General features: G+C 39.9%; 4 protein-coding genes across 5 annotated transcripts; 1 reads left to right on the top strand and 3 right to left on the bottom strand.

The window, feature by feature from the left end:
* Positions 1–6,507: 6,507 nt before the first annotated feature.
* On the bottom strand, positions 6,508–7,658 carry LOC126608554 (2-hydroxyisoflavanone dehydratase-like). Its single transcript, XM_050276500.1, has one exon. The coding sequence runs from the start codon at positions 7,609–7,611 to the stop codon at positions 6,646–6,648; it is 966 nt and encodes a 321-aa protein (XP_050132457.1). The 5' UTR covers positions 7,612–7,658; the 3' UTR covers positions 6,508–6,645.
* Positions 7,659–30,372: 22,714 nt separating this feature from the next.
* Positions 30,373–36,175, bottom strand: LOC126608087 (ARM REPEAT PROTEIN INTERACTING WITH ABF2). Of its 2 annotated transcripts, none has more exons than XM_050275853.1 (19): positions 35,846–36,175; positions 35,553–35,704; positions 34,751–34,923; positions 34,544–34,664; positions 34,383–34,457; positions 34,172–34,266; positions 33,987–34,062; positions 33,616–33,723; positions 33,101–33,229; positions 32,933–33,001; positions 32,657–32,716; positions 32,423–32,546; positions 32,172–32,311; positions 31,782–31,845; positions 31,559–31,638; positions 31,379–31,443; positions 31,178–31,295; positions 30,964–31,088; positions 30,373–30,778 (listed from the first exon to the last, which is right to left on the bottom strand). In XM_050275853.1, exons 1-19 carry the CDS (start codon positions 36,084–36,086, stop codon positions 30,685–30,687), a joined length of 2,109 nt encoding a protein of 702 aa, XP_050131810.1. In that variant the 5' UTR covers positions 36,087–36,175; the 3' UTR covers positions 30,373–30,684. The 2 variants fall into 2 exon arrangements, with proteins under 2 accessions (XP_050131810.1, XP_050131809.1); XM_050275852.1 differs by having other exon boundaries at positions 35,547–35,704; positions 35,846–36,173.
* A 17,051-nt stretch (positions 36,176–53,226) lies between these two features.
* Positions 53,227–57,354, top strand: LOC126608682 (probable LRR receptor-like serine/threonine-protein kinase At1g67720). The gene is made up of 9 exons (XM_050276650.1): positions 53,227–53,482; positions 53,595–54,126; positions 54,505–54,968; positions 55,124–55,259; positions 55,382–55,453; positions 55,537–55,605; positions 55,915–55,986; positions 56,778–56,849; positions 56,928–57,354. Exons 1-9 carry the CDS (start codon positions 53,404–53,406, stop codon positions 56,965–56,967), a joined length of 1,536 nt encoding a protein of 511 aa, XP_050132607.1. The 5' UTR covers positions 53,227–53,403; the 3' UTR covers positions 56,968–57,354.
* A 1,044-nt stretch (positions 57,355–58,398) lies between these two features.
* On the bottom strand, positions 58,399–59,638 carry LOC126606542 (uncharacterized). Its single transcript, XM_050273936.1, has one exon. The coding sequence runs from the start codon at positions 59,410–59,412 to the stop codon at positions 58,687–58,689; it is 726 nt and encodes a 241-aa protein (XP_050129893.1). The 5' UTR covers positions 59,413–59,638; the 3' UTR covers positions 58,399–58,686.
* Positions 59,639–72,089: the final 12,451 nt, after the last annotated feature.

Here is a 72,089-nt window from a genome sequence, read left to right on the forward strand (position 1 = left end):
GCGTTATGGACCTCACTGTGGGTGTCTACCGTGGTGGCCACCGCGGTGATTGCCATGGTGGAGCCTTGTGGTGGTGGTGCCACTCCATTTATTGTCACAATTAGCCTTGTGGATTGTCGTGGTCCCATCTCTTGAACATTATTTTCATTTGTTGAAGTTTCCAAATTTCTTGCCATTGTACTTTTCTTTTACGTTTTACCAAAGAATTTTTGCAAATAAAATATTCTAAAAATAAGAACGTACGAAAAATCTACAAATGGACAAGAAAATAGAAAACCTTAGATGCAAGAGTCTTCTACGAGTGTGGGACTCAGCTCTCAATGAAAGCACCAAGTTGTGGATGCAAATTTCTTCCTCCTTGTTCTTGGACAAAATTGCACCTACAAAACAAATAACACATAGCCTCACGTGCCCACGATAAATTGGGGGGGGGGGGGGGGGGGCGAAGGCTTTGGCCAATGAACCTCCGATGCCAAAGTTAGAATTTTGAGGGAAAAATGTTTGGAGAATTTAGGGAATTTAGCAAGATAATTGGAATTTAGTTTTGGAAAGAATGAGGTAGTATTTATAGGGGTGTGGCAAGCCCCTTTAGGAGGAAGATGACCGGCCACTTGGTTGGTATTTTGGGTGAGGTTCATGATTTGTAACTAAGTAGGAATAATTGAATAATAAATCAATTAATTAGCTAATTAATAGAATAATTTCCTAATTGATTAGCTAATTAATATAATAAAAGAGGAATGATTTGGGAGTTACCTTGTGGAGAGGATTTGATGAGGATGGATGAAATAGGTTTTGAATTATTACCTATTTTGGGCACTTTTGACTTGATTAAGGGATGATTGCCCATTGCTCGCGCGTAGGAGTCCTAGTGTGCCTCAAGGGTAATTTTGTCTTTTTTACCCAAAAATCCACGTGTCGCCTTGTGATTATTTTTGGCTCCACATTCTCCATATTTTAATTAATTTTTAGTTGTCACTCAGTACTACAATCTTGTGGTATTCCTCTTCACTTGGAAGTGAGATGTCTTAGGTTCGAATCTCGTGGATGGTGAATTCGATACCAAATTAGGCTGCTCATTGTATGGCTTTGTCGAACCCCCTTCCCCTTAGTGTAAAAATATCGATGTACTCAGAAAAAAAAATTAGTTAATTAAAAAGACTAAAGTTACTTTAGGAGCTCTCTAAAAATTATACTCCAATCACACTCTCTGCTTAGAGTCATAATAATTGTGGACCAATAGGTCTTGAAATCCCACATCAGCTAAAGAAATAAAGAAAGAAGAGTTTAAATATTCTAACCCCACTTGAACTAATACCGAGGCCTTTTGTGGTAAAACCTCACACCTGAAAGATTGTGCAGGTGGTAATTACCAAGTTGGAGACAATATCGGTGTTGTTGGAAGTGGCATTTGGACCGTCTCTCTGATAATTCTACATGGTATCAGAGCCAGAGAGCAGGCCCGTAAGTACTACCACATGATGGGTGGGTTCTCTTGGCCCCACATGTAGGGTGATTCCCCTTGGCTCCACGTGATTGCCGATGTGTGGATCTCCCACGTGTGAACCACTAATTGGGTCCACGTGAAGGGGTGTGTTGAAATCCCACGTCGGCTAGAGAAATAAAGAAAGAATAGTTTAAATATCCTGACCCCACTCCAACTAATATCGAGACCTTTTGTGATAAAACCTCACACCTGATGGATTATGCAGGTGGTGATTACCAAGTTGGGGGCAGTATCAGTGTTGTTGGAAGTGGACCTTTGTCCCGTCTCTTTAATAATTCTACAATAGGAATAGAGTTTTTATTTAAAATATTATTAAAATATTAGTAAGCAATGCTAGGAGCTTCTTTCTTACTCGCTAGATTTAGGAGCTCTTAGGGGAATCCCTATCTTAGGAGGTGGACAGAGAGTGTGATTGGAGTTGGCTTTTTCAAAATCCTCTCTAAAATTTAGCAAGAAGGTCATTTAGGAAGCTCATTTAGGAAGCCCATTGGAGATGTTCTCACCCCTCAAAACTTTTTGTATATTCTTTTGGATTTATATAAAAAATAGTCTGTGACGTTTGACTAAGCCATCAGTTTCTTCCTTACATAGTAAATTTATCATAAATAGTCCTATCATTTCGTTTTTTGTTTTCAGCTTACGCGGGAAAAATGAGGGATATATATAGAAGAATTGAGAAAGAATGGTGGACACATGTAGAAAATAATGTATAATTAAAAAGCACACAAAATCAAAACTAAAATTCATATATTTTGGCACCATATTTGTCTCGAAAGGTGAAAACGAAAAACTAAAAACGTAATGACTATACTTTTGTGAGTTTTCAAATTTTGGCTTGGCTTTAATTTCCATGAACATTTTTTTGAACACTAAATCTGAAATGCTTACCAAACGGATCAACAAAATAGTGCCCAAAAGAGACGGTCTACAATTCCAAAGGAAAATAAAAGGGATTGATTTTGGCTCAAAGGCTTGATCAAAATTTTAGTATGTCAATATTTTTGAATGTACTGATATTTAATACCTTGATAAAAAGATTTTGAATCACTCTATTCATTAGTGATGTACTTGATTTAGGGAAACATATTCTGCAGAATCTGGTTGAGTGAAGCCAAAACCCCCTTGAAAACACAAGCTTGATCAAAAAAAAAATATCCTTAAAAAATTTACTATTGTTCTGGGGAGGGTAGTCCAAACCCGGGACCTATGGGTAGAAACTCTACACTCTGTCTACTAAAATATTGGATCACATGCACAAATATGATCAATTCAAACAAGAAGTTTTGTTTTTATCTTGCAAACTATCTTGAAATGATAGTTTAGACAAGAAAAGAAGCCAAACATTTGTTCATTTTCTTGACATTCTCAATCTCAGTCTCAGTCTCACACAAGATTTTATAGCAATGACCCTCTCCTTCCACTTCAAACAGCTTCACTTCTCCTTTCCGCCCTCTCTCCTTCACCTAATCGTAATAACAAACACCTCCTCAATCCCTCATCTCATCCTTTCCAGCAACACACACAAGCAGCCAAGAGCACGCAAGGCCAGCCAAGCTCGGTGCACCCTCACCTGCCGGATTCACCATTAGATTATCTGGGGAAGAAAACTTTGTATGTGGACTTTGTCACCAAAAAGCTTTTAATGAAATTAAGCAGTATATGGCAGAACCTCCTGTTTTAATCCCACCAAGAAGGGGCAAACCTTTGAACTTGTATATTTTTAGCTTCTGAAGGATCTATAGGCCAAAGTGTGAAGCCTATATCCACTAAGAAACAAAATTACTCTGCGAGCCAACGGTGATTGTTTTAACTCAAACAAACAGAGATAGCTAGGACTTGGCTTTCGAGATGATGAGTCAATATTCTACTATATATTTTACCATATTTTTAGTTATAATTTATTACTTATTTTGATGAGATTTTGATACTTTAACTTATATTTTTAATGTAGGATATTCAACTTCCTCTTGAGCTTAAAGTAATCAAACGGATGAATTTTGGAGTAATTTCAATTTGAGGATGTTCATGAGTCTTCCAAGATGATTGTTTCAAAATTCTAGATTTTTCTACCAAGCCGTTTGACCGCGGCGAAGAAAAGAAGACCCAGCGGGCAGCTTTCCCAGATTGACGTTTCTGGACATTTTGGTTATTTTGGAGGTTAAGATAGCATATTTTGAGGAAGATTATTTCTGAGGATTTGTTGGTGACAAGTTAGGCTTTCAAAAGAGAATGAGAACCCTCTCCGGATCCTCTTTGTGAGGATCCTAGGGATCCTCACATCTTAGTCATTCATCGTACGTCGTGCGGCCATTTTTTATTAGATACTATTTGTGTTTAATTTTAAATAAAAAAATTCAAAATGATTTATGATACACGATGTATGATGAACGGCTAGGAAATGAGAATCCCTAGGATCTCCACAATTTGGATCCAGATGAGATCCAAATCCTTCAAAAGAGACATTTTGGGACCAAATCGGAGTTGATTTGGTAGGTCAAAAGTCGGATTTTATCTACTGTTCGAATTTCAGTTTAAATAGAAAACCTTTTAATTGTTAGTTTATTATTTTACTATGTTTCCTAGTTTTATTCTAAGACCTTTTCTAGGTAGGATTTTATTTTGTACAAGTATAAGTAAGGATATTAGTCGTTAGGGAGCGACGCACTACTTTGGAGAATTCAGCTAAGAGAGCTTTTGACAATTCAAGTTTATTTATAAGGTGTTTTCTATCCATAATCTTAATAATATTTTGTTTTATGATTATTTGTAACTAATTGCTTTTGCTAGGGTAAGGTCATGAGCCTTAGCAAGAATATGTAATTTATTTTCAATTTACTTGTGATATTATGCATGCATGTTTTGAATTATTAATCACCACGTTTGAAACTATCTAATTGTCTTGATGATTGGCCACCATTAGAATATTTAGAAAAGTAATTTGATGCAATTTTGGTCAGAAGGTTCTCTAAAATTGTCGATGGCTTCTTGTGGTTAATAATTGTAAGTTCACTTAGGATGAATACCACGTTTTAAGGGTTGCATGGTTTTTCAACGGGTTTTCACAAAACTTAATGAGTCTTTCATGTTCATGTTCTAAAAAACGCTAGGCGTTAGTCAGGCGGTGGACTGGGGCCTAGCGCCTAGGTGGCTAGGCGGGGTCTTGGCGGACGCCTAGGCGGGCTAGGTGAATTTACGTAAATTTATTATAAATTAATTATATATTAGAAAAATAAACATGAAAAATATGTTATTTTAAAAAAATAGTATATGTGATGTTAGAGTTTTAAGTACATAATTTTGTGTGGCGACTATGGTCTTAAAAAGAGAGAAACTTTCAAAGTCTCAAAAATTATCCCTCTCTAATTGGGATTTCCAAAACAAAACAATCTAATTTTTAAGAATTAATAATATACGATATTTTGAATGAAATTGTATTTAATATTTTTCTTAAACCACGTGGTGACCCCTCCACCACAACCCCCTCACATCATTCAAGGTCCCAATCGATCAAACATAAAATAGTGTAAAAACATTAAAAGAAAAATTAATGATAAAAGTGTAGTGTTGCGTGAAGGTTTGACGCATTGGAAAGCGGAAGGCCATTATTTTGGTGTTTTCAACCGTTTCCTCTTCCTCCTTTCTCAGTTCATCTTCTATTTTGCTTTTGTTTTGTAAATTTCCTCCTCCTTCGATGTATTCCAGGTTTGCAATCTAAATGTTCTCTCTCTCCTATACTCCCTCTTCTCTTCAGATCTTCTATTTTCTGCTAAAAATATGACAGCGAGTGAAAACGAAAGATGTGACGCGCCAACAGCAACTGAAGACCAAAGAGCTATTATGCCGGAAAAAAAAAAATATCGCCTTGCCCACTGCCTAGGCCGCCTAGACCGCCTAGAGAGCGTCTGGGCGGGCGCCTAACTCCTACCCAATTTGGCCAGACGATTTCGTCCAAATCACGGCGGCACTCTATCGCCTAGCGCCTAGGTCGATTTTTAGAACACTGATGTTCATATTTGATCTGAACGTTCGGTCGGGTTGCATGTCAGATATATGTTCTATGTTAGAAGTTCCAAGTAAGACATACTTTAGGAAAACCTAACTTTCAAAATATGCATTGGTAATTCACAAGTGATTGAGAGAACTACGTAGGACCGTTAAGGTGACGGCGAAACCCTAGTGCTTTTACAATTTAATTTAAAAAATAAATAAATAAAAAAAACCTTTTCTTTCAAATTGATTTTTTTAAAATTGTTTTCTTGATGAATTATTTAATTGTTTTTATTTAAAATTCGTTTTTATTATTTTAAATTCCAAAATCAACATTTTCCAAACTTTATTTTAAATAATTAACTAAGAGTTGGTTTTATATACAAATTATTCATTCAATATCTGTGAAAAACAACCTTACTTGAGCTACTATACTACAATAATTTTGTACTCTTACAAATATTTTTAAGTGTTTTTATCCCTATTTGTATAAGTGGTAAAAATTATATCACGAGACCAAGCGGTTGTCAAGAAATGAGGAGGATTCAATGCAAAACCCACCGGCATGGAAGTAGACCAAGATGGCAAGTTTTGGGGTTTGGTTTTGAGGAAGGTTTGGGAGGAGGTAAAGGCGAACAGAGATATTGGGGTTGTCTGAGATTGTGATATCTTTGGAAGAGACAGAGGTTTCTTGATTTGGAGATGGGGCACGTATGGAGAACCCAAAAGCGTTCCATAAGTGTGCTCCTCGATCATTCTCATGTTTTTCCATATTCAATTCAAAAATTGTGGTCACTTTGACCCCTAAAACTTTTTTATTTTTTATTGTTTACTTCTAAATTCGTAATACTGGAGTAGGTGATGACTTTACAGCACCATAAACAATTTCATTAGGTTTACGTGGTTACGGTAGTTGGTTAGGGCAGCACGTCTATAATCTTGCATCTAAAATTATAATAAACTTCCCTATGAATTACACTCGTTTAGAATATCGCCTTGTTAGAAAAAGAAAAAAAAAACAAAATCAAAAACTCTTTATTGATTCCAATTATTCAAATAGAGATTACAGCCATGAACAGGTGGGGGTTTGGATAAACTCTTGTTGGAAATTACGGTGCAAATCAAGTGAAAAAAGAGGGAAAATGGCGGTTTTACTTGGTGAGAAAGTCGGCCACTTTTCTGGTCAAATCCTTAGCTTTTGGAGTCTCAAATTTCAAAATATGAAATGCATGATCCTCTCCTTCCACTTCAACCAGCTCAGCTTCTCCTTCCCACCCACTTTCCTTCACTGCTTCATAGTAAGCTATGCCTCTATGTCTCAGTTCATCATTCTCAGAAACACTCACAAACAACCGCGAACACGCGAGTCCCGCCAGGCTCGGTGCGTCTGGAGCCACCGGATTGATCATCGGACAATCAACACCGCCTGGCGCTGAAGGGTATACAAAGTTCCAAACCAGACATCCAAAGTCCTCAGGATCTTCACAAGTCTCCGATCCAATTTCCTTTGAACCGCAAAAGTAAGGGTGCGTTAGAGAGACTCCCAACACCTTTAAACCACCAGGCAAGCCCTCCTTCCCAACTTTCATGGCAATGTTATGAGCAATATTGGCTCCCGCACTATCTCCACCGAGAAAAAAACGTTCCGAATTTCCATGATTTGTCAACCAGGGCTCGTCATCAATGACGTTTTCAGAGAAATGCGAGGCAATCCATTGGAGAGCAGCCCAGCCGTCTTCATATGCAGCAGGGAGATAGTGTTCAGGAGCCATCCTATACTCGACCGACACAGCAACAACCTTGGCTTGGGAGACCAACCCGTCAAGATAGCGGTGGTGATCGGATGAGAAGGCGGACTCAACGCAGAAACCCCCACCATGGTAGTAGACCAAGACGGGGAGTTTCTGATGTGGTTCATCGAGTTTTGGAAGAAAGACTCTGGCTTTGATCAAGGGGTCTTGTGAAATGGTGATGTCTTTGGAGGAGACTCCCGTTTCAGGGTCATCGAGCAACGGGGGAACGTATTGAGAGCCTAAGAGTCGCTCGACATAGCCGTCCTTGTAGACTCGAAGAAAGGGGAGAAGCTCTGTCTCTACCTCCTTTGCAATGCAAGCCATAGTTTCAGAGAATTATGCGCACCTTTGTCGTCGTTGAAAAATATCAGATTTCTTGTTGGGGCGTGTAGCAATAGATGCCTCTATGTGTTAATAACGAATGAGGAACCTCTCTCCGTATCTTCTTTGTCAAGATTTTGGGATCTTTCAATCACGTCTCGTATATCTTGCGGTCAGTTTTCGTCAGATACTATTTATATTCAATTTTAAATAAAAAAATTTATAATAATTTCTAACCACACGATGTACGATGAACGAACGTGATTAGAGAATCTCGAAATCCTTACAAGGAGGATCCTTATTCGTCAATAACAAACAACTTGCTAACAAATTTTAATAATTTTTTAAATAATTTTCAGCCTACCCAATTTCCTATACGAACAGAAAGTTTCCATCATTAGCTTGTAGGAGGGCACTTAATAAATCCAACGGCTGATAAAATTTTGAGGTTGTTGAAGATACAATTCAGAGGCAAAACGATCAAATTAACTATAATAATATATTAAAACATATTTGTATTAAAATACTGTTATTCTACAATGTGCTCCCGCATTTGCCCTTTCTTCTTTTATTTTTTTATTTTATTTTTTTATTTCATTTCTTCCTTGAAGGAGGCTGACAAAGCTGGGCTCTTCCACTTGCTTCTAGTATGTTCTTCCAACCCGGCTCCAATTTTCTCTCGCTAGTTTCCAGGAAGCACAATGATAGACTCGATTTTATATTATATATTTTTTCTTATTCTTAGTATATTTTGATATTTTGATATTTTGAATTATAATTCAAATGTACGATATACGATTTTTTTTTTAGCAAAAAGTGATAAAATGGATGAATATTGGAGCAATTCTAATTGGAGGATGTTTGTGAGTCTTTCAACTTGTTCGTGTAAAAGTTTCAGATTTTTCTACCAAATTTATGGCTATGAAATTAAGGATCGGCACGCGAAGCTGTCAAAATAATGTTTTGGGCTTATTTGAGTCGTGCATGTTTACATTTGATCTGAATGCCAGAAAAGGATTGCATGTTTGATATGCGTTCTAGTTTAAATGCCACAAGTAGAATATGCATTAGGAAAATCTAATATTCGAAGTTGCATGTGTAATTCATAAATAAATAGTAAAGCTACATAAAATTGTTAAGGTGACGTCAGAACTATAATCTCTTTTTATCATTGTTTTCCAAAATCGTGTTTTTACAATTTGGTTACTGTTGTAGGCATAATTTATTGAATGATTATGGAGGTCATAGAGAGAGAGAAAGAAAGGTGCAACATAGAGAGAGAAGAGAGAGATGTGTAATTATGAGTGTGTTCTATTCCATCCCATTGTGCCTTTATTTATAGTAGTGGATAGGCAAAACTTTTCCCTTTAGGATTACAACATTTAATAGGTAATATACTCCTAATAGGAATATAAGATATATTCCCATATCTATTAGGATTTACACAATCACATTCTTAATCTAATAGGACTGCAACACTCCCCCTTGAGTGTGTAAATACTCAAGTAAATGACGCATCAGGTCTTCAACGATGAAGTAAGTACAGTTGATGAAGTCGTCGGCACAATGAGCGAATGCGAGTCTCAAATCAACGGAAGAATGCATAAAAAAATAAAACTCACAAAACCTCGCTATGGTAAAACCTAAGGTGGGAGAAAACTCATAGACTAAGGAGAAAAGTGAGAAGTTGCATTAAGTCAAAACTATACGTCTTTTGGATGCAAGTAGAAGAGCTCACAAGGGTATGATCAACCCAGGATGGGTACCTCATTAAAACCTAGTTAGGTAGCAAAAACCCAGTGAGAAAAATGCTCCTAATCATAGGGAAAAAGAATGCATTAAGATCAAGTGAGTATATTTCTGGATACTCCCCCTGAGTTTGACATAACTTCCAAATAAGAACTACAAGCATTGCATATGATAGTTAGGCTTACCAATTCCTTGGACAAGCTTCTTGAAGGTTGACTTTGGTAGTGACATCGTGTAGAGGTCGGCAAGGTTGTCTGGGATCAACTTGCATAACTTCAATCTCCTGATGCTTTGCATCAGTAGACGCAATATGTCTTGGCGTTGACTTCGTTGATGTATCATGGCTTGGTCGAGTGGATACATACAGCATAATCTTCATGGATTGTTGTTGGGACTCAACAATGGATGAAAACAAAACAAGTATTTCGAATATGCTCAAGAAGAACTCCTAACCATGTTTCACTTGTGGCGTAGTAAAGTGAGGTGAGTCTTGGAACGATTCGAAGATTTCGCAACTAAGGTCATATCGTGGACCTCCAGGTTATTGTGATATCCTTAACAGTAAAGACATAACCATTTGGAGATTTTGCCTTGTGCGGGTTTGATAAGTAACCAGCGTCAGCATAACAAACAAGGCAAGCATCATTTCAAGGATTAGGGGGGTTGGATCCACTCAAGATGCGATGAGATTTGCCCTGTAGTACATTCAGGGTACATCTTTAATACCAATTCAGTGGTTGTGTGTAGGCACAGTGCTGCATCTTTACCAAGATCAACAGCAAATGAGATGTCATGCCTAAATACAATGAGCTAAGTACAATGAAGCGCAAAGTTGAACTTTAGATATGGAATTTCGGATTCCATAACCTCTTCAAGAGTCTCATTTGCATATAATGTATGGATGATCAAAGGTGACACATTTATGGTGTAGTTCGACTGGTAGACCAAAATACCATCAAAACAATGCTTCAACTTCAGGTCAAGGCATAAACGAGTTTTCCCAAGATCCTTCATCTCAAATTCCATCTTCAGATGCGAGGCAGGTTTCTCAAGCTCTTCCGGAGTCTTAGTGAGATTCATGTTAACAACATAAACTGTACTCTAGTAATTCAGAATAAGACTTCATAGTTTAACACGCAAGGGCATAATTCATCCCCGACTGATCAAATAATCACTTAGATGGATATACCACATCCTTCGGATTGTAAATGAACACCTCAAACAAGTTAAGAAGGTGTTCCATGGTTTTGGAACTATTTGAACCAGTCCATGTAATTCTTCCGGAACTTTCATGTAAATCTCCATATCTATATCCCCATGGAGAGAAAACACTAACCACATTTCATAATGCTGCTATCAATCACATGACGTTTGAGAAACCTTGCACCGTAAGGCGTGCATCATATCGCACTATTTCATTCATCTCATAACGTTTCCTTTCCCAATTATAACATAATAGGGTTACCTTGGGCAATGTAGGATCGACAAGTTCAATACACAATTTGGTAAGGAATTTGACCTAGATTGTAACTTCGGTTGTCCAATCAATTCTACGTTGTCACTTAATCAACGGAACACGATTTGATATCGTCGCTTTTCATTTATGTCGATAGCTACCATATAAGTGAAAACATCATTGATGATAATCTCATTTCAATTCCATTTAACTCATCCAAACTAATATACTGGACCAACAACTTCAAGTCTCGGGAGTAATCCGAATTAATCTCATGAGATGAATGATTTGAGATAGCGATCAAGTATGGATTCATTGTTGTGTCGTGTCTTCCTCTTCTAGGGAAGCGAATCCTACAAACCGAGTGATTTGTCGTGCTCCAGGCCAAGACAGATTGATTAGCTATTCGTCAGTGTACCGTACCGTCCAACAGGGGCGTACAAACCGTCCAACAGGGGCAGCATACCTTTCGGGGATGTTGACTCGACATCCATTAAGTATGTCTATCCTTGCAGGCATGGTTGCAGCTGGTATATGATCTCATCACTTTAGATAGATTAGAGGAATACGTCTGAAGCAACAATCTGAAAGCTAGAATTCATTGCACTTGTTTATCATACTTGTGTAGTATGGGGATCGAGATGAGACATAGTGGGTAACGTCCATGCAAATTCGCGCCATTCTCTAGGAAAGTTGACGTTCTTATCTCTCCCTAACGACAGGAAGACTATCTCATTAAAGTGACAACCCGTAAATGGGCGGTAAAGAGATCGCATGTAAGGGCTTGAAGAGAGCTAGTGTGAAGGAGAATCATAATCGACAAAAGATACACATCCTTCTTTGAGGACCCATGGTGGTACGTTGTGGCGGCGCAACTTGGCACATGGAATACACACCCAAAATGCGTAAATACGAAAATCGTCAGGTTCGTACCCAGTAACCAATTGTAACGTCATATAGGTTAGGTGGCAATGGGCCTCAAGCCGGACCAACATAACTGCGTACAAAGATTGCATAGCCCTAGGCAGAAACCAAAAACTTGGTACGTTTACCAAAATATGGGCGATCATTTAAATTGCGCTTTATAATCACTAGGCGAGGCTATTTGCGGTGAATCATGGGAATTCGATGCTCAATTATAAACCCAAAATGACATATAATACTTTATCGAAAATCGTCGATATAAACTCTCTGGTATTATCCAGTCTCCTGGACTTTATGGGATAAGTAGGGCAGTGAACCTTTAATCAGCCAAGAGGTTTAGCAGTAATGTGTGTGGACAAACATGTGACCAGTTTGTCGATTCATCAACCAAAACCATAAGTATTTATATGGTCCGCATTTTGGTTGTATTAATCCACATATATTCCTTTGAATCCATTTTGAAAAGAGAGTCGTGTCGTATCTTTGCAAGGAATGATATAGAAAATCAATTTCCCTAATGAGCATGCTTGGCAAAGTGTGCTTGTAGGCACAAGATCATTCGGGTAAGGAGATGCGTCGTAGCATCATTGTTCGACCTAAGTGTCCCAAAAGGTCATGCCAAAGCAAGTAAACTGCTCAATCACCAGGCTCTAAGCTAGCCACATGTGGTGTATTCCCAGTTGGGAGACAACCCATTGGTCCCAAATCAAAGCTTCAGGCTCATTTTTTGAGGTGGTGCAAAGATATTTCACTCTATTTTCTTCAATGATTTCATTTATGATCATTGTCATCTCGAATATCCTTAAAAACTCAACAGCAGGGAGAATTTAAGGTCCCTTAAATGGTGATGCTGTACCATTCATACAACGAGGAGCATGTCAATGCTCTTAATCAGGTTGGATAAACCTGAAGTCGTTGTTAAAGATGTGATTTAGGTGTAAAGTTAATGTGCATAGTACGCATTCATCCAGACAACTAACTTTCCCACATTCCTACCTAATCACGTGTTTAATTGAATCGGTCACATTTATTAAGAAACATGATTCAATTAACTCATATTCGAGGACAATATCAATAAGATTATCCATAAGTAAAACATACACCAAACTTGAATCCAAGAACATGGAAAAATATTCACAAAGTAAATGGTTTACTAAGAGGATTTAGCCAACAAGCTCATCCATGTCAATTCTACTCTTCCAACGGTGTTTGGTGGAGTAAAATTAGTCTCACGTATTGACTACTAGAATGGTACTCCTTAACAACATTGGTAGGGGCACGAATAGGTGCATAACCAATTATCTATTTCATCAAGACAAAAGTAGATTCTGCAGGGTTAAGGTTTGGGAATACTATCCCTTATTCTTGAAGTTTTAGGTCTTAGGTGCCAAGAATCATGCTTCGAGCATGATGCCACACCTTAGCAAGCCCTAATTCTACCATATGTTTGTGGTAGTAATTAGATCTGAGAATTTGGTAAACTTATGCTTTCTACACTACTGCTTCAGGAGCGAGTTAGAAACATGGAAAGACGAGAAAAGTATTCTCTAGTCAAAATTCGATTGGATTCATAAACTTCAGAATTGTACTCATTCATGGACGTAATCATAGTGTGCTTTAGGCAATGTCCTTCATGATTAGACAGTCCGTATGAGCGAGCCAAAGAGCCATGAAATCCTTGTTCAGGAGGTATTTCCATTTGTAATGCTTTGGGCATAAGTCTTCGAATGAAGATCATGGAAGAGGCTTATTCAGCTATTCCATGACATTGTTGGCTACAATGGTTTCTCAGCTTCTTGATAGTCAAGTGGAGATTCACGTCTTGTACCCTACATAAAATGGTTTCTATTAGAAATGTCCAAATAAGGGAAATCGAACTTGTGACGGTTCGAAAATCCACTAAATTGGAGGGAACAAGATTGTGATGGGTGTTATGGGAATGAATCATCCAGAAGCATCAAAGTTAGAACATTCAAGTTCTAAGACATGGTTTTCATAGGTGTATTGTTTTATGAAAACTTCGGGTTTCAAAGGCACTAAATTTGAAATTACAAGTTTAATTTAGTTTATGAACGTTTAGTTCATAAAATAGAGGTTCCTGCAAGAACACAGAATGCAAGTCACTTTTAATTAATTTAATAGATTGGGACCAAACGGGGTCGATAGTAGAAGCAAAAATAATGACTTCGGGTCATATTCACTTTAGATGGCTTCGGGCCAAATAATTAAGAAAATATAGCCTAGTGATGCTTTAACCAAAAACGTCCAAAAAATATTTGGGTATGGTTAAGAAGCGAGGATACCAAAAAAATGGCATCGGGTCAAAAAACAAGCCAAAAATGGCTTTAGGCCATGTGAGGCTGCTGCAGGTAGCCCAGTAACAAGCAAAGCAAGTCTGCATGCTTGCTATGATGTTACAGACCAAAGACAAAAGGCATAGGGGTTAGCAAGCCCAGCTTGTACTGGCACGGGCTGGTGCGCACGAAGCCTAGCTTGAGCTGGCTTCAAGTTTTAGGTTGGAGCGAGGTGAGCCCATTAGCTTAGGTTCTGTTGCGGGCAGGTCGTGATATGTGGTAAGGCCTAGCAAGCATCGGGCTTGCAAGAGTGGGCCATCGTGCAATAGGTAAAGTCCAGCAAGCAACAGGCTTGCTTGCTTAGGTCAGGGACACATGGACAAGGTCCAGCATGGCTATAGGCCTGCTAGAGGTAGGTTAGGGGCTGTAGGCCCATATAGAACCATTCTCAAGCCAAAGCTTGGTTGTCATGCACACGCAACAAGCCCCAAAAAAGGTTGCTGCTGTGGTGGTCCAAATGTCAAACGACATCATCCCAAGGTTACACAACGTGGCTTAGCTGCAAAAATCCCACATTTTTAGTCCTTGGAAAGCCGGAATTGTATCTCCAATACGTTGTATCACGTTCAACATAGAAAAATTAAATTGAATCAATAGCATGTAGATCAATTCAATAAAATAGTAAATTAATCATAAAAAGAATGATTAAAACGTAATACTCCCCTAATTGAAAATCAAACTCTCTTTAGCGCAGCGTCAAGAGCGTGCTAATAACGTGTTGTAGGTATAATTTACTGAACAATTATAGAGGCCATAGAGAGAGAGAAAGGTGCGGCATAGAGAGAGAGAAAAGAGAGATGTGTAATTGTGGGTGTGTTCTATTCCACCCCATTATGCCTTTGTTTATAATAGTAGGATAGGCAAAACCTTTCCCTTTAGGATTACAACATTTAATAGGTAATCTACTCCTAATAGGAATATAAGATATATTCCCATATCTACTAGGATTTACACAATCACATTCCTAATCTAATAGGATTGCAACAGTTTCCTTAAAAAAATTGTTTTCTTGCTTATTTATTTAATTGTTTTTATTAAATCATTTTTATTATTTAAATTACAAAATCAACCTTTTATACAATGTTCTAAAAATCGACCTAGGCGGCGCCTAGGTGCTAGGCGATAGAGTGTCGCCGCGATTTGGACCAAATCGTCCGGCCAAATTGGGTAAGAGTTAGAAGCCCGCCCAGACACTCTCTAGGCGGTCTAGGCGGTGAGTAAGGCAATAGTTTTTTTTCTTCAGAATAATAGCTCTCTGGTCTTCAATTGCTGTCAGCGCGTCGCATCTTTCGTTTTCACTCGTTGTTGTATTTTTAGCAAAAAAATAGAAGATTTGAAGAGAAGAGGGAGTATGGGAAAGAGAGAACATTCAGATTGCAAACCTGGAATACATCAAATGAGGAGGAAATTTACAGAGCAAAAGCAAAATAGAAGATGAACTGAGAAATGAGGAAGAGGAAACAATTGAAAACCCCAAAATAATGGCCTTCCACTTTCCAATGCGTCAAACCTACAAGCAACACTACACTCTTGTCATTAAATTTTCTTTTAATTTTTTTACACTATTTTATGTCTGATGGATTGGGACCTAGAATGATGTGAGGGGGTTGTGATGGAGGGGTCATCACGTGGTTTGAGAAAAACATTAAATACAATTTTATTCAAAATATCTTATATTATTTTATTCTTAAAAATTTTAAAAATAGATTGTTTTGTTTTGGAAATCCCAATTAGAGAGGGAGAATTTTTTAGACTTTGAAAGTTTCTCTCTTTTTAAGACCACAATCGCCACACCAAATTATGTACTTAAAACTCTAACATCACATATACTTTTTTTTTTAAATAACATATTTTTCATGTTTATTTTTCTAATATATAATTAATTTATAATAAATTTACGTAAATCCGCCTAGTCCGCCTAAGTGTCTACCTAGATCTCGCCTAGCCGCCTAGGCGCTAAGCCCCAGTCCACCGCCCGACTAGCGCCTAACGTTTTTTAGAACCTTGCTTTTATAAGCTTTGGTTTATACGGTCTAGTGCTATTCTTCTTCACTTGTAAGTGAAAGGTCTTAGGTTCGATTCTCGCCAAAGGTGAATTTGAATCACATTATTACTAGCCTATTGTGAAGCTAGAGTGGGATTTTAACATATATTATTTTAAATAATCTCTATGGAGAACGATCTTACATGAGCCGTTTATACTACAACTACCTTATTTTCTTGCAAATATTTTTAAGTGTTTTTATCCCTACTTTTGAGGTGATAAAAATCCTATCACACAACGCAAGTAATGTTCCAATTCTCCCGATTCGAAGAAAATTCTCAAAGCCATACAACTACCTTATTTTCTTGCAAATATTTTAAGTGTTTTTATCCTTATTTTGAGGGGATAAAAATCCTATCACACAACGCAAGTAATATTCCAATTCTCCTGATTCGAAGAAAATTCTCAAAGCCATCCATCTTCCGCTATCATCCCTAAGCAATTCCCCTCCTGGGGCAATACCCGCAATTTCCCTTACACTACCATCTGTATTAAGTTTGACTCAACCCGAATTTAATCAGTTTCATGCAATGAAGTTCTACGTTTTATGGATTCCACTTTGAGCTTTCTTCTCCAACTGGCTTTGATTTCAAGGTAAGTCTTTTCTCTAGAATTTTGTTTGGGATTATCTCTTTTTCCCTTTGTTCTGCTCAATCTCTATGGCCTCTAATTGAATATGTTTTGTTAATCATCCTCGAAAGATGACTTATGAGCTTTCTCGACCAAAGAATCGTTAGGTTAGGGTTGAAGGGTTATTGATCTTTTGCCATGCTCTTTCTTCTTTCTTGACCCTGCCGCCGTCAGCTATCTCTTTCAAGCCATCAGCCGTCGCATGATCTTCAAACCCAGGAATGTCTCCTTCCCAACTTAATTTTATTTCCGAGTTTGAAAAAAAAAAAATCCAAGTCCCAAATTTGTAATTAACAATAAAACATGTAGATGCAACTTTCCCCTTTGTTTTGTATGTTTGTCTCCGACGCTGGATGTCGTTTGGTAAGGTTGATTCTCCCTTCTTTTTTATTTGTTCCACTTAACTCATTGTTTTCTTTCCTATTTTGTCTTTGGTGAAATTTTACTTCCATTTTTTTTTTAAATTACTAGATGCTAATGCATTTACTCGGTGTCAAAAATAAATAAATAAATAAATAATATATATATAAAGCCTTTAAATAAAGCAATTTTCATTTTTTTATAAAAATGGAGATTAGTGTGATGTCCACATCACATCGAACTTTAATGATTCGAGCTGTCTATGTGGATGCAAATTTCCACCGTCTTCCCCTTTGACAAAAATGCATTTGCAAAATAATAACACCTAAGATTAAGGCCAAAAACCTCAAGCGCCCACGATGAATGGGGGGTTTGGCCGAAGAATCTCCGATGTCAAAGTTAGAATTCTGAGAAGAATGTGTTTAAGAGTTTGTGGGTAGTCAGTGACTTAGCTTTTTAGTTGGAGAATAAGGCTATTTATAAGGAAGTGGCCGACCCTATTTGGAGAATAGGGAGGCCACATATAGTGGAATTATAAGTATAATTGCAAGATATTATGTGAAATAATAACTTGCAATTAACTTGACAATGAATCCTAAATTGAATAGGAAAATTGGGAGTTACTTTTTGAGTGATGATTTGATTAGGAGTGATGAGAGGGATTTGAATAAATATCATTTTGATCACCTTTGTCTCTTCCTTGATTGAGTTGTTATTGTCCGTTGAATGCGCGTGGGAATCTCAGTGTGCCTTAAGGGTAATTTTGTCATTTTAACCCAAAAATACATGTGCCACCTCCATAATTTTCTTGATTTTTTTTTGCTCCACAAATGCCCCCACACCTTCTGGGCTGCTCGTAGGAAATGGCAGCAGGTGTAGAGATCTTCCCTTGCTTTAGGAAACATAAGATTATTTCCTATTTTGATGTAGATTACCACATTAATTGGAAATTAAATCATTCTAGGAACAAGAAATAAATCACTTCCAAAGTCTATTTAAGTATACCTTAAGTAGATGATTAAATAACCTTCAGATAACAATTTATTCTACCCTACAAGAGAGAGCAAGCTAGAGGATATTTGTTCCCCCTCCCCTTGCAATCTTCTACACTTGCCTGTGTAAATGACTGTCTTTCGTTACTTTCTTCATCTTGACGCCGCACCAAGGTAAGCAAAAATTAATTTTTCCTTGTCTTCGTAATTTTTGCGAGCCTCGAGGCATGAAATTTGGCTCGACAGGGGTCACGTCATTGTTGTTGTGAATCTATTCACATGAGAGCGAAAGTGTCTGCCATAGTTAGATCTTCTTTCATGATCAATTATCCGAACAACGAGTGGTCTGCTGGGAGTCATTTTGGAAGGCTACACTAGTTATCGAGTCATTGTATCCGACTATCTTTGCTTTCTCTGCGTTGAATCTCTTCACATAGTCGCGAAGCAACTCTTTTAGGTTCTTTTTTACGTTGAGCAAATGGTCGGATTTCTTCTTGATTGAGCGATAAGATGAATATTCTTTGGTGAAAACCAAAGAAAGTTCGTCGAAACTCCAGATGGATTGTGGCGGAAGGGTGTGGAACCAATCTTGTGTCTCACCTTGTAGAGTGGTGGCAAATATCTTGCACATGAGAGCGTCATTGTTCTAATAGAGGATCATTGCACTTCGGTAGTGCTTTAGGTGTCTCTCCAGGTCTTCATCCCTTTTGAATGATGTGAAATATGGCATGTTAAACTTGCGTTAAGGCTTTGCCTGCTCGATCTCATCTGTGAAGGTTAACCTGCTTATGTTGGTCATTTTCCATCTTAATGCCTCGTCAGTGACCTCGTTGCGTTGGAGATTGCACATTCACTCAGTCAGGAACCTATCTACTTCTTCTTGAATTTGCCTTTGTTGGGGTAGCAGAGCTCTCAGCTACCCCCGGTCATGTCCTGCTGGTCTAAACTGCTCTTTTATGTGCTTAGCTTGTCTATGTCGTGGCTGCGGTGCATATGTTACATTCCTAACAAGCGAGCGAGTTCCTCGCAAGCTGCCGGTTGAACTTAAGCTGGATTAAGTAACTGCTTCTCTTAGTCGGTCGTGCTGCCTATTCCAATGTGAGGTGAATGATGCTCATTGTGGGCCTAGCCACGAATGAACACTTCACCTGGAAGGTTGCTCATGTTGATTATCAGAGTGTGGCCCCAACCGTGAATGTATGTATGTCCATAGGCCAACCAAAAGTGCACCATCCTCCACATGCTAAGACGAGAGTATACGTTATCCTGGGGGCCCAGTCGGGAGTATACACTGCCTAAACTCTCAATTCGTGACTGGTCCAGTGGTTGCTTGCTGAGACGTTGTTGGAGAGGTTCTTCATCTGCCATTGTCCTACTTTAGGACACCTCATTTGGGGCATGCTGCAAGAGCTGATTTACTAAGGTTGTCTGCTATGTAAGGGCGTTTGTCAATATGACTTGTCAAGACAAGTGTTGTTCGCCATTTAGGGTGGAAGAGCTTGGACGGTATACGTCTCCTTAAGTAGTGGAAGTGTAATGGACTCCGGCATGAGATTTGAGTTAGGACATATCAAATATGCGGAGAAATGAGGTGAAAATACCCTTGGTTCAATCGTCAGTCTAGAAATCTGAAGCCGGGACGGTTGAACCGGTCTTTGGCCGATTGGGATTGCTTGGAGGACCATGGGAATGGGCTGGACCTTGGATTGGACCATGAGAACAGGTCGGGCTGTTGGCGTGGATTACTCCGAGTACAGTGCACGTGGGCGCTGGGCCTAGGCTCGGCTCGGGAGCTCACTGGGCTCGCACTGGCCTTGGGCCCGCGAGTGTTGGGTCGTTTCTCATGTCGTAACTACTTAGGCTTGCGCTGAAAAGTGGAGTGGGCCTGGGCTTATGACTACCTTGTTGCTCTATGTTCACCGTGGGCTGGCAGCCATAGAGCTGGCTCACTCCCCACTGCCATAGTGGTCCCCGTGGCTGCCATGGTGGTGGTCCTCCTTGGTGGCAAAGTTGCTCATCTTGCCATCGTATTGAGCCTCGTGGATCATCGTAGTGGGGCTACGTCTCATTCTCCATCATTTGATCTGGATCTTTGAACGTACGAAGTTCTGTTCATCGTGGTTTTCGAATTTCCCGTCATTGTATTTTTTTTCCTCACCTCTATTCAAAGAATTAAAAAATTCTAGGAATAAGAAAGTATGAAAAATGTACGAACGAACGAGAAACGAGAAACTTTGAATGCGAGAGTCTTCTTCGAGCATGTGAATCAAACTCTCAATGAAAGCACCAATTTGTGGATGCAAATTTCCGCCGTCTTCTCCTTTGACGAAAATGCACCTGCAAAATAATAACACCTAAGATTAAGGCCAAAAGCCTCACGTGTCCACGATGAATAAGGGGGGGGCTTTAGCTGAAGTATCTCCGATGCCAAAGTTAGAATTCTGACAAAAATGTGTTTAGGAGTTTATAGGTAGCCAATGGCTTAACTTTTTAGTGCGAGAATAAGGTTATTTATAAGGGAATGGCCGGCCCTATTTGGAGAATAAGGATCAGCCATATATGGTGGAATTATGAGTATATTGCAAGATATCATGTGAAATAATATATCTTGCAATTAACTTGGCAATTAATCCTAAATTGAATAGGAAAATTGGGAGTTACCATTTGAGTGAAGATTTGATGAGGACTGATGAGAGGGATTTGAATAAATACCATTTTGATCACCTTTGACTCTTCCTTGATTGAGCCGTTATTTTCCATTGCATGTGCTTAGAAATCTCGGTGTGCCTTGAAGGTAATTTTGTCCTTTTTACCCAAAAGTACACGTTTCACCTCCATAATTTTCTTGATTATTTTTTGCTCCACAGTCTATTTTTCAAGTTGCACCTCGTAGATTATCCTTGCTAAATATTAGTCAAATCGGAAATATTTAAGACATCTAATTGGGTTCAAAAAAATTAACGAATATTTTGTTATATAAGAAACAATGAAATTTTATCTTGATAATTAAAATAGGCAAAGAGAGATTATATTCACACACCCCAAATTACTTATCCCACACCCTTTTAATTTTTTAATATTTTTCTATCAAATGTTAGTGGTGTGTAGAAAATATTAAAAAATTAAAAAGGTGTGGGAGAAGTAATTTGAGGTGTATGATTATAATCTCTCATAGGCAAATGGTTTCGGATAGAATTGAATTTTTGCAAGAATGATCTATGAATCGAGACTTACAAAATAGACGGTTCGAATCGTTGAAGTTGGACGTTAAGTGGACCCCACACATAATTTCCATATATATATATATATATAATAGTTACATGTTTTGAAGGAATGAGGATATTTTGTGATTGAAAAATCTGGAACATTTGGTGGGTTATGACCAAATCTAAAATTATTAAATTTTCCTTTTTAGCAATCCGAGTACTTGATTAAGGAAAAGGTTAAATACCTCCATGTAATAAAATTCATTTACTTAGGGTGAAGTACCGATTTAGTCTCTGAACTATCACTTCAACGAAAATTAGTTCTCTAAATTATTTTTTTGGTGAAATAAGTCCCTAAATTCATTAAAATTTGCTAATTTCATCCCTACAATTATATTCAAACCTATTTTATCAAATTTTTCGTCAACTTAAGTCACTTGACACACTTTAAAGTGTAATACCGTCATTTTCTCACCTATAAGCCCTAACATTTCATAAAGGTTATGAATCTAACGTTTGATTTACGCTCCAAAGTTAACTTACTCTATTTCTTATGAAAAACTACCAATTTACCCTCCAAAGTTTACTTCATACACGAAATCTGAAGAGCCAGGGAATGAGAGTCGAGAGGAGGAAAATGGGGAAATTTCTAGGGTTAAGGTTAGGGTTAGGGTTCACCCTGTTACAATTATTCCACTTGATTAATCGTGTGTGTTCTGCAAATTTTAGCTGAAGTGTAATCATTTGGTTAACTAGTTGGATAAAGGAGGTGAGGAAAATTGCAAACAAGACAATTGACCAAAGGAAGTTAGAGTGCAATTCCGATCAAGCTGTTGAGGTTACTTGCTTAGATGAATCTGTGTCTCGGCGTGGTAACTATGATCATTATGATAAGGAAGGTGTGCGAGGTGAGTATATACTCAATGAGAAGATCAAGAGGCTGGGGATATATCCAAGGTGGGTAAGTGGGGTGGTGATGCAAGACGGCATAAGCTGCTACATTATCGAGAACCGCCTCATTGGAGCATGAAAGGTATGGTTTATTTATCATTGGTTATTGTTGGGCGGGGATAATCATAACACTTTCAGGAAGCTTTACAGTCACTTTGATTTGATGGAGGGTTTAATGTATGGGCTTAATTATATTTGTTTAAATCCTATCTTTTGGTTTGGAGTGTTTTGGCACTCAATTAATGTGTTGTTTTGGTTCTCAGTTAGTTCGGTTTTCGAGTTTTTTAGTGCCGTTTGGGCTAGTCTTAGGACCTTTAGGGTGTTAATTATTACTAAGGGCTATTGTGTGTCTTCTAAACTTCTGGGTTTGCCTGTTTCATATTACTGGAACTGTGTCGGAAGCTTGACACTTAGTATTTATAGGTATGGGTTGGTGAGGCTTAGTGTTTCATCCCAGAGCTTATATACCTTAACCATGACTGCCATCTCTCAACTTGAGGCCTCCTCCTCCAGACATGCTAGGATTCCTACCAGCCCTAAAATTCCTGATTGGGTGAACAAGTTTGCCAACTGTTGGAGCGGAAAAATTCAAATCCTTTAAATCTTCCAACTAGTAAATCTTGTAATCACATCGAGAAGCCAAACATCATCTTCGCTTGCCATCAATGAGAGCGAGGAGACTTGCAAGGAAACACTCTGATGCTCAAGTCAGTCTTTGTTCAAGATGCTTGTACAATATAGAATGATCTCATACTTCTCTCTCTCTTTCTCTCCATACTGATGGGATTATTGCCGTTTTATAGGCATTCAAGTCTTGGGCTCCAAGTTCCACTCTCCTTCTATGTCTTCATGTTCCATGGAGTGGGTATTATGTTGCTTGATTGTAGCTCCACTCCTCATGTTTGGTATACTAGTAGCTTATTTAGTGGAGGAGTTATTTTTGGCTCCCACATTGCCCCTTTTTTTCTTTGCAAACACATCGTTGAGGGTTTGTAGAGGAAAAATGTTTCTTTGAAAAAATTCATTCGACTTGAGATTTCATCATTAGTTTGGCCTTCGGCTACGATCATATGGTCTTTGACCATGAGTTTGGCCTTCGGCTACGAACATATGGTCTTCGACCATGAGTTTGGCCTTCAGCCACGATTATGTTGGTCTTCAACCATGAATTTTGGGTCTTCGACCTTCAATCTTGAGCCTTCGGCTCTTATTCGGTCTAGGTCTTCAACCCACGGTCTCATGATCTTCAATCACCATATAGTAATAGTATGCCCTCAGAGTGATTAAAATTCGAACAACATCAATAGTACTAATGAGCATGTGTAAGAAAGAAACTCTTATCTGTTGGGCAACTTCGTTGTTGTCGAATTAAATGGATTTCCTTTGCTTACAACCCTTGAGTGCTTGCCGAATAAGTGCCTTTTCAATATGCAACCAAATGATGTGCAATGTAAGCATTTCCACTTCCCCTCCATATTCTCACAAATTGGAACAATTCACTGCCAAAACAACTCCAACAATCCTCATTAGCCTTGTCAATATAAGGCCACAACATTAATAGTGAAATACTCATATTATTCATTGCCATAACTGATAAAGTAAATGATAAATAAGTTGAGATTCAATTAGTGATTCAATGTTCTTGGCTTTCTTTGCCAAAGAAAAACCATGAATTGCACGAATCCGAAACTAATTAATAATGCAATAGTTTTTATCTGTCGAAGCAAATTTAGTGCATTTATTCTGCTTTCAAGCTTTGAGTGCTTGCCGAATAGGTGACTTTTCATTTTTCTTCGTAGCTTCTGACTCTATCATCATCGTGCATTATTTGCAATATTACGCCATGTTTGATTGGCTTGGACTTCCTTCAAGACTTGCAATTTAGATCCCATCACAATCTCATTTCAAACTCACTCCCATCATGCTAGACGGGTTCGATCACACCTACCATCTGTACTATCACATAAATTATCGCAATGACCTACCATCTGTACTAAGAATTCTTATCGATTTGGAGGGTTTAACTTTGCCCCAATTTTGGTTTGACCAGGGCAACTAATATGAGTGGCTCAGCATTGACACATTTTGGAGTTTCTCTTATCCAAATGGTCTCATATGTCAGTGCAGTTGTGGTTGTCAGCAGCAGTGCAAATGCTTGTGGCCGGTATTATCTTTGCAGTCAAGTAGTGTGCATTATAATCATCATGCATGATTCTTTTTTTCCCTTCTCCAATCACCATTGTAGTTGGTAGAAACCATTCCAGTGACAAACATATTCCCCCAGTACACAAGTTTTGTGTCGATCATGTCCAGTCGCTTCATCCTAAGAGAAGTATGTAAAGCTGGTTGGTGTAACACTGAACTCTAAATCATTGCCTTATGCTAGGACTTTTTTGTTCGTGTGATACACAACGTGCACCAAATTCTCGGCTAGTCTTATATCCAACATTACTGATATTTCCTTCTTCCCACATTGTTGAAGGTCCTTGCCCTCATAATCCTTGCCATTTTTATTATCAATTTGAGAAATCATAAAGGAGGGCAGCAAGTCTTTATTTTTGGGAATTTTAATCCATGCCCCCATTGTCGCTTAGACGGCCTTTTTGTACGTTTCCCACAGACGACGCCAACTGTTGGAGCGGAAAATTTCGGATACACCAATTCTCCACCAACAAGTAATCTTGAACACGTTGAGAAGCCTTGGACACTATCTTCACTTGTCAACCATGAGAGCGGGGGACCTACAAGAAAACACTCCGACGCTCAAGTCAGTCGTTGTTCAAAATAATTGCAAGACATTGTAAAGCTGTCTAATACTTCCCTCATTTTCCTCCCCCTGTTCTCATGGGATTCTAGTTCCTTTATAGACATAAAATACTTGGGCTTCAAGTTTCACTTTCCTCCTATTTCTCCATGTTCCATATTCCATGGAAGTATTTGATCATGCTCCTTTATTCTAGCTCCACTCTCCCAAATTTAGGTAGTGGCTCATTCCTTAAGCCTTAATTTTTGCACCCACACCAACCCACTTCCCGGTCAACCCCCTGTTGTGGTTGAGGGTGCATGTGGCACCTTCACCATGGAGAATGGTGTTACTAGAGTGTCGACTCTCTACTAAAACCTGAATGTTAAGTTCATGGAGAGTAAGGTCCTTATGGGTAAGTTAATGGGAAAGCAATTGGATGCTAGGACTATTAAATGGAAGTTGGGGTTAACTTGGGGTTCTAAAGTTAAGAATCCATTCTACTTGGACCACTTTGGGCATAGGTGGTATGCCATTGAGTTTACTAATGAAAAAGAAATGGAGTTTGCTCTAGATAACAGGCCTTGGTATGTGAGGGGTCAGATTTTCCATATGGAGAGGTGGAATGTTCATTTCAAGGACACAAATTTCATTTCTAATCTAAGGGTGTGGATTAGGATTCCTAGAGTCCCAGTTAAATATCTAGATGCAAAGATCTTGGAAGTTATCACACAACCTGTGGGCAATTTTATCAGTGTGGATGAAACCACTCTCTTGGTGCTCCATGGATTGTTTGTTAGGGTCCTTCTAGAAGTTGACTTGAGGCTGCCTCTGAAGAGAATCCTAGTGTTGAATGATGATGAAGATTGCCCTTGTTGCTGAGCTACGAGAAACTTTTCGAGATTTGCTTTTATTATGGGAGGAAAATGAGTGACAAGCACTCGTGCCCTGCTAATTTTGACAACAATGATTGCCTTCTTGTGGAAAAAAATTTCGAAGATGAACCATTAGTGTGCCCTGCAGATTTTCCAATGAGTGATGAAAGCAAGAATGAGCTTCATGAGGGGGTAATGCTTTTCTTTCCCTAGCCTACTCTTGTTGATGAGGTTGGCTCTGTTAAGGGAGAAACTACAATGAGGGGTGAGATGGTCCAGGAGCAAATGGAGGATGAGGATGGTTGGAACACTGTGCCAGTTAGAAAGAGTAAGAGTGATAGCAAAGGCAAGAGTTCTGGACGTAGGGATAGCAGAATCTATGAAAATGTGGTTCGTGGTAATAGAACATGGGTGTCTAAGGCTGACCTTGTTTCTAGGTGGGGTCATCATACTGAGGGAAGGTAAGGCTCTGGAACTGCTGGAGGCAAGTGTGTGATGTTTGAGAAGTCTACGGACAGCAAGCTTAAGGGAAAGGGAGCGAATGAATTTACTGATCTGGAAACCGATGAGGTGTTTATGGAAACGGAGAATGGAGAGTTCGAGCAGGTGCAAGCTGGGGATAATAGAAAGAGAGTTAGGAGTGAAGGTAAGAGTGGTGAGGGTCCGAACTATAACTTAGAAGATGTCGACTGATGAAGTCGTTACTGTGGAACTGTAGGGGTTGAGGCAGGCCTGATTTTGCCTCTCATTTTAATTTCCTTTGTTGTTTATGTTTTCTGGATGTTTTTTGCATTGTTAAACCTAGATTTAGCCTTGATAGAAGGCTTGAAGCTTTATTGTCTAAGAGGTTCTCTAATATTGTTTTTGCTAGTGGAGATGGTAAGGCTGGAGGCCTCTGCCTCTGTTTGAATGATCGGAATATCAGTCTGAATGTGAATATTCTGAATTTTTGTTTTATCCATTGTGATATCTTAGATAAGCAAACAAATACTAACTTCATGTTTACCCTTGTTTATGCCTATCCACAAAAACACATGCAGCCCCAACTTTGGAAAGATATTCTTGATCTAACACCTATTATCCTTGGATTTAGACCTTGGCTTCTAGTTGGGTTTTTCAACAATATAACTAATCTTGCTGAGAAAATTGGTGGCAATAGAACTATTAATAATTACATGATTGAGTTCAATAGGTTCCTTAGTGAAGGAGATTTAATCTCAATCCCTGCTTCAGGTGTGCCTTTCACATGGTGTAATGGGCACAAAGATAACACAGTTATTTATGAAAGATTATACAGGGCTATTGCTAATTCAGATTGGATTAACTTGTACCCCAAGGCATCTCTGCACAATTATCCCATATTTGGTTCGGATCATAGCCCCATTTTATTGGATACCAATACTATGTACAATACTAATGGTGCAGGTAGTACTAATTTTAAATTTGAGGCTATGTGGTTAGCACATCCTGATTTCAGATATGTGGTGAGTAGAGTTTGGAGTGAGGGTACGCTTGGAAACTCCTGTGATAAGGTTAGGGGCTACTTAGGTAGATTCAAATTTCTTGTCCATAAATGGAACAAGGATACCTTTGGCAACCTTGTTGATAAGAAAAAAGCTCTCATGAGTGAGTTAAATAAAATACAACAAGATACCATGAGCTTACCGATGTCTAACTATTTGTTAAATAAGGAATGTGATATCAAGAGGCAACTTTATCATGTCCTTAGAGATGAGGAGATTTTCTGGGCGCAGAAAGCCAGAGTTATTTGGCTCCAACTTGGAGATAAAAACACTAGGTGTTTCCAAACTGTAACCAATATTTGAAAGAAAAAGAATGAGATTTCCAAGATTCGTGACCACCTTGGTAATTGGTGGGGGAAAGGTGATGGCTTGGAAAATGTTTTCGTTGAAGATTTAAAACAACGGTTCACTTCTTCTCTCACCCCTTCTAACTCAGATATCAATGATTTTATGAATATTATTGATCTTTGTTTAAATGAGATTCACAATGCCTCCTTAAACCAACCTATTCTTGACGATGATGTCCTAAGAGCGGTTAAAAGTATCGGTGCCCTTAAGGCCCCAGGACCTGATGGTATACATACAGTTTTCTATCAAAATTGTTGGGATCTGGTTGGCCATTCGATTACAAATATGGTTAAAGATTTCTTTAGCACAGGGTCCAGTTTAAAGTTGATAAACCATACTCGTATTGCCCTAATTCCTAAGGTGGATAACCCTGACGTGGTGTCCAATTTTAGGCCAATTAGCTTATGTAATGTTACTTATAAAATTGTTACTAAAATTATGGTTAATCGGATAAAGCCTTTGCTAACTTATAGCAGTTCCAGGAATCAAGTTGCCTTTGCTCCTAGAAGATCTATCCAGGATAATATTCTGATTGCTCATGAAATTTTTTCCTCTTTTAAGGGGAGGAAGGGTAGGAATGTATTACTTCAACTTCTTTCTCTGTGTTAGTTAATGGTAAAGCGCATGGCTTCTTTTGTCCTTCAAGGGGCATTAGGCAGGCGATCCCCTCTCTCCCTACATTTTTATTCTTTGTATGGAACCCCTGATAAGACATCTAGGTCCCCTAGATGCAATGTAATCTTCTAACTGCTCCTAGAGGTTTTATAGTCACGAACCTAATGTTTGCAGATGATTGTTTGGTTTTTGCTAAAGCTACCAATAGTGCAGCCAAAAATATAGCCAAAGTGCTTAATGATGTTTCTAATGCTTCTGGGCAAAAAATAAATTTCCATAAGTCGTCGCTTTGATCGTATCCAGTGCACAAGGCTCCCGCTTTACGCAGGGTCTGGGAGAGGTGAATGTCGGCTAGCCTTACCCCCATTTATGGAGAGGCTGCTCCCAAGTCTCGAACCCGAGACCTACCGCTCATGGGCGAAGACACTTGCCATAAGTCGTCGCTTTGATATTGTCAATATTCTGTAAATCCAGCACAAAACCACTATTGGTAAATAAACATTTAGGGATTCATAATATAATTTTTTGGAAGGATCCAACTAATGCTAAGGATCTTATTATAAAGATACAGAACAAGCTGTTTGGTTGGAAATACACTTTCTAAGGCAGGGAGATTTACTCTTATTAAAGCAAACCTTTATGGTATTCCTAATCATACTATGGCTTGTTTTAAGTGTCCTAATAAGCTTACTACGGCTATTGATAGAAAGAACAGGAATTTTCTGTTGGGAAAGGATTCCAAACTTAGCCCTGTTGCTTGGGACAAAGTTTGCTACCCCAAAGAGAATGGGGGGTTAGGCATTCGGAAGAGTGCTCACTTCAACAACACTTGCTTGGCAAAGTTAGGGTGGAAAGTCCTAACTAAGGAGCAAAATTGGTGGGTCCAAATAGTTAAGAATAAGTATATGAAGAATGAATATTTTCTAAGTAATAAAATTAGACAAAACTACTTGTGTGCATGGAAGGGTATCCTCAAGTCGAGGGAGGTTATCATGATGGGTTTGAGGTGGGTGGTGGGAAATGGAGAAAATATTCTTTTCTGGACCCATAATTGGGTTTTCCCTTTCCCACTTACTAATCTCTTATCTAGCAACCAGATTACCCATGTTGATCTTGATATGAAAGTAAGCCACGTTATTGTTAATGGGCAATGGGGATAGACAATTACTATACTGTATGGTTGATGTTGAAGTGGTTAACAAGATTTGTAGTATTCCCCTGCCTTCTAGCCCTCAAGGCAATTCATGCTATTGGGGTCCTAATGCAAATGGTAAATTCTCTGTCAAATCAGCGACTTGGATACAGAACTTTGCTACCAATATGTGCATTCTAGCAAGATTATGGAAAAAAATGTGGAACCGTATCGTACCTCACAAAGTTAAAATTTTTAGTTGGCTTCGTATTCTGGAAAAAGTCCATAGTCCATACCAGAGACCGGTTGGCGAGATTTATTAATAGTATGCCTACTTCATGCCCTATGTGTAATGTAGAAAATGAAAGTATTAGACATCTTTTCATTGATTGCAGTTTTGCAAAGCAAGTGTGGAATAGTCCTGCTATTCCTAATTCTGTTAAAATGAATCAAAGTCTTAATTTCAGTGATTGGTTAAACTCCTTGGACACCAGAAATAGTGAAGGATTGTGTGAGGATTGTGTGAGCTGAGTATGGTACTCATAGTGTGTTGGCAGATTTGGAAGGAGAGAAACCGGGTTGTTTTCCAAAATAAGAATCCGGATTAGACTAGAATTGCATGCTCTGCTTTATCAAAAGAACATCAATTGTGTGTGTTTTGCTTCCTATGGTGATGCATGTTGCGATGCACTGATATTTGTTTTCTCACATTCTGTTGTAATTTAGAGCAAGTTCATCGAACTCTTGCGGTCAAACCCATAGGAATCTAGGAACTTCGCCCCAGAGACCAATGACCGTGATATGAACACTTGGACACCTACATGTTAGTTATTGAAAATATAGTTGTAAATAGACCTCCACATGTAAATAGTGTTGCATATTGTAGGTATTCAAACATTTATGCTTGTTTTATACAGTTTTAAAACCCGCAGCACCGCACCCGCACCGTTGCTAGTCTCTTCCTAAATACGATTTCACTAAAAAAGAGCAAAGCCAAGACAATGGGCGAAGGTAATGACGGGGCATCGTTTTTACAAGTAATTGAATCAGAACGGATTGTAAGCAAACTACAATCAAAGAATTAGAAAATTCTCATGGCTCGACAACAGCAAGAGCATCTACTAGCGGTTTCTGTACATCAGGGTGTTAGGACTCAAGAATTTAAGGCAGCAATTTATAGCCGCAAGCTATGTGGGTTAGGCTTAGTAAGCGCTTTGGTAAAGTAAGTGCGGATCTCGGGTAATATACGCATGATCAGATGAGAGTTCCTGCAGTGTTGCAGCATCGAGACAAGTTCAGTAGATGAAAACAAAAAAACGAAACTTCAGACAAAATAAGCAAATGAGGCGGTACCCTTTTTCGCTAAGCAAAAGATGACTAAATCTAGGAACTCATTTGGCCTATATATAAATAATCTTCTGAATGAGATCGAAAGGTTGGAGGGAGCACGTACCCTGGTCTGGCACTCAATTTATCGAACTGCTCCAAAATAAACAATATGCATGTGTGCCTCAATGACATCGCATGGAAGGCTTCTGAAAGTTCATACATGTTTGAAACGTTGTCCAACGATATGTCCTATTCAAAAAAGAGTAGAATGGTAATTACGTGGCTGCCTTCTTCAACTCAGAGCAGGACATGAGCAGAGAGAGAGAGTGTCAGGTCACCTGTGCTATTGTATACTCACAAAGCCGCTTGAGTCCCTCCAAAAGATACTGATCAGCAGCTCTGAGGAGATCTTGAGCAATATCAATAGTAATGTCGACTGATCCAGTGTATATAAATCTGTGCAAAGTCGGAAGTCTCTGAGTTATCAAAGCTCACAAGACGGCTTTTGTGAAAGAGGAAAAATACAATCTTCAATTTACCTCATCATCAACTCGAAAACCTCCCATCTAATATTTGGTATCTCAATGTCCCTCGCATCCTTCTCCTGTCATAGGTTAAATGGAAATTATAAAGACATTGCACACTATTGAACATGAAGACATCCTTTTTACTGTGTTATGTGCACTTCAGTGCTTATTTGTAGGAAAATAGATACCCACCCGGTAACCACCATCAAACATTGCACGGAAGGCATCTGAAGAAGCTAGCAGGCAAATTCTGTGAGCATAGAACCGTCTACCTGCAATTGGTCAGCAAACAATCAAACATTTAAAGAGGTCCTTTATGTTAACAATACAATGACCCATGGTAATTGAATATTCTGTACTGTCAACTAATCTAGCATAAGTAGGACGAGCTTAAATAAAGATAAAAGATTTAAACCTTCAACTAAGAAAATAACATCGGACAGCGTAGGATTGTTTACATACTGCTCCCCCAGATAGACCTGCATGAAGATTTATCCCCCATCACAAGCAATTTATACCAAAAAAATACTTTATTGCCTTAAGATTACAGTAATTTTAAATGCATGAAAGCAACCATAGAATAGGCATATAGGATTCGATTTCTTTCCACGGAAAAACTGTACCGAATTACAATGAGTGGTGTGGTTGTAACTTTCCCTTATGTTTTAGAGGTTCAAAATGGCCAACAATAATTTGAATAAGTTGGAAAACAAAACATATATAATGCTTCCACATTGACTTTATATTATGTCCACAAACACAAGAATTCACCACAAGCAACCAACTGTTTAAAAAACACCCCAACCTGTGGTGTTGGAGATGGGGGAGCTGCATCCACAGGAGAAAGAGTCATGGCTTTGTTGGCTAGCTTATACAAAGCCGTAGCACCATCAAGTTGCTGTTTATGGGCACTGGAACCAAGAAGCCCGAGAAGCAACTCCAGCCCTGCTTAATAATATCGATATCAGCAAACACAAAACCAGCAGAAATATAATACAAGTTCATATGCAAAAGAAACCATGAAAAACATGATATAAACACGGGGATGTGACATGCCATTGTTGTCGATGAATACTGTTCTTAGATCATCTGGCGAACAAAGATGAGCAAAAGCCAAAGCAACTCGTCTTTGGACAGCCCTCTCTGCTACACGCATCAAATATAACAAATGGGATAAAACCTAAATTGAAACAATAAGAAGTTACAATCTCATAGATTTAATACATTAAGCATACCAAATGCTAGAATTACAAAATTAAATTAAAATTAGATATAGGCATGACAGCTCACTCGTCCATGAATCTTCTCCTCTAATCTTTTCAATGTTTTGGTCACACAATCCTTTGTTGCCTGATAATACGACTCGTCAATTCTTGCAGGTTTACAATTTATAATATGTAGCAAAGAGAGAAGGAAAATGGAAGAACTGAAAACATCCATTATAGTTAGTTGGTTACTAAGATACGTAATGATTTAAGAATTATAGCATTTAGAAACATGCAGTATTTAGAGGAACTACAAATATAAATAAAATCTTTAGAGGGAGAGAGAGAGAGAGAAAGATACTTGAAAAATAAATTCTCCCTCTTGCAGCTTCTGAACACCTCCAACCCTGATATAATCGGAAACATTATCCTAGAGGAGAAAACGAACCAACATAATAACATCAATTAAAATGGTGTTAAATGTCTACCTTGACCCAATTTTCATGAAAATTTATTAATTATACCATACCTCATTATCTGCAAGGCCATAAAGAGTAAATGCGGCATTATGTTGTAGAGAACCATTTTTCGAATCAAGAAGCTTCAGCAATGGCACTAAACCACCATTGTGAGCAATACCAGCTTGGTTGTTTGAGTCCTGAATTAGCAAATACTTGAATCATTATTACAAAAGAGCATCTCGCATAGCACCAAATGACAAAGAAAAAGCATTACTTGAATAATAAATCAAAATTAATTCATTGGATCACTATCAGGAAACCTGAGAACTAGTGATGATATTAGTGACTAGAAGAAACTTGAGTTTAAATCTAAAACTTCTGCTCAACAGTGAAAACATATGACCAAAAATTCATCTTCATTTCTAGCGTAACATGAAATAAGTCCATCCATGGTTAAGTATATTCTCAGCGCAAAATCAAAATCCATCCTTGAAAGGTAGAATACATCCACTGGGATGAAGACAATATGGCCAAAGAATTGTAATTTACACAAAAGAAACAGCATATGTGAAGAAATAATAACCTGTGCCAGTCTCCCCAATGCAAAAGCTGACATCTCCTTTAGTTGTACGTCAGGGGACTGAAGCATCTCAATCAGAGGCCGAACAGCACCCCTCTGTACAATGTGAACCTACAAAAATCCTGACTATTTCAGTGGAAGGGCAAGGGCAATGTAAGGAGTAAGGACCCTAAAGCAAAGTATCAACAGGGAAAGAACAAAGCCCTATCTACAAGAATAAAGCAAAGATTGCAAGTCATAGGATCATTATTCAACCAGAGAAAAGATTAATGATGTTTTCATTCCTAAATCTTTGTGGTGCCAAACGCAAAAACAGGGGTGAGAATTTGACTCAAACCATGAAAAAGAATTGAAAGAAAGAAATATATACCCACCTTGCAATCTGAATCAGTTGCAGCAAATTGTCCAAGTAATAAAGCTGCTTCTCTTTGGCTCTCAGAGCAGCAGGAACTGTAACCCAATACAAAAGACTTGAGAAACTTCTTCACGTTACAAAATAATGGACACAAAACAATAAAAGTGTAGTTTCATCACGTGACATGGCACTACTGAGACACACCTAAGCAATCCAATGACAGGTTGTAAAGCTCCCGCAAGAAGAACTTCTTTCTTTATGATCGGAGACGAATGTACCAGATTTCCAATAACACCAACCTGCATCACATTATAAATGGTCTGATGTTGCAAAAACATTTAAGTGCGAAAACCTAATTCTGAACAATATAAGTCCAATAGTGCATAGTATAAATTCAAGTAAAATAAGATCCTACCGCTTCGTAATGTATTGCAGCATCCTCAGACCGAAGCATTAGAATGAGAGTAGGAAGCGCATTGCATTCAACAATCTGCAAAGCCATAAATTGACACCATCAGGTTCTTGTTCAAACCAACCTTTTATCAAAGTAACTTAAAAAAAAAAAAGACCCATCACCTGATTCTTATTCTCATCATTTTTAAATGCCAGGGTTCGTAATGCTCCAGCAGCTGCTCTTTGCACCTTGGTATCAGCAAATTCAAGCAACTCAACTAGAGGTGGAATTCCACCTTCTATTCTGTATATTCAGTCCTGATGATCATTAGAATCGTGTTGCTACTGTCATTTTTATTGAGAAAGAAGGTACTTGAGACATAAGCAAACCTGACACGGGTTTTAATGTTGCTATTCTCATGAGCAAGGTTGGTGATGGCATCAGCAGCTCTACGAATGATGCTATACAAAGCTCGAGATACAGGACTATCCTTGTGCCTCTTTAACAAATCCACAAGATGAGCCAATGCGCCAGTGTCAACAATGAGTTGTTGGTGCTCCGGCTGTTGACACATAAGACAGGAAGAATGAACATGTTTAGCAATTACACGAAGAGTTAGCATGACAGTGAATTATATCCTATCCAAGAGTCTCTCGTATACATATCCGTGCAACATAAAGATGGTCAAGATTAATACTGGATAGACCAAGAATCAAAAGCAACCCAGACATATCGGCAACCATACCACACCAACTTACTGTAGCATACCAGCAACTACAATACCACCGAACAACCCGATTAAAAATAATCACACTACACCTCGTTACATGTACACATTCAAAACAGGCTTGATTGTTCGTTTTCTTCTTGGAAGAGAATATATTGTTTTCGTATTTTCGAATTGTAATTTCCCCAACACTGACTGTAATTTTATAAAAATTTTGAATTTTAGCAACTTCAGTTAGTAACCAAATCCAACTAACATAAATTCCAAATCTTTTTTTTTTTTTGTCAAAAATAAATTCCAATTCTTGAATTTCTGTGAGCAAATTACACGCTCAATTGTATGATCACTGAAAAAAAAAACGAGAAATCTATTCATGCAGAAAAGGAAATTTCCAAGTCCACAGAAAATTTTGACCAACAGTGGACTGAGAATTTGAAAAACAGTAAGAGTAAAGTGACCTTAACTGCGAGAAGGCCCAGGGCAAAGGCACTTCCCTTCTCAACCTCGTGTTCGAACGGCTTCGAACTCCCGTCGCCGTCGCTTAACGGCGGAGCTTGAAGATGTTTCACCAGAGCCGGAACCGCGCCGCCTTCGACGATCACGCTCACTACCTCCTCTGCTCACACACAAACGCATAAAATCGTTAAATCCAAACAATTCAAGATCCTCGAAAGCTTCACAACCGATAAGAAATGAGGGGAAAAAAGGAAATTGAGGCGAGATCGGAGGGTGATTTGGGGATTTCGTTTCAACCAACCGTTCTTGGCGAGCTCGGCGAGGACGTGCGTGGCGCGCTTAGCAGAAGCTCGATCGGCTTCGCTCCAAGAGAAAGTGGAGTTGAGGACCTTCACCTGCTCACTGACCTCGCTCAGCAGCGCCTTTCTGGCTTCGCCGGACTTCACCGAGATCTCCCGCTCGCCGCCGGTTTCCTCCTCTAGCTTCCGCTTCTGCCCCTTCCGCTCTGGACGTCTCTGGTCCTGGCGCCTCTGCAACTCCATCAACGACGACGGAAGCGAAGAAGAAGAGAAACTGATCCGAATTGGAAAACAAACTTCGGATTTGAACAGGTTCGACTAAGAGACAGAGACAAGTGAGAGAGAGATCGATCCAAGGGTATTTTCGGAAATTAGAATTTTAAAAAATAGAAAAAGTAAAAGCTTTTTCTTTTTTGTTTTGTTGCTTTCTCCTTTCTTTTCTTTTCCGGTGAGATGTGTCGGGTCAAAACCGCAACACGATTTCCGATATATCTACATATCCATTTATTTATTTAATTTTTTTTTTACTAAATTATTTTTTTGAGAATAACTAAATTATTAATATATGGATTAACGTGCGCTCCCGCTTGGAGAAAGCATAGAGTGGGACGGCGATATCAGCTAACGTGCGCACGGTGCGTTCCCGTGAGAATCCAGAGGACCCCGCCAACTGCCATGCTAGTTCCGTCGTGCTTGCAGGTAGTTGCCGTGTGGGACTTTCGTTCAAGTTATTGGGTCGGGTCGACCGGGATGGGTCGGGTGTGTGAATAAATGAACCCGGGAAGTTAGCCAACTGAAAGTGATGTCTTGGGAGAAAGCACAAGACCGCGTGAATTTGGCACCCACCCGAACCAACCAAAACTACAAGGAACGGTTTCATTAAACAGACAGCGCTATCTTAACGTCTCCATCTACCGGTACAAAGTTATTTACTAAATCAAAATGAAGAGTTTGAAGTTATTGTTATGTAGCATTTTGAGCCGTTAATACAAATTCAAGTCTTGAATTACGGTGACAGTAAACTCATTCTCTAATTCTCGCGAAGAGAATGTGATTTTTCACACACGAGGGGTTGATTATGATTGTTTCAAACATTCAACTGGGTTCACATGCCTAACATTTCACGAATTGATTGGAGAGTTTTGCATGCGAGTCAAAAATAGAGGTCCACCCAATTCTTATATTTGGAGAAAAATAATAGGTGCAGAATCGAGCCTAGGGAAATAGAGAGAATCCAATGGTGATTATACAATAAAATATAGGGTGTGGGTGGACCAGCACAATCAAGTTTTGGGCCCATTTTCAGAAGTGTCACTCTTTTCTTTGGACTTACTCTATCACTAGACCCATTTGTCGTCCGATACCCTTTTTCAGCTTTTAAAAATGAGATGATATACCACTCAGTACTACAGTCTGATGGTATTCCTCGTTATTTAAAAGTGAGATGTCTTATATTCGAATCTCGTTGATGGAAAATTCGATACCAAATTAGGCTGTCCATTGTGTGGCTTTGCCTAACTCCCCTTCCCCTTAGGGTAAAAATATTGATGTACTCAAAAAAAAAAATTTGAGGTGATTTGACCCAAAAAAAAAAAAAAAAAACTTTAACGAAAAACTTCCGGTACTGTTCACTTAACGAAAAACCACATTTTTACACTAAAAAGTCAATCTTGATACTATTCATTTTACCCTTTATTTTGTCCTTATCTTTAAAACTCAAAGTTTTTAAGCTATTTTCATTAGTTTTCCTAAAAAAAAAAGTTGTTACCACTTAGTACTATTGTCTAATAGTATTCTTCTTTCCTTGTAATTGAGATATTTTAGATTTGACTCTCATTAAAAGTGAATTTGAACCACATTATTGCTAATCCATTGTGAGGTCTAGTCCGCTCTTCCACTTCTTTAGTGCAAATAACATCATTTATCATTTGCTCAAGAAAAAAAACAAAAGGAAATTCTTTATGCACTCTGTTTTGATATTTAGCACTTCATTTTTTTTTTCTTTCTAGTTATCGATGAAACTAATCAAAAGAAAATTAAAAGATTAAAATAACTAGGGAGTGTAATTGTGAAAGAGTGTGTGAAAAAATCATTGTCGTTTTAAATTAATCATGTTTATGAACAAAATATAGAGGGCTTCTAGCTCAATTGGTTACGATGTAATTATTATTATTTATTTTTTTTATAAATGCGTTGGTGTTTTTCACATAAAAAATAGCACATGGAGGTCCAAGAGAATGGGGCTCAACCATGTATTCGACTTAGGATTTAAGTTGTGAACAAAACTAATATACTTGTACAATTAGTGATGAGCTAAGATTACATAGGTACAAAACATGATATTAGAGCCAGGTTTAGATTGGGACACATGACAAATCATCATGGAGCACATGTAATCAATTGCCTAATAGACGGAGGATGGATGAATTATGATTTGATTCAAGGTCGAGATTGTTAAGAATGGTGGATCAAATACAATTGTGCAGTCACCCAATACTACGGTATGGTAATATTTATTTTCAATTAAAAGTAAGAGGTCTTAGGTTTGAATCTCGTGTGTGATTTAACTGAACTCCCCCTCTTAATGTAAAAATATATCGATGTACTAAAAAATACAATTGTGCATAATCAAAGGATTGATTGTTCATAAAAGAATATTAATCTAAGAGTTGTTGGTCTAGCCGTCAAGTCCTTGGTTTGCTCTTAAATTGTATGAAGTTCGACTTTCTTCCACGGTACCCACCTAGCAAATGCTAGAGTTTGTTGCTCCCCAAATGTTGTGGGGTCAAGTGAGTAGTCGAGTCTGTTGATGCACAAAATCAGTGAGGATTTTGGTACAACAGAAAGTGTTAAGTTTGTGACATTCGCTAGATTGCTCCGGTCACTAGTGTTGATAAGTATGTAAATGGATAGGGACAAGGAAGCAAACACAAGATGTATGTGGTTCACCCATATTGGCTACGTCCACGGAGTAAAGGAGTTCATATTAATTGTGAAGGGTTTACATAAGTACATAAGTTTAAGCTCTCTTTTAGTGAGTACTAGTGAATGATTTAGTACAAATGGCATTATGAAATATTGTGAGAGAATTATCTTTATTTATAGAAGAGAGTTTCTAGTTTCATTCTGACATTGACACGTGTCGTGTTGTGATTGGCTTCTAATGTTGACACGTGTCACGCTATGATTGGCTTCTGATGTCGACACGTGTCGCGCTGTGATTGACCTCCTGATTGAAGGGAAATTCTTCTAGGTCCTTGACGGTATAACGTTGACCGGTGCTCAGTAGTTTCGGGATTGGTCAAGTATGGTACAAACAAAGTCTAAGATTTGGATACACTAGTGTTGGCCCTAGAAATTACAAAGCCTACGTGGCGCGCAGGCCGAATATATTCTAAGCTAACTACGTCCTTCGGTGATTGCGGGGCGTGCCAACTCGTCGGCCGAGGCTCGGCCGAGGAGTAAATTTGATGATGCTGCGTTGGGTCGCGCTACTGACTTCTGCGTCTTGCGATTGTGGCCGAGAAAGGAACACGTCTCGGCCTCTTGGGTTCTCGAGCCTGAAGACAAGGCTGCTATTTCTTACAAAGTTCACGAACCGAATTCGGCTTGCAATGTGCCGAATGTAATAACTGTAACACCTCACCTCGCCGAGAAGGCTAATGAGATGACCTCGACCAACAAGGATTCGAAAACCCTTCTCGACCGAGACTTGGATAGGCAATCGACCGTTCTCGCCGCAGTGCTGTTGATGCCAACGGAAGATACTGCGAGACCGACCGACTCTACGGTGACAGAGATATCTATGCCGACTTAAGATATCACCGGTTGCTTCCACAGTGCTGTTGATGCCAACGGAAGATGTGTCAGCGAAAAAGGAAAAGAAAAAGATCTCAAGTTGTGAGAGTTTGCACAGGGCAATTTTTGTGTTGATTTTCAGGGGCCTTTTCCATTGCTGAATGTCTTGTATTTATAGTAGCAGAACACCGAGCCCGAGTTCTAATCCTATTCGAACTAGGTTTCCCTCTCCGGATTAACGTTACCTCAATCAGTCCTATCTCTGCTAGGACTACGAATCTAGTCCTTAACTGAGCCGGATTCGCCTTCTAGTTTTACTGATCTCGTCGAGGGTCCCTATTGTATTAGGACTCGACTTGCACTCTGATTTAACCGATCTAGGCCTAGAAGCCCATGAGCTGAACGCCCCCATGACTCTCTCGCCGTACGTCTTCCCGGGCCGAAAGTGATCCCTCCCTCGGCCCAAACTGTTATTTTGGGCCCAAACATTGCCCCCTCGCTTTTGAGGTCCTCGGCCTGAAACCTTCGGCCGAGTTTCGGCCTTGAAGAAGCGAATCTACCACTCAGGATCCCAATACCCGAGTTCCAAGGCGCATTTATTGAACATGATCGCACGATCTTGATCCTGCTAAACCACTCGCCACGTGGCATCCCCTAACATGGCCAATCCCCGATAATGACGTCTGAAGCGTGCGCCTGCCCGAACCGTCTCGCCATTATGACCACTATCTCAATCCGCGAGCCATTACATCAGTCCGTGAGCCCACCTGTCATCGTGCAGGCGTCGAACCGTCTTTCGTCATTAACTTCGCCGTCACACGCGATCGTGCGCCCCCAAAACCTAAAACCGTCGGTCTTCTCAACCGCATTTCCCAAATGCTCATCATGATCAACGATTCCTCCGGTCGATTTTGCCCTTTGTTTTGAATTTCGAACGATTGCTCTTCCTCCCATTACTCTATAAATACCGAAATTTCCTCATTTGTACTTTACGTTCTCAAACTTCCTGAAATCCCCTACCCTTGCTCTCAAGTGCATTCCTCCATTCCAAGTTTTCGTCCTCAAATCCCCAACCCAGAAAACCTCCTTACGCTGTGCTTTACAATGGCCTCCTTCATCTCCAAGCTTTCCCGGGAATGCGACCAGCATCAAAAGATCCTTGATCGGAGCTCGATCAAGACTATACGGTTCGAGAACGACATGAGCACCGTCCACCAAATCCTGGGTCCTCTCTTCAAGGCAACAATCCCGCCGACCATCACTGGTCTTCTCCAGGAACACTGCCTTACACCCTTGCTCCAAGGGTTTGAATGGTCGAGATGGGAGGCGGCAAAGCCCCAAGGCTCCTGGCCCTCGACGACCACCACCTGGGCGACCTGGGTTGTCCGAATGGAACGGCTCTTCGGCGAAAAATGGAAAATCCTGGGTATCTACGACGCCATCCTCCTTTCGTCGATGGACATTGTCCCTGACAAGGAGCTGCTCCTAGCCGCTCTATGCTTCTGGTGCTCAGCCACCAACACAATGGTCCTTCCCCTTGGTCCCATTGGTCCCACCATCCTGGACATCACCGCCATTTTGGGGACCTCGGCCACCGGGATCCCTATCGACGCGACCCTCTCCGGGCACCCGTCGAATATCGATCTGAAGACGCTCTTCGACCGTCGAGCCTTCGAGACCCTGAACAGTGACGGTCACATCCCGTCGAGGGATGAAATACAGAAGCTCCACAAGAACTTTCTCAACTACAACACCCTCTACCTTCACTTCGCCGGTCGAGGGGAAGAGGACCTGCGAGAGGGAGAGCATGAAGCCTTCCTCTTCTACTGGTACAACAAATACATTTGTTGTACCAAATCAAACAAATGTTTGGTCGAGAATATGCCAGTGGCCGAAGCCCTGGCCAGTGGTCACGTCCTGGCGCTGAGTTCCAATATTCTTGCCCACCTCTTCCGTTGCCTGGCCGAGGCGACTCTCCACACGGTGGACCCCCACCAGAATGGCCCTCTCTAGGTCTTCCAGCTCTGGTTGCAGGTGTACTTCGCCTCCCTTCGGCCGGCTATAGCTGATTTCTCAGCAACAGAGGCTCTTGGTCCTCAGCTAGCCTCCCGACCAACGCCTCCTCATCAGGCCGAAGAGGTATTTAGGTACCTCTTTGCCCTTGACGATCTCTCAAGCGACGAATTCCTGATTTGTCGTCGTCGCGATTACCCCCCCTCCATCAGACTGCCTACCTCTACGTGGGCCGCAGAGGAGGATGCCGCTCTTCGCCAAACTTGGGGGTCGTTCGTGCTTGCTCACGACCTTCCTCTCGGCTGTGACGGGAAACGGTCGGGGTGGGAAGTGTACCATCCGAACTTCCTTGCCCGTCAGCTCGGCTATCTTCAGGGCTGTCCCGTCCCCCTTCTCTCTTCCCGCACAGTATTGAGCCGCGGACGCGAGCCTCGCTCTTCAGAGAACGAGTGCAGGACTGCCGCGAAGGAGTTTCAAGAGTACTGCCAAAGATTTCGCCTACGACCGGCCACCCCAGAAACCCATTGCACTGACACCTTCGGTGAGTGGTGGGAAAATTACACTCAGGAGTTCTTCGGTGCGCCGGTCGAAGATGTACTAAGCAGGCTCTTCGGTGACCGACCTAAGAAAGCCCCGGCCCCCCATTCTCAAGGTAGTTGTTCAATTCCCCCTTTTTCTTCAACCTTGCATATTGTACGCCCTACTGAATTGTCTTTATCCTTTTAGGTAGTCGGCCTTTGAGAAAGACGGAGGCAGTTGCCGCTGCTACGGCCGGGAAAAAATCGGTCGTGGCCAAAAAGGACAAACCTGCTGGTAGGGCCGGGCTGATCAAACGGCCTCGCCAAGAGGCCGGGCTGGCTATCGAGCCTTCCCCGCCTGCCAAACGGGTCAAACAACTGGCGAAGAAAGGTGCACGGGAGATCCACATTATTTCCAGCCACACGACGACTCCCAGTGCTTCCCCTTCTCCCGCCGCCGGCCATTCTGGGGTCAAGAAACAGCCGGCTTCGGCCATAGAGACGGTCCCAGCGCGGCTTGCTTCTGTGGCCGGCGAATCAGTCGTACCTCCCTCTGTCGAGAAGGCACCTGTCTCACACCAGGCGGTTCCTACGACCGAGGAAACCTCTCCCAAGAATCCAAAGCCCACGGTCTTCGTGCTGGAAGAGAGTGAGGGGAGCGACGAGGTCCCGCTGGCGCGTCGTCCTCCTACTCGTCAACAACCTCCTCCAGTATCCGAGATGGCGGTTCAACCCGGCCCCTCCTCGGCTAATCGTGGCAAGCGCACGGTCGAGGAACCGACCCCGGCGGCCGAACCTCTCGTTCCTTCTCAAGACCAGGACGTCCCTGCCTCCACTGAAGCAGCTGCGCCAGTCGGCCCATCGGCAGCCGACCGTGGCAAACGCCTGCTCGAGGAACCCGAGGCCACGGCGGAATCGCCAGTCCATCCTCAAGACCAAGGCTTCCACATCCCTCCATAGGAGGTTACCTCGGCCTTTGTAAGTACCTTCAATTTTCCTCCTGATTGCTTTTCTGCTTTAGAATTCTAAACAAGGAAAAACTAAATGTCAGGTGCCTGTACATTCTTTTCACCGTCAATTCTATGCGCCGAAGGGCGTTATCTATATTTCCTGGCCGCCTCAGTGGCCATCAAACGTAGATAACCTCCATCGGCCGTGTGAAGTGAGAAGCAATCTGAGACACTGGGCTCGGCCATTGAGTTCTTTAGGTTCGAGCAACGACCCTGGGGACATGGCCGAGGTCTCCTCTCGGCAGGTTAAAAACGACACCCTCTTGCTATTCTTGTCATGACTTCCTTTAAGCTTAACCTTGTTTATTCGTGCAGGCTTCATGGGAGGTTGAATTCAAAGCTCTCCTCTCCAGCACGACCGCAGAGTCCGGCCCTACGGCCGCTCCGATTGAGGCTGCCGATCCAAGCGCCCTAGCCCAGTTGCGAGAAGTCATGTCACTCTCACCATCGCAAGTACTTGAGCGCAAAGGTCTTGATCTGCTCGGCGTGTGTCTGAACGACCTTGGAGCCGACGGTCGCCTAAGCGGAGATGCCATTGTTCGGGCATCGTCTGCCTTGGAGCGCGTTCGGGAGACGTTTAGCATCTTCCAGACTGCTCTGAAGGCCGAACAGGACCTGCAAGCCGCCATGGCCGTTCAAGACACCCTCCGTCCGAAGATTGACGATCTACGGGCAAAAGGAGAAGCGTTAGCCGAGCTTGACCGTCAGATGGCCGAACTAGCAAAACGCCGGTCGGTCATTGCTTCTGAACTTGCGAGGGACTTCGAGTCAGGCGGGAAGGATCGCCTAACTGAGTATGCGGCGGCCAAAAAACGGGTCGAGCGCCTGAGGCTGGACAAAAAGAATCGGCAGGCCGAAGTCATCATGGCCGACGTGCGGTGGTTGGAGTTGAAAGCTCTGCTCAGCACTCTTCTTCCCTCGTCTCCTTGAATGTATTCGACCTACTCATTTTTGTAATACCTATCAATTTTAATGGAATGATTTTTTCTACAACAAAATTTTTTATTCACGCATTTCCCATGTGACCGGATAGTATTTCTTCAAGAACTTCCCATTAATCGGTAATTTGTGAACTACTCCAGTCCGGTCTTTAAGATGATACGCCCCTTTGCCGTATACCTTATGCACAATGAACGGCCCTTCCCAATTCGGCGACCATTTGCCGAACCTAGGATCTTTTATTCCTACGGGCAACACCGTTTGCCACACCAATTCACCATCGCCGAACGTTTTCTGTCGTACCTTTTGATTATAGGCTCGTTCGGCAATCTGTTTCTGTGCCACCAGTAAGTTATAAGCGTCAAGTCGCGCCTCTTCCAAATCTTCTAGTTCCTGTCTCATGGACTGATTATATTCGGCGCTAAACAAACTACTTTGTTCAATTAATCGCAACGAATTTATGCTCAACTCGACTGGTAACATCACATCGTGTCCATAAGTCAATGCGTATGGGGTTGTTGCAGTCGCCGATCGGGGCGACGTTCGGTATGCCCATAACGCCTCGTTCAACTTCAAATGCCACATGCCAGGCCTTTCTTTAATTATTTTTTCGAGGATGCCAATCAACACTTTATTACTTGCCTCGGCCTGCCCATTCGCCTGTGGATAATACGGTGTGGACTGTTCCAGCCGAATTTTCAAATTGGCCGTGTATTCCTTAAACCTTTCGGCTGTGAAGATTGTTCCATTGTCGGTTATGATCGTTTCTGGTACACCGAACCGGGTCACAATGTGTTCCTCCACGAAATCGCAAACTTCTTTAGATGTTAACTCGGCATATGATTTTGCTTCGACCCACTTAGTAAAGTAATCAGTTGCGACTATTATCCATGCATGCTTAGCAGCTCCAGAAGTCGGCGTGATTTTGCCGATTACGTCCATGGCCCACCCCATAAACGGCCACGGCTTAATGACCGAATGTAGCGATTCGGCCGGGACCCTTTGTATAGGCCCATGGATTTGGCACTGCACGCATCCTCGTGCAAACTCGATACAATCTTTCAGTATTCTCGGCCAAAAATAACCGTGTCGTCGGAGTAGCCATCGCATTTTCCGTCCAGACTGGTGAGCTCCACATACCCCTTCATGAACCTCTGCGATCGCTCGAGCACTCTCTTGGGGGCCGAGGCATAGCAATAACAAACCATCTTCGCCCTTTCGGTACAACTCGTTCTGGTACGTGACATAGTTCGTGGCGTGAGTCCGTGTCCTGCGACTATGTTTTCCGTTAGGATTGTCAAGGTACTGCATAATGGGTTTTCTCCAATCATCTGGTACTACCTCGGCCGCACAAATTTCTATAGAGTCCTGCCGATCTAGCAACGAAGGTAAGGACATGACCCTGGTGCGTATCACATTGTCTCGACGGAGGATTTGCTGATCAACCAAGGCCGGGTATAATTGTTGTAATATTGGTATCTCCCAGCCTAGCTTGCCCCCCAGGAGTTGTGCACCGGAGGCAATTTGAGCCAACTCGTCTGCGTCGGTATTATGAACCCGAGAAACATGCTCGAATGTAATACCGTCAAAGGACTCGGCCAAATAGCTGGCGACCATGTGGTAAGGCGCCAGAGTACAACTCATGCAGCGAAAAGACCCATTAATTTGGTTAATCACTAGTTCAGAATCCCCGAGGACGAGGACACAAGTGGCATGTAGGTCAAGAAGGAGGCCTAGACCAATGACCAGAGCCTCGTATTCGGCCTGATTATTGGTGCAGTCGAAATCCAATTTGAGCGAAAAATACCAACGATCGTTGTGAGGAGATTGAATGACGACGCTTGCGCCGGCCGAGGACGAAGTACTGGAACCATCGAAATACATCGTCCAATAGTTGTCGCGGGTCACCACCATGCCAATCTCGACATCAGCACCCCCGAAATCGTAAGGCGAAGGGTGCTGGGCAAGGAAATCGACCAACGCCTGTCCTTTCACAGCTTTTTGCGGCACGTACTGCAAACTAAACTCGGACAACGCCATCGTCCATTTCCCAATTCGGCCCTTCACAATTGGCCGGGTAAGCATGTACCGGATAACGTCGGTCTGGGCAATGACTTGGGTGACCGACGGGAGCATGTAATGCCGAAGCTTGGATGCAGCGAAGAACACGGCGAGACAGAGCTTCTCAACGGCGGAATAATTGATCTCCGGAGGACTCAGATTACGGCTGAGGTAGAAGATAGCCTGTTCCCGTCCGGCATCGTTGTCTTGCGCGAGGAGGCAACCGATGGACTCGTCGGCCGCCGAAATGTACAGCTTGAGAGGCTTACCGCGCTGAGGAGGGACCAGGACAGGTGGGTTTGTAAGGGAAACCTTGATCTGCGTGAACGCCGCCTGGTGCTCCTCATTCCACATGAACTTATCTGAGTCCTTGAGCTTCAAAAGTGTGGAAAATGCTTTCATTTTACCTGCCGAATTAGCAATAAATCGGCGTAAAAAATTGATCTGGCCGAGTAAAGACTGTAATTGTTTCTTCGTTGTTGGGGGTGGGGCGGTAATGATTGCGCGTGCCTTATTCTCATCGACTTCAATCCCACGATGATGTACGAGGAAACCAAGAAAATTCCCGGCCGATACACCGAAGGCACACTTGGCAGGATTCATCTTGAGGTTGTGCTGTCGCATACGGAGGAAAGCCTGTCGGAGATCGTCCAGATGTGTCTGTCGGCGTTTAGATTTGACGACAACATCGTCGATATAAACTTCGACGATGGTGCCAATTAAATCATGGAAGATGGTGTTCATCGCCCGTTGGTACGTGGCGCCGGCATTCTTGAGGCCGAATGGCATGACAACCCATTCGTAAGTGCCGAGTGCCCCCGGGCAACGGAAAGCAGTTTTGTGCACATCGGCTTCGGCAATAAATATCTGGTTGTATCCGGCATGTCCATCCATAAAGGATAAGATCGCATGATTCGCCGCGGCATCGATTAACAGATCTGAAATCGGCATTGTATACTCATCTTTGGGCGTTGCCAGATTCAGATTTCGAAAATCGGTGCAGATGCGCAGTGCACCACTTTTCTTTAATACAGGAACAATATTCGCCAATCATTCGACATATCGAGCTGTCCGAATGAACCCGGCTTTCAAAAGCCGAACTAGTTCGTCCTTGACACTAAGTTGTACGTCAGTCGAGAATCGACGAGGTGGCTGTCGGAAAGGCTTGAATCCGGGCTTAATACGTAATTCATGCTCGACTAAAGCACGATCTAAGCCGGGCATTTCATGATAACTCCAAGCAAAACAATCTTTGAATTCCGTAAGCAAGGCCCGCAACTCGTCCTTCATTTGTTGAGGAAGTAACGCACTAATAAACAAAAGTCGTGGGTCATCGGCCGTCCCAACATTAATTTCTTCCAACGGGTCCTTAACAAGAGGCCGATGATCTTCGAGCTCGGCCGGGGCGGCTCGAATTTTATCAAAAGATAATACAGGCCCATTATCTCCCTCAGCAAGGAATTCGACGAGGTTGACGCCCGAATTTGGTTGTTTAGATATCGTATACCAATGGGCCAGCAGTCGTTCCATAGTAGATGAAACCGCGGCCCTACGTGCTTCCCGATCGGCGTCAAACATCGGTTTCGGGGAGAAAGTTAGCTAATCCGAGTCTCGCCGAATCCTGCTGGACAGTCTCGGCGCCAACCTCGATAGCTTTCTGAACGGAAATCCGAGTCGGCCGTCCTTCTTCATTGAAGCCTTGCAACGTAATATAGCCGATGTGATCGTCATAATACCGTGCTTGAATCATATTGGCTTCGAAGGGCTGGCTATCGGCCGGATGAACAGTGACCGATTTGCCGTCCCAAAAGACAAGCACTTGGTACAATGAAGAAGGAATACAGCTGGTTTGATGAATCCAATCTCGGCCGAGCAGTGCATTATACTCGGTTTTGGAATCAACCACAAAAAGGCGGTCATATGGGTGCGACCGGCAATATTCACAGTTAACGGAAGCACGCCTTTGGTGTGGGACTTGTCGCCGACAAAACTGCTCATTGTGATCCCTGACGGAATAAGTTCGTCATTTGAACGGCGTAAGGCCTTCATGATGTTCAGGGGCATGATATTGACAGTAGCTCCACAATCGACAAAAACTTTAGAAACCGGATATCCCTCGATGTGTGCCGTTACATACAATGGCTTTAAATGGTGAAGCTTGGCAGATGATAAACGAGGGAACAATTCGGCCAAAGCAGCCTTTAGACTATCATCTTTTGTTGGCTCGCCTTCAGCAATTGATACAAAATCCACATGGCCGGGTTCCTCAGCAACCACATCTCCATCGAGGAAATTTGGTTGAGCCGTGCTTGATTGAAAATCAGCAGGTAACACATGAACCATACTGATTTCCATATTATCCAAGACTGACGGGCCCAACTGGTCGAGACCTTCCTCGTTCGGTTGGTCAGCGACTTCGTAGTCAGTTATCGTCAGAGTCGGACAATGAGATTCTTCCGTCCCTTCTTCAATAATGTCACTCGGCGGAGCCGCTTCGGCCACTTGTTGGTTCTGCGTGACCGCCTCAGGTAAGGTCGAGATTGACAATGAACTTGGGGTCAAAACCTGAACCTGCTCCTGGTAGTGTAGCCGAGCATCCCTAGTTTCAAGATAAGCATCCAGACGGGCAATACGTGCGATTTCATCGGTCGTAAGGCCGAAGAGAGAAACCGCCGAAAATACTTCAAAGTGATACCGTAAATACTGAAGGTCCTCCAGCGAGAAAGGAAGGTCGGCTGCATTGATATCGATGTACGGGTCGACTTCAAACCCAAAAACACGAGCTTCTCGTATGTGCTGGAACCTTGCTTTCAATCCGGGGTCTGAGGTCTTCTGGATGATTCGCTCGGCATCCGGACAAGTCAGGATCAGATCAATGGTGTCCTGGCATGCCTTCGGCAAACCATACAGATCGTTGGCCGAATGACTCTTATGAAATTCTCGCATATACTCTAAAGACTCCCCAAGGAACGGGGGATGCAAATTCCGTCTAATTTTGACCAAAGGCTCTTGTGTAACTAGCGGGGATAATTTGCTTTCGGCCTCTTGCCTGAAATGTTCAAGGCGTGCCTTCATTTCCCCTGGTCGAATAAGAAGTTTGATCCGTTTATCAGCTTCTTCAAACATGGTCTCGACGTCTTGATCGACCAGCCGTTTCCCCTGAGCCAACTCTGTCATAATTGCTGGAGGTGGTCGCTCCTCATCATTGGCAACTGTATCCTTCGGCCGCCACTTAGGGGCCGAAGTTTCTTGGGCTGCTTGTCGGCGAGCCATGCAATCTATCCGTTGATGCCGGCGTTTCTGAGATTTGGACAACGCGGTATAGACGCCCTTCGAAGAATGGTATGTATACCAACGTTGATCTCTAGGCTCAGGAGGCTTGAAGGTCTTTTGACTCCGTGATGATCCTGAACTGCTAGAATTACGCTTATAGTAATCATCGTCATAAAATGAAGCATCAAAATCGAGGCGCCGCCTGACCGGGGGTGTCTCTTCCATCTGTACTTTAGGACCGAGCCTCCCAAAAACCACATGATGTTGGTCTTCATTGGCTATCTTTTGCCGAGTTACGGCCACGGGTTGCGAAGAAGGTTTCTCTTCTGGTTCACTGTCGACCTTCGCTTTACATTTCCTGCACAGAACCGCCGTCCCACTATCTTCATCGGCGCTATACTCCGTCATAGATTTGACAATAGCGGGCCCCGTTAAGGCCGCAGATGGTTTATTTGAACGCGAATCGGCCATGAACCATGGCCGAACATTCTGATTCCGCGGGCGTTGTGTCTCAACCACTTCAGCCTTGCTTTTCCCTTTGTCCTTGGGTAGGTACGCGTCGACCATATTTACTGTTGCCGTGGGGAACGGATCAGTATCAACACTCATCCTTTTCTCGGGGAACTTCAGTTTGCCATTATCAATCCAGCTTTGGACGTTATCACGAAATACGACGCAATTGTTTGTCGTGTGTTTGCTCGAATTGTGGTATTTGCAATACACCTTTCCTTTAAGCTCCTCGGCCTTAGGAATGTTATGACCAGGCCGAAGCTTAATGATTCTTGCTGATAACAGTTGGTCAAAAATTGCGTCAGCCTTGGTAATATCAAAAGTATAAACCTTTGACGGTTTCGATGTTCCTTCAGTGGCCGAGCGACTTTTGGCTTCTCTAGAATCAACCTGAGTCAATGCCTTGCAAATGTATGGTTTATCTATTACTATCTCAGCCGCATCCACACTAACACATTCATCCTCGGTTGATGCATAATTGACAGTAGGGTTCTTGTAAATCGTTCCCCGAGTTTGAGTCTTCGAAGTCTTTTCCTCGCGGAGCAAATAATCGTACTGCTCGACATGCTGGGCCAATTCGTACATATCCCGAAAATTTGCCCCCAAGAATTTCTTTTTGTATTCGACGTCAAGACCATTCAAAGCAAGCCTGACAAATTCGACTTCGGGTAAGGGCACTCGGCACCAATTCCTAGCCGATTTAAACCTAGTAAGATAATCCATTGGTGACTCATCAGATGCTTGAGCCATCCGTGCTAATGAAGAAACTGACATCTCCATCCCCGGCCGATAAAATTGCTCGTGGAACTTCTCGACCAACTCCTCCCAGTTTTGGACGGAATTAGGCGGGAGATTGATGTACCAGGCAAATGCCGAGCCGGTCAATGAAAAATTGAACAGCCGTAACTTGTGGAAATCACTATTCACATCTCCACATTGCGCGGTGAAACGAGCCACGTGCTCCAACGAAGACAGGGACGATTCACCAGCAAAAAGACTAAAATCTGGGATCTTGAAGCCCTTCGGGTATCCAAACGTCTCCACGTAAGCTGGGTACGGATGAATAAACTTGGGAAACTTCGGCCCTTTCTTCATAGCCGAGTCGATCATCCGCTGAACTTCGGTCATATCAACAGATGCTGCTTCGACCCTTTGGTCGGTCCCGTCTGACCTACTGTTCGACCCTCCTCCCTTCTCCAAGTTAATTGTTTTGAGCGGGGCAGGAATAGGTTCGGCCGGTACAATCGGTACCGGGTTGTTTCCTGGTAAACAATGTTGGCGAAGCTCGAAATGCCTGCTACCACCAACTTGACTGACCAGCATTTCAAGCAACCTGGTCTGTCGATCATTGAAACTGAGTATCGCATCATGCAGCTTGTCAATGCCTTGACTAAACGTCTGCTCGACTGACCGAGACTGCTCGTCCAATCGCTTTCGAAGAAACGACCTTGTTGGTGGATCAGATCCTTCACCACCATCCTCGTCGCACTCTTCCACTATCCCTTCAGCGAGAACACAGGTGTTCCTGTTAGGGATTTCTGGACCGCGGAGTTGACTGCCGAGATTAACTTCTCTCTCTCGGCGGGTCGCACTCGTGGACTCAGGTGTCACGGCGCTATGGGGATTCTGCGCCTGTGGCACACTTTGTCCCGCGCTTTGATTCGGCAAATCAGCTATCGACTTTCCCATAGTGGTTTTCTTTTTTACCGATCGTGTTTCAATTGGCATGAACTTCGTAGTTTAGCACTAGGTCCCACTGGGCGTGCCAAAATGTTGGCCCTAGAAATTACAAAGCCTACGTGGCGCGCAGGCCGAATATATTCTAAGCTAACTACGTCCTTCGGTGATTGCGGGGCGTGCCAACTCGTCGGCCGAGGCTCGGCCGAGGAGTAAATTTGATGATGTTGCGTTGGGTCGCGCTACTGACTTCTGCGTCTTGCGATTGTGGCCGAGAAAGGAACACGTCTCGGCCTCTTGGGTTCTCGAGCCTGAAGACAAGGCTGCTATTTCTTACAAAGTTCACGAACCGAATTCGGCTTGCAATGTGCCGAATGTAATAACTGTAACACCTCACCTCGCCGAGAAGGCTAATGAGATGACCTCGACCAACAAGGATTCGAAAACCCTTCTCGACCGAGACTTGGATAGGCAATCGACCGTTCTCGCCGCAGTGCTGTTGATGCCAACGGAAGATACTGCGAGACCGACCGACTCTACGGTGACAGAGCTATCTATGCCGACTTAAGATATCACCGGTTGCTTCCACAGTGCTGTTGATGCCAACGGAAGATGTGTCAGCGAAAAAGGAAAAGAAAAAGATCTCAAGTTGTGAGAGTTTGCACAGGGCAATTTTTGTGTTGATTTTCAGGGGCCTTTTCCATTGCTGAATGTCTTGTATTTATAGTAGCAGAACACCGAGCCCGAGTTCTAATCCTATTCGAACTAGGTTTCCCTCTCCGGATTAACGTTACCTCAATCAGTCCTATCTCTGCTAGGACTACGAATCTAGTCCTTAACTGAGCCGGATTCGCCTTCTAGTTTTACTGATCTCGTCGAGGGTCCCTATTGTATTAGGACTCGACTTGCACTCTGATTTAACCGATCTAGGCCTAGAAGCCCATGAGCTGAACGCCCCCATGACTCTCTCGCCGTACGTCTTCCCGGGCCGAAAGTGATCCCTCCCTCGGCCCAAACTGTTATTTTGGGCCCAAACAACTAGTTAAAAAGAAAAAGAAAGAAAATATTAAGTGCACGGTCTTTTAAGATAAAATATCACTTATGTCACTTAAAGTTACATAAAGTTCGAGCCCTACCATTTTTTCCTTGGATCTAGTGGTTAAGAAAACATATACAACTTTATTTTGGTATAATGTTGAATAACTATAGACAAAGCCAGTATTTGTTCGAATTGATATAAAGTAGAGAGCAGAAAACAGTCTCTGTTTGCTTAAGCCGATTTAAAATATTTATTAATCTTCTTCTGATGGTTTGATTTGGTTTGATTTGGTTTGGTTTGGTTTGGAGCTTCTGTTTGTCTCGGCTTCTACAGTTTACCGTTGGGCTTTCGTTTGAGTTGGTCTAGTCCTGCTGGCTTCACTTGTTTACAGTTTATCCGTTTACTTTTTCTGGTGGGCCGGGCCTTCATTTCGTCTAAGTGGTACCCCACACACCCACCTACCCCACCAAATCATAATTAAATTAGTTAATTTAGCAATTAAACTACCAACTCTTGACCAAGCCCTTGTTTTCCCGCGTTTACCCAACCGAAATACCTTTCCTCTTCTCCAACTCCACCTTCGCGGCTCCTTCTCTCTCTCTCTCTCTCTCTCTCTCCTCCTATTCCTTCCTTGCTTATCTCACTCACCCAACCAAAGCCCTTCCATTCTCTATCTACACCTCCTCTCTCTCTCCTCACCCTCTCATGCCTCACCCTCCACCATGTTTATCTCCCTCCTCCATCTCCTCCCCCCCCTCCTCCTCCTCTCCCTCCTCCCCCTCTCTCTCTCCCTCCCCAAAGGTATGCCCTTTAACATGGACATGTCAAGTCCTTTATTGTAAAATTCATTTTCCGTCTTCCAATTGATTTTGGGTTGAATGCTCACATTCTAATTTTGAAAATTTTGAACCAGGTACTCTAATTAACTGCGGCGCCGCCGTCAAATCCGAAATCGACGGCCGCGAATGGCTCCCGGACACCAGCTTCGTATCCGCAGGGACCCCGAGGAACTTAACGACCCCGGGCCTCGTCCCCATCCTCTCCACCGCCCGATCGTTCCCGAACAATCCCCACCGCAAGTTCTGCTACACCGTCCAGGTCTACCGCAAAGCTAAGTACATGGTCCGGACCACCTACTACTACTACGGCAACGGCTCGCCTCCGGTGTTCGACCAGATTGTTGACGGCACTATCTGGGCCGTCGTTAACACCACCGAAGACTACGCCAACGGCTTGTCGTCTTACTACGAGGGGGTCTTTCTCGCTCAGGGCAAGACCATGAGCGTCTGCCTCGGGTCGAACAATTACACCAAATCCGACCCCTTTATCTCCGCCCTGGAGTTTGTGATACTCGAAGACTCGCTCTACAACTCCACGGACTTCAAGTCGTACGGCCTCAGTTTGGTCTCCCGAAACAGCTTTGGGTACACCGGATCCATCATTCGGTATGCGCCTCTCTCTTTTGCTGTAGCTTGTAAAACTCTGTAAATTCAGTGACTTTTGAAGTCAAAGTTTGAGTGAGTTTAGAATCTAAAACTTGGGTTATCATCAGATACACAGATAACCAATTTGATCGATTTTGGGTGCCATTTGGAGGGCACATCCCATTTATGTTTTTGCATCACCGTATTGATTGCTGTTAGATGAGTTTAAATTTTAATTTTTGTGTAGTTTATAGATTAATTTGAATTCTTCTAATGACAATCAATGTGATGGTGAGCAAAAATGCACTGTTATCATTTGTTTAAGTTCTATATTTGTGTATTCAGTGACTTCGAAGTTAAATTTGTGAGATTTTAGTATCTGAAATTGGGTATTTTCAGATACCCAGATGACCAATTCGATCGATTTTGGGTGCCATTTGAAGAACACAATACAATGATTCCGATCAATGTGAGCAACTCAAATGCGTCTGTTTCTGGCATGTGGAATATGCCCCCTTTGAAAGTTTTTGAAAGGAAATTGACGACAGGAAAAACTGAGGCCATGGAGTTGAATTGGCCTCCTGGGTCGGTTCCTGAATCGAATTACTACATAGCTCTGTACTTTGCCTCAGGGGAGTCCACAGGGTCAAGAGTGTTGAACATTAGCATCAATGGTATTCCGTATTACAAGGATTTGGATGTGAAGCCAGAAGGGCTTGTTGTTTATGCGGCAAGGTGGCCTCTTTCTGGTTCTACCAGGATTACTTTGACCTCATCTGCCGGATCAAGTGGTGGTGCTTTGATTAATGCAGGCGAGGTGTTTGATGTGTTGCCCCTTGGAGGAACAACTCTTACTCGAGATGGTATGCTTATCCTTGGTGTTTTTGGTTTATATTTTAGTTTTGAACTTACTAATGTTAGAAATTTGTAAACAGACTTATTCAAATTGCAACATTAGATGCGATTTTGTTCCTAGGCTCAATGTAATACTTCATGGAGTTCCCTTTTCATATCGCAGTTATTGCTTTGCAAAGAGTAAAACAAAGTCTTCTGAACCCTCCACCTGACTGGAATGGTGATCCTTGTTTTCCCCGTCAGTACTCGTGGACAGGCATTACATGCTCTCCAGGCCCTCGAGTTCGTGTGGTCACTTTGTGAGTTGAAACCTGTCGTAATCATTTTTCATGCTCGATTTTTGTATTGCTTATAGTGTGCTTCCCTTTCTTTTTCCATCTCAACATGGCCAAAACTTACTTCTATTTCCTCATGCTTACAGAAATCTGACAAATACGGGCCTTTCAGGATCACTATCACCTAACATTGCCAACATGACCGCATTGTCTAATGTGTAGGTTCCTGAGAATTTAACTGTATTTAGTTTGTTCACAAGTATTGTTGAATGCCTGATTGACGATTTAGTACTTCTGACAGCTTGCTTGGGAAGAATAACTTTACAGGGCCTATTCCCGATCTAAGTTCGTTGAAGTTACTGGAGAAACTGTAAGTTGTGACAATTTACTTCCCACCGTTTGCCCTTGCCTCTTCATCATTTTATTTTTGAACTTGTAATGAACATTATGGCATATGGAAACATTGGCCACCATAAATGGTATTCTGGAAGTCAGTGGCCTGAAAGTTGAAACCATACTGCTTGTGGTGTGATTAAGTGATTAATAGTCTATTTTAGCGGTTTTTTGCTACTTTGTCATTGCATTGGTTGTCTCATCTGATTCCTGAATATTCTGAGTCTCCTTATTTTTGCCTGAAATGGCTTTCTCTGATCCAATTTTTCTTTTTCCCTCATTTAAGGCACTTGGAAGACAATCATTTCAGTGGAAATATCCCCTCATCGCTTGGGAGCATTGATAGGTTGCATGAACTGTAAGTGATGTCAAACAGTCAAAGTCGCTTCTTTCTTCTTACTTGGTATTAATTTGAGTTTATTAATTGCATTTTCTAAAATGTCTTTTGTATTGAAAAATGGATGAGAAGAATTTGGTTTCGCTATGTTATTATCGGTTCAAGCTCAAATATATGTATATTTTATACTGTTTAATTGTAGAATTGTTAGCGCTGTAATTTATTGGAGGCAAAAGTTAATTGTGACTGATTTGAAAATTTTATGGTGTAAAGTCAACTTGTGGTATAACCCCAGTACTGATACCTTTTGATTCTCCTGTAGTTGGAAACACCTACTTTTTAAAGCATATAAGAATCTGAATGGCTGCAACGAAAATGTGCATGTTCGGCGAGCTGTATATTACAGATGAATACATTAGGGCTTCCAGATGTTCTGTCTGTTTTGTTTGTCAGAAGCAAATACCATTAGAAGTGTATCATGGTCTAAACCTTGTGATTGACTAAGGATTCTCACTAAGTTCGGAAATATATGCACACACGGCACATTTATCTCTATACATAGGACTAATATGTAATGAATGCATACTGTTAATGCTTTCAATTCTCATGGAAGATATCTAAATCCTTTTTTTTTTTTTTTTCTGTTGGTTCAGACTTTTTGCCAATTATTATGCTCACAATGCTGTTAGATGACAGCACAGCTGGGCAAACTGTTTTTTTTTTTTTTCCTTTCTTTCATCTTGCACATGCGGTGATTCTGTGGTGATACTTGATGTTTCTGATTTCCTAACTTGCTTCCATGTCTCTTTCAGTTTCTTACAAAACAATAATTTGACTGGTGAAGTTCCAGATAGCCTTATTCGAAAATCGGGACTGGACCTAAGGTAGTTGAATTCCACTAGTCTTACCACTCGAACCTTAAGAATTGCACCTTAAGCTGATTGTTTTAATTTGCATTTCAGGACGTCTGGAAATTCTTTTTCAGCACAGCCACCTTCTTGAACAGCTAGTATTGTGCATTCAAAGGTAAATATCTTTTCCAAGAAACTTGATCCCAACTTTCAACATTAAGAGCTCTACAAAATTTGGACTGCAAAATTTCCCTTTGCCCGCTCTTTGGTCCTGCAGTCGAAAGTTCTTGCGCTTATCTTTAGTTTTGATGGGGTTTGAGACCTTCATTGAAATTTTACCCTACATTTTTATACCCGATTGTTCATATACGGTCACGTTGATCCGTAGTGTTTTTTGTGTAATTAGTTGATGCTCTTAAGTTGTCCATGTTTATTTTTCTTATTCTGTAATACACATTTTTTCCTTTCAAATGTACACCAGTGTATTGTTTGTAAAAGTTATATTTTTGTGAAGTGATTGATGTTGATCCTTTATTTACTTCGGTTAGGTGTATGGTTCCCTATTAAATTCACATATGTACTTTAGGCCAATAGGCAAAGTGCCAGTCTCTTTGCATCTAAGTTTGAATTCCCGTCCTTGTGAATTAGAGTCGGGAATTCGACTCCCTGTTACATTCAAACCATGCATCAAAGAGAACCCTACGAATGTGGTCCTCTTCCCTTTCTTCATATGCTAAAAATAAGATTCCATGGTGGTTAAGGCCAAAAATAAGATTCCAAAAGCTGCAATGGCTCACATGTTGGACCCACCGAGTCACAGATGTGCATCTGCATCTTGCATGATTTTCTCACTTTCCTCCTTGCTTATTTGGGAGAGCCAGTTGGCAGATTAACTGTATGTACTTTTTGGACAATACAAAAAGCCAAAAGTTATTTAATATTACAGTTTAATTGTATTTTTCTTGGTTTGTAAGTGAAAGGTTTTAGGTTTGGTTTTCATCAAAAGCGAGATTTGAACCATATTATTACTTGCATATTGTGAGGTTTAACTCACTCCCCCACCTTTAGTGTAGATAATATCGTTTGTTCAAAAAAGCCAAAAGAAAAAAAAACAAATCAAAAAGCCAAAAGAAAAAAAAACAAATCAATCAAACAAATTTCTATTAATTTTGTGACAAAAAAATACTAGAAAAGTTAGCATTTACATTATGATTCTTCAAATTCACCATAATCAACACTGAGTGTATTCAATTGGGATTTTGAGAGATTTTAATTCTTTTAATGAATCTAGGGATATTCAATCAGAATTTTAAGTGATTCTTTGAAATTCAATTTGTGTTCAATTAAAATTTAAGATAGTTTATTAAAATCCTTAGAAATCCGAGTGTATTCAATTAGGATTTTAAAGAAGTTTATAACATTCCAGATATATTCAATTAGAAATTGATTTTAAAGAATTTGAGAAAGTTGAGCGGAATTTGAGAGATTTCGTAGAGTATTTTAAGCATCCACAAATCTCACATCTCCCCATGAGATTTCAAGGGAATTGAATCAAAATTTTATATGGAATCTTACAAATCAATTAAACTCCATAAAAATCCATGGATTTATAAATCCATTAAAGTCTCTTGAATTCTCAATTGAATACACCTCCTAAACATGGGAAAGAAATTTCAAATGAAAGAAAAAAAAAATAAGGAGAAATTTGAGAAAACAATGAAAATCTGGATTTTCCAATATGCACGGGGATCCTTGGATGTTGGATCTTTGGCCGCACTCTTACGCCGGAGCACAATAGAGTTTTCATCTTACGGCGGAGAATAGTAGAGTTTGTATGAGACAATTAATCTTGCAGATCGGACCAACTTCTCTACCTCTCTAGTACTCTTCCTTTCCTGAGAGGAAACAAAGGTGGCAAGGCACTGCTCTTCACTTGCGTGCAAATTGGCACATTTACCATCGGCCTTATTCTTATGCTTGCGGATCTTGTTCGTTCCAACCCTTTCTTTATCCTCTTCATATACTTCTCTTTGTTCCCTTCCTTCTCTTGATCCGTCGTCGTAGCTATATCCGCCAACGAGTTCGAGGAAGAAGAGGAAGACGAGGACGAGGAAGATGGGGACAATGTCGAAGCGCGTTGCTTCTTCAGTCTCAGTAGCTCCTTCCACAAAACCGTGCACTTAGGCGGCCTCGGAGATGGATCGTCGTCCACAAACCAACTCCCCCGGCTCTCCTCCTTGTTCACCCCCTCCTCATTCTCGTCTCCCTCGACGTCCTTGGTGTTGAGGTTGAGCTTCGTGAGCCGTTCGGCGTGCTGCTTTTGCCAAAAGGGAAGGAGCTTCCCTTCGAAAAATAGCTCATCTGCAGACAACATGGCATGGCTACTCACATTGCTCGAGAGAAACTCAAAATCCGGGTTACGTACCTTTTGGTGATCACCACCCTCCATTTTTTTATCTTGTACTTCGCCGCGCAAATTCGGGGTGATGGAGATGAAGTTGTTCTCGTCGAGGAACTCGGCGGAGAACGAAATCCGCGGACTCGAAGACATGTCGACGGATCTAGGGGTTGCCTGAACAATTTCTAGGGATCCCATTTTTGTGGTAGTGAAAGAGTGGTTTTGAGCAAATGCATGAGGGTAGGTGATATATATAAAGGGAAGGAAGAGATGGTTTATTGATGTTAATTTTTGAGTTAAGTGTTAATCTGTGTGTTATGTGATTGCTAATTGGGCAATAATTATCGTTTGGATTATAAAAGTTAGGTGGTCTGGTGGAGGCGAAACATGAGAGCTCAGGTGGTGTTTAGAATATAGAAGCAGGCACATGGACAACTTCACCATATTGGGAACTCAATAAAGACAACAAATTTATATATTACCATAGTTTGTCATGCAATTCTAACTAGTGTTTTCTTTCTTGTTCTTCTAAAACCCCAAATTTGATTAGAAAAGGTGCAAAGTAACTTCCTGGAAAAGGGTTTAACCTGTGCTTTTTGAAGAATGGAAACTTTTTGTTTTGTTTGAACCCTTAGTGCTCATATGATTTATTCAATTTAACCGCTAGAGAAAAAGAGGGAGTGTGAGAGGAGAAAAAAGTGAGCGTGAAAATCATTTTCCTATAAATTATACAAAAGGAGAAGACATTTTCTTTTGTTAGACAGTCTGACATATTATACCATTAGATTTGTTGATTTGAACAATGCATCACGTTACATATAATTTAGATTCATGTATTATAATATAACATGTCAGATATCTACGATTTCTTTTGAAAAAAAATTTAACTATATATCTATATTGCATTAGATGGGTACATTGAGAAAATTGTGGTTGTCTTGGATGAAAATTATGAGAGAAATTAGAAAATTTTTGTTACTTAAATAGAATATGAGAAGTGATTTTCACACGTCTTTTTTTATATTTCTAATCATCAAATTGAATAAACTAAACTGAATCAACTGACATGATTAAAGAGAAGTATATAAAAGATTAAAAAGGGTATTATGTGTTTATCATTTTCGAATAAAAGATAATCTTAAAGCTTTTCATGCTTTGTCTTTTTATTGTTTTGTAGGTATTAGATTAGGGTAAATCCTATGAACCTTGCAAGATACATGTGATTATGTTGGAGAGGGGGATCTTTTGCTTTTTTCAAATTTAAAACAGCACATTGGTGCAGGAAACTTTAAATTACGATTATCTCATGGATTAGTGGTAATTAATCTAAATGAGTTTGGATTAGTCAAAGAGCGATTTGACTCCCCTGCTTACAGGGGGAGAATAAGTTATAACATGTTAGTTAGGGGTCCCAAGCATGTGGCCGCATGTGCCATTCTGAATCATAGATACATTTTTATGACCAAACTACCCTTCCATAGGGTTTGCCTCTTTCTGGTATTTCATGTGAATTCCCCTATCTTGGGTTGGTTTTCTTGTCATTTTGAAAGGTTTTTGAAGTGGTTGATATCATGCCAATAGCTTAAAAAGCTTCCATTAAGATTTGGGGAGTTATAATTATAATTAAATCAGGACAGCTAATGAATATTTTTTAGGGTAAATCTCTAAATCTAATTATTATTAAGTATTGGGGTTGTTGTGTGGTCCTTCAGTGTCCTGTATTATATGCCTTTGTTGTAAGACTGAGGGAGACAATAATGTCTCAAAGTGTTTACTCATCTAATAAACAACATTAACCACCATGTGATACCCAAATTATTTCTTGATTTTAACAGTCATCAATAAATGCCAGCATTTGCATCACAAGTCATAAGTCTCGTTTGAAAGTGCTTTTATAATTACTGAAAATGCTTTTGGAGAAGAAAAATTTTGGGTTTCAAAAGTAGAAGCACTTCAAGTGATTTTTTTTAGGATTTACTTGCATTTTTACTAATAATTGATTCCAAATAAAAATTTCATCAAAAAACTATTAGTCAATTTAAAAGCAATTTCAAACGAGCTATAGTTGGTGAAACCAAAGAGAATTAGGTATGTAGATTAAAATTAATATTAAAAAATGTATGATTATATTAAGAAAATATAGCACAACCATTACAATTTTTTGGAAAAAAAAAATCTCTCAAATAAACTTATTTGAGAGATTCCTCGATTATAAATATGTGATATGTTGATTGTCACTACAAATAAGTTTGACCTTACGCAAGACTTTCCTTGTAACTAGGTGGTTAATATGGTAAAGGTCTGTTTGAGACTGTTTTTGGAGAGGTTAATAACACTTCCTAACTTATAAGTGTTTTTGGTTGATATAGAAGTGTTTTGGAAAAGTATCTGCCAAGTATTAGAAACACTTCCTAAACGCTTTTCCTTAAAATACTTTGGAATTCTAATAAAAATTTCTCATTTTTTCAACCATGTTTCCTACTTAAGTAGTTTCAGACGATTGATAAATCGTAAATAACTTATGATGTTATGTACCTCAAACATAATGTTCAAGTGCGAGATGATTGCCACATGAGTCTATAACTTTCTACATCTAATTGTCTAACATGTGACATAAGGCTCGTGTCTAGCTAGACCATATGATTAACATAATTTTCTTCATCTAACGGTTCCAATAGCGTTCGTATATGAATCACCTTGTGAAATCGAAGGCTAGTACGTACTTGTTACTATTTATGTATAGTGTTGTGACAGACAATAGTAAAGGATAAAGACACAAGAACATAGTACCCTTCCTATCTGTCACATACGTGACCCGTTGGATTGTGTAAGTTTGTAACCTTGGAGGAAGGGAACCACAAATTTTGATATGTTTTAGACGTACTTACTTTTGCAAGAAGGATTAAATGCACGCAAAAGATAAAAGAGGTTATTCGTTGGAGGTCATAACTCAATCCTAGTTATGGCATCCTTTTTAAATCCTGCCCGCTCTCTTTCGTTTTAATTTATTCAATTGGACGACTAGAAAAGAGAAATAGTGTATGAGATAAAAAAAAGTGTGCAGAAATCACCACTCGAAATAAAAAATCGGAGGCAAAGCAATGTGGGTGCCTAACTGTTGTGGGGGACCATTAATTATTAGCATGGAGATGATAGACCACTGTATTAATTAAAGATTAAGAGGAGGTTTACTCTGGTTTCATGCAAATCCCAGCTGTTAAATACTCCATCATGGAGCTCTAGAGAGAGAGAGAGAGAGATTTAATTTCTTTGACTATGTGTTTGTTTAATTACTTTCAGTTGGATACCTAACACTGTAATTTGTAAGACTCAGTCCAGACAGTATAATATATAGGTTTGGTGGATTGAAATTGAATCATCTTCTGCAAGTGATGCGTTAAGTACTCAGCAAACAGAAAAATAAACAAAAAGGAAAGGTAGCTTAATTAAGAAATACATGAAATGGTTTCTATTTAATAAAGGACATGTCTCGCAGTGGTTGTACATATCAAAAACCTGTTATCAGTTAAAAAGTTTTTCCTAGTGTAAAGATACTTTTAGTGGTTCATGAACAGAGTACTTTTGTTATAATTCTAACAACAACAAAAACTCTGGGACGATTGTAAAGAAATGTTCCACAACTGAAGTTTATTGTCACTTACTTAAAAACTGCTTATAATTACAAGTGAATCCTACAAAAGCGCTCTCTAACCCGGCCTATTTGTTAGCATTATAATAGAAATATTTGAGGGACGGAGAAAGTTTAGGCAAAACTGGATGGGTGGATTTGAATGTAGTTGCGGTTAGCAAGGCCCAAAAACCTGACTAGAGTATCTCTCCTGCAGTGTAGCATGATCATTTTCATCGGGCCGTGATCATAGGATTACTTAAAGGAGGAGTGTAAATTAATCTCTGCCTCCGACCAAAAAAATATAAAAAAATCTCTGCATGCAGTCTTTCAAGTTTCAACGAGATCTTCTGCTATGAATCATTTTGGAAGCTGCAGTCTTACCAGGACCGTCTCTGAGATTTTGGAGGTTCTATGTAAAATTTGTAAAAGAGGCCTCCCTTAAGATAATTTTAAGTTTTTCAAAAGTTATGACAATGTATTGATACTAAAAAACATTCACTTAAATCAAAACAAAGCTACTTAATACTACAATCTAGTAGTATTCCTCTTCACTTGTAAGTGAGAGGTCTTAGGTTCTATTGTCACCAAAGATGAATTTGAACCATATTATTGTTAGCTCATTGTGAGGCTTAACCCACTCTCCTAGCCCCTTAGTGTAGATACTATCGTTTGTTAAAAAAAAGAAAATCAAAACAAACTTTAGTACTCATTGATTGTATGGTTGCAAATGTCCTTAATGATAAGTAAAAAGCGTTACAAACATAACATTCACTAAATAATCAAAAGCAATTTTATCTTAAACAACCAAACATGAAATAAAACTTCAAACCTCTAACTTTAAAGTTTCACTTGAATATATAACATTGTCATATAATAAAATTAAGAAATTGTCATTTTTAGGATGTTATTATTGATACTCAAAATATCTCATTGTACTCCAAGTTTTTATATTTAGAAAGAAAAAAAAATACTCTTATAAAGAATGTACAATGTGGTTTTAAAGTGCTAACAAAATCAATTTTTGAATATAGAACATAAACGTGATGTTAGATGGCAAAAATTTAGGGGCCCCTTCAAATTTGAGATCATGTGCGACTGCACATTTTGCTTCCTCTTAACGCCCCCTTTGACTTTGTCACCTTCAAATAATTCCACTACTTGATGAGAACTTTTTACTACTACAATATTATCTTTAGGTGGCGGATTTAGAAAAATATTGTCGGATAAATTATATCCGACACATCATTTAATTAGTGGTGGATATTAGAAAAATCTTTTTGGTTATATCCGACATAAATTCCTGGTGGATATTATAAAACTCATGTCGGTTATAACCGACAGTATTTTTGAATTAAAAAAAAATATTTTTGACAGATTCTGGTGGTTTTTAAGTTACTGGTGGCGGTTTTTAGGTTAATGGTGGTGGTTATAACCGACAACAATTGATTATTTTATTATTTTAGTATTCTGACGGTTATTATTTTAGTATTGTGTTAGTTATAACCGATAAAAATTCACTTTACACCAAACGCTTTTCAATTTGTTGTTCCTTCATATTCGTTTTCTTCCTCATCTTCATTTTACTCGTTTTCTCTTCATTTTCAATCTTTCTCTTATTCTCCCCTCAATTTGTAAGTTTTTCAATTCTTTTGCTTCATATTTTAAAATGTTATATTGATTATAAATAAATAAATAAATAAACAAATGGTTTAAATATTTTTTTTTCACTCACAGTCCCGTTACCTAATCTCTGAATGTTTTTTTTTCTGATTTTTTACACATGCTATCTTGGAGTATATACAAACATATTTGATAGTTGGATCATTGAAACTAGTTTCGTAGAATGCATATCCTATCAAATTGATAGATTTAACAAACACTTAAGAGTTAATGTTATACTTCCATTAAGTATAAAAAATTATCCACTAGTGTAAATATTTTAAATTGAAGATCAAATTCATTCAATGCATTCTTATAGGGTCGAGGAGTGTAGCTGTAAAAAATCAACAAAATCAGAGCTAAAATAACCGTTAAATTGTGATTTTTCGTTTATAATCGTTGAAAACTTTTGTTCTGTTACCTAATATTTGAATGTTTGTTTTTTGTGATTTTTTAGGTATGTGATCTCGTAGATCATTGAAAAACGTTTCGTAGAATGTATATCGCATCAAAACGGTAGATTAAATAAACACTTAAGAGTTAATGTTATACTTCTATTAAGTATAAAATAAGATTTTGTGATATCCACTAGTGTAAATATTTTAAATTGAAGATCAAATTTATTCATTGCATTCTTATAGGGTCGAGGAGTGTAGCTGTAAAAAATCAGTAAAATCGGAGCTAAAATAACCGTTAAATTGTGATTTTTCGTTTATAACCGTCGAAAACTTTTGTTCTGTTACCTAATCTCTGAATGTTTGTTTTTTGTGATTTTTTAGGTATGCAATCTCGGAGTGTGTACAAACAAGTTTGACGGTTAGATCATTGAAAAAAGTTTTCGTATAATGTGTATCGCGTCAAAACGATAGATTAAATAAACACTTAAGAGTTAATGTTATACTTCCATTAAGTATAAAATAAGATTTTGTGGTATCCACTAGTGTAAATATTTTAAATTGAAGATCAACTTTATTCATTGCATTCTTATAGGGTCGAGGAGTGTAACTGTAAAAACTAATTAAAATCGGAGCTAAAATAAACCGTTAAATTATGATTTTTCGTTTATAACCGTCGAAAACTTTTGTTATGTTACCTAATCTCTGAATGTTTGTTTTTTGTGATTTTTTACGTATGCAATTTCAGAGTGTGTACAAATAAGTTTGACGGTTGGATCGTTGAAAAAAGTTTCATAGGATGCATATCGCGTCAAAACGTAGATTAAACAAACACTTAGAGTTAATATTATATTTCCATTAAGTATAAAATAAGATTTTGTGGTATCCACTAGTGTAAATATTTTAAATTGAAGATCAAATTTGTTCAATGCATTCTTATAGGGTCAATGAGTGTAACTATAATCATCAAAATCGGAGCTTAAAATAACCGTTAAATTGTGATTTTTCGTTTATAACCCTCGAAAACTTTTGTTATGTTACCTAATATCTGAACGTTTTTTTTTTGTAATTTTTTATGTATGCGATCTTAGAGTGTGTACAAATAAGTTTGATGGTTGGATCGTTGAAAAAAGTTTCATAGGATGCATATCGCGTTAAAACGGTAGATTAAACAAACACTTAGAGTTAATTTATACTTCCATTAAGTATTGTTTGTACCATACTTAGGGCATTCGTATAAATATTCAGGGGACTCAAATGTAATAATATAATAAAGGAAGGGGCAAATATGTAAAAAGGGGAAGAGCCCTTATTCTATAAAAGGGCCTCATCACCCTCACAAACAAAAAGGCTCAGAAGCCTCCTCACATCCCCAAAACTCTAAGCTCTCTCAAAGCTCTCACTCTCATATTCAGAGCTCTCTCTCTCTCTCTCTCAGAAATACAATATCAGTGTGGATGTAGCCCAAACCTTGGGGTGAACCACGATACATCTTGTGTTATTTACTTTCTTGCAGATTCACGGTCGGATTTACGTTGTTCCAAGACCTCCGGTTTTATGCATCAACATTTGGCGCCGTCTGTAGGAATCGACACGAAAAACTATGTAGGTTATCTCTCAATTTTTCACCTCCGTCGTGGATCTGCAAAAACCCAAGAAACCAAATTGTTGGAAATGTGCCCTAAAGCCAATCATGTGATGATACTTTACGGACATTTCACATGTTAAACTAATCTAGTTTTACATATAAAGGGCAAAGATTATTGTTTAAGCCGTCTCATATAAATGTTATATGCTTAAACGATAAAGTCCAAGGAATATGTGATTGGGAGAATGTAATCTAATGAAGTTAGATTCATGAGACCATTCTTTCGTAGACACATCCTAAACGTTCCTGATCATAGGATTGCCAATTGGGCGTTGACAGTCCGTGAAGATCAGTACGTACTATGTCTTCTCTCAGGGAGAGTGATTAGTCTCGAGTCATTGGTGTGTGTGACATCAAGACAAGTACGGTAGGTGCTCAATAGAGAATGAGTTCACTGAACGCGATCAACGAAGAGTTCTCATATTCCATGTCACATGAGAACTCATGGTTGGGATAATGCAAAGTAGTCCTTTGACCTGAGGCATCATAGTTGTCTTGTGGTTAAGACCTTGATCTTTGATTATGTCAAAGTCACTCCATCAGGAGGGTGTCCACGGCATCGTTGGGGTCAAGCCGCTTAGCTATGGAGACAAGTGAATGCGCAACAAGGGATCTCTAACCTTCAAACCGTTTGAGGGAGAATACTCTATGATATGATTTGAATCTCTGGCCAGAGTATGAATGAGATTAGGGAATGCGTTCCTAATCACATTCAAGGTAATCATATAAGCACAAGACACACATTGGATAGTAGACATGAGAAAATAAACTATCAAACCAAACAATGTGGTCAAGAGTATTAGATTAGAGAAGGACCGTATTGCATTTGTAATCTCGAACTGAATAGGTTCTCTAACCTCTTCTGATTAGCTTGGGTAACCATGATATGCTGCTAGGTGTCACTCATGGTTTGTGGAAGCCCTAAACGTGTATAATCACTAAAGGGAGAATTGAAAATAGTTTCAATTCACAATCGATGTAAAATGGTTTTAATCGCCCACTACCTCGCTAAAAGGAACCTAATGGATCGCACACCGTGAAAGGTAGAGATTGGAGATTAAACGGAAATGAGTAAGAATGATTAAATGGTTTAATCATTTATTTATGGCAAGGATTAATTAATATGTTAATTAATCAAACGAATAAGTTCGTTAAATGACTTCGGGATAGTTTTGGACCTTAAGGCCCAATGGGCTTCGAACGTCAAGCCCATTAACTTAAGTTGTATGACAATTTAATGAATAAAGATTCATTAAAGCCCAAAAGCCCAAATCTCTCTATATGGCTGGCCATGAAGATGAATTAGGGTTTTTTGGTTGTTTAGGTCACTTAAAGAAGTGACTATATAAATGACTTTATAGCCAAATATTCATTAAGTGAAAAATGGGTTTATTTTTGGGGAAAATAGGTGAGAATTGTCTCTCCATTTTCTCTCTAAAGAGGCCAACACCTTGGAGGGTACATCTAGCAATCCTACTACTCCAAGGTCACTCATTTCTTCTACAATCGAACCTTGGTGTCGAGAATTAGAGGTTCTCAATTTTGGGAACTTGGAGAACCTATTCTTCCATACAAATCCATGGATCTAAGAAGCAAGGAATGAAGGCCCCTATCTCTTTGGGTGATTAGCCTTTGCTTATGCAAAGAGGAATCTACAAAGGTAAATTTCAACTCACTTTGTTTTTGAGTTGATTATTGGTTCACCAATCTACTAGGCTTTGAATTTCATGGGTTAATGTTTTGTATTTGAGTGCATGTAAGCATGATTCCGCCTTTAATTGTTAATTGCATGCTATATGATGTTGCTCAAATGAACATGTTTTTCAAAATAATTCCTTCAAGTGGTATCAGAGCCTAGGTCTAGTAGTTGGTGAATCCTTTTGTGTTTTGTAGTTCATAAGTTTGTGATCTAAAAGTTGTAATTGTTACAAGCTTTATTCTTGCTTCTTTGAAAGTAAATTTTGTTGGAAAATTTGCTATCTCAAATGTTGTAGATGTTGTTCATATGAGCATGAATATTGGAGCTAAAATTTGGTGCCATGCTTTTGGGAAAATTCGGCCAAAATCAAAGGGTGAATTTTTGGGTTCTTGTTTGACTTGTTAAAAGTGTTTTAATGTGTTCTTTGGAACCCCTAAGTACCCTAGTTTGGTTAGATGTTATTTCCCTTAAGTAAGAATGGTTTTGGAATGTTTTTGGGTGGAAAAAGTTCATGGAAAAATTTGGGTTTTTCATGAATGTTCTTCATTGTTCTTGATGTTCTTGCCAAGAACAAAAAGGTTTGGTGTATTGATTCAAAGTTTTGAATTATTTCATAAAGTATATGTGATATGTTTTTAAATGATTTATTATGTATTTAAAGTGTTAGATATTTGTATAAATGATGATTGAAATAATTGTGATTGAATTATTTCATAAACTTATCTTACATACACTTGCATGTTTTTGACAAAACTCACTAATCAACACACACACCAACCTTATCCCTCCCCAAAACCAGCCACTCCCTCAAAGGGAGTACTTTTGGGGCTTTTATGCAATTACATAAAGTTTTGATACTTTTGTGTATTTGCACTTTGGCCCAAAAGTTTACGTTTTTACGTTAAGGTCCAAAAACGCTAAAGGACAAATTGTTTTGTTCCTTTAATGAAGTTTTTGCATTATTAAAAGTTTGGGTTCTAGTTGTATTTACATGAAGTTGTGACTTTTGTGTATTATACAAAGTGACCCCAAAAGTTTTTGTTATTGCAATATGGCCCAAAAGTTGAGGTTAATTGCATGATGGCCCAAATAGGATGAGAACAAAATTGTTTTGTCTCTTTAAATGAGAATTGGATTTTCATTTTGTTTAGCTCCATTTAAATCAATCTTATGGATACAAAAACCAAATGAAAATGTTGCATTCATTAATTAGTTAAAATGTTAATTAATTAAAGGGTGATTATGAACCTAAGCCTAATATAATTGAGCTATGTGAAAGGCCGTTTCAAATTTGTTTGAACCATGGGAATGTGTAGATTAGATTTTGGTTGTAATTTGATTTGATCAAATGTTGTAAAAGGGCTTAAGCTCTTCTTTACTTTAAAGTAATTTGTTATATGCAAATGTTGTAATGAGCATAAGCTCACCTTTACTTTGAAGTACTTCTTTCTTGCTTTATATGATATGCATGAAAATGAAGTAGTTGGGTCCAACGCCCCTAAGACAACACGCCTTAATGTGTTTAAACGCGTAACTAAAATTAATCACCATCCCTAGACCAAGATTCAACACAAGGCTCGTGTTGAATCTAAACAAAGGTTCATAATCATCCTTAGGCCCTAAGGCAACTATGTAGTCCATCAAATGAATGCAAAGTTTATGTTAGTAGTATCATATACTCTTGCTTTAAAAATCGTTTTAAAAGCATAGTGGGAGTATTATGTACAACTAAAACAATGAGATGGACCAATAGTTGTAATAGGACCAAAATTGTTTTAATAGAGATTAAAATGAATGTTTATATGTGATGAGACCTAAAACCCTCAACCAAACCAATATTAAGTTGATAAGCGAGAGATGTTTAGAATATCTCTTCGTGGCCTTCCACCGTGGTGGGATCCAATCGTTTATGACTTGTACACCGGCTTCACCCTATCATGGGGGAGTACAAAGTGCATGCTTATACTCAGGAGGAATCCATATACATATGATGAGGTGAGTGTAGGCAACGAGGATAGCTATATATCGTATCATCGTGAGGCTATTCTTGAACCCCTTCACGCACTAAGCATGGTGGGAAGAACTTAACTAAGTGCAATGGAACCAATATCATATCATTGTGAGGTTACATTCTCTAGAGGCCAAATAAGATGGGTACTTGCATGAGTTGCAAATGAGTAAGCGTACTCTCTCATTATTATTGTTGCTAGCCATATATCGTATCATCGTGAGGTGGGCTTGGTAATAGTGAGCCTCCCATAACCTACTAGGAGTTTCATCCAAAACTCTCGAATTCCAATGAGGGATATGGAATTTGCCAAAAATAGTGGGTGGTGCTATTTTGATTTAAAGACCCGAATCAAATGGCTTAAAATCAATCAATTTATATTCGTTATGTATTTGTTTACCAATATATTTGCAAACGTTATCCAACACTTGACAAAACCGAATGTTTTAGTTTCCGGACTTGGTACCACAATCCCAAAGAATGTCTTAAAAGGATTGTATATGTATCTAAGTAGTCTCTTCCTCACAATCTTACTATTGATAATGTATCATTAGAAGAATATGTTAGAAAATGTCTATCATAAAGAGGACAACACTTTTAAATGTCATAATTCTTCAATTACAATTTGTTGTATGAAGAAATAGGAGTTGCTTTGAACAACTCTTAGTCAATGCAAACACTTAGTGCTTGTTTCTTTGTTAAATGAACAAAGAACTTGAGAAGAAAGCACAAAGGCATGAATACATTATGTGCCATGATTCTTCACTTACAAATTGTTGTATGAAGAAATGAGAGTTGCCTTGTACAACTCTTAAAGGTTTGTAATTATGTTTAGAACATAATGGTTGGTTGACAAAAATAGTCCATTAACATGGACTTATGATGATTTTGAATCATTGAGTGTTGAAGTGATAAACCACTTAACGAGACGGAAACTAGGCAAGGACTTCACCTTTGTGTCCCAATCCTAATCGTTCACTAAGTTTATTGTAAACTATGTAGTGAACAATAAACCACATGCTCTCCAAAATTGTTTGATGTGTATAACACAATTGAAAAAGGTTTCAAGAGAGATAGTGGGAGTTTAGGGACCATGACTAATGTAGTCAAAGGTGAAAGTCAAATAAAGAAGATAAATAACTCCAAGGGAACAAACTTTCTTTATGAAAGGATGGACATTGGAAGGGGTATTTGCAAGAAATGTCTTGCAAGTGTCAAGAACACACCTTTCGAAGGTGTTGTAAAATGTTCTTGAAAAGTTCAAAATAGTTGGTTCTTCTACTTGAATGCTTGATTCCGTATTAGTAACTATGTTTTACAATCGTTGTAAAAGTGTGGCTAATAAGAAGTAGAAGATTAATGAGAGAAGAGAAAGTACTTCACATTCGGAAATGTGAATCAAATATAGATCTCTGCGAAAGCAGATGGTACTTACTTCCTCATATGAACTACCAAAGAAATTGGAAAAACACAGATTGTCTTTATATTCCAATTTTAAGGAACTAAATTCCGTCACTATGTGAAATGGATAAATGTTTTGTTTGACAAAACAATGTTCTTTATTAATCAATGATTGGATTATGGTAATCTAATTAATTATCTCTATAGTAGAGATAATATGGTAGTGTTAACTGTTTAGAAAATAATGATGCTTAAAACCCAAAAGGTTGCAAGGAAGTGACTAATCCCAACTAAGTTGTGATTCCTCTAAAAACATAAGTTATGAGTTGGTGAAAGATGGATGCTTTGGATCGATAGATCCGGATCCAATACCTTCTTGTTAAAATTGTATAGAGGTGAAATGTTCGAATCTTTATTCTTTTGGAAAGAAGAAA

The sequence above is a fragment of the Malus sylvestris genome, chromosome 16, assembly GCF_916048215.2.
Source record: "Malus sylvestris chromosome 16, drMalSylv7.2, whole genome shotgun sequence".
Lineage (NCBI taxonomy): Eukaryota > Viridiplantae > Streptophyta > Magnoliopsida > Rosales > Rosaceae > Malus > Malus sylvestris.

Bases quoted from the DNA above. Each gene is read 5' to 3' on its own strand.
- LOC126608554 (XM_050276500.1), bottom strand. From the start codon at position 7,611: ATGGCTTGCATTGCAAAGGAGGTAGAGACAGAGCTTCTCCCCTTTCTT.
- LOC126608087 (XM_050275852.1), bottom strand. From the start codon at position 36,086: ATGGAGTTGCAGAGGCGCCAGGACCAGAGACGTCCAGAGCGGAAGGGG. The intron at 34,924-35,546 runs GTCACTTTACTC...ATGTGTCAACAG, and splicing joins TGGGCCTTCTCGCAGTTAAG to CCGGAGCACCAACAACTCAT. The intron at 32,717-32,932 runs GTATCTTTCTCT...TCGTATTATCAG, and splicing joins AGGGAGAATTTATTTTTCAA to GCAACAAAGGATTGTGTGAC.
- LOC126608682 (XM_050276650.1), top strand. From the start codon at position 53,404: ATGTTTATCTCCCTCCTCCATCTCCTCCCCCCCCTCCTCCTCCTCTCC. The intron at 55,454-55,536 runs GTAGGTTCCTGA...TACTTCTGACAG, and splicing joins ATGACCGCATTGTCTAATGT to CTTGCTTGGGAAGAATAACT. The intron at 56,850-56,927 runs GTAGTTGAATTC...TTTGCATTTCAG, and splicing joins AAATCGGGACTGGACCTAAG to GACGTCTGGAAATTCTTTTT.
- LOC126606542 (XM_050273936.1), bottom strand. From the start codon at position 59,412: ATGGGATCCCTAGAAATTGTTCAGGCAACCCCTAGATCCGTCGACATG.